General features: G+C 35.4%; 3 protein-coding genes across 3 annotated transcripts; 2 read left to right on the forward strand and 1 right to left on the reverse strand.

Annotated features, from left to right (window-relative positions):
• The first annotated feature begins 7,401 nt into the window (after positions 1-7,401).
• Positions 7,402-9,091, forward strand: LOC142344829 (uncharacterized). Its single transcript, XM_075396816.1, has 5 exons — positions 7,402-7,410; positions 7,500-7,552; positions 7,860-8,102; positions 8,378-8,567; positions 8,738-9,091. Exons 1-5 carry the CDS (start codon positions 7,408-7,410, stop codon positions 8,846-8,848), a joined length of 600 nt encoding a protein of 199 aa, XP_075252931.1. The 5' UTR covers positions 7,402-7,407; the 3' UTR covers positions 8,849-9,091.
• Positions 9,092-11,956: 2,865 nt separating this feature from the next.
• Positions 11,957-18,545, reverse strand: LOC142344836 (uncharacterized). Its single transcript, XM_075396830.1, has 5 exons — positions 18,462-18,545; positions 16,986-17,499; positions 16,486-16,864; positions 13,068-13,140; positions 11,957-12,852 (listed from the first exon to the last, which is right to left on the reverse strand). The coding sequence occupies exons 2-5, from the start codon at positions 17,279-17,281 to the stop codon at positions 12,104-12,106; spliced, it is 1,497 nt and encodes a 498-aa protein (XP_075252945.1). The 5' UTR covers positions 17,282-17,499; positions 18,462-18,545; the 3' UTR covers positions 11,957-12,103.
• A 402-nt stretch (positions 18,546-18,947) lies between these two features.
• On the forward strand, positions 18,948-51,029 carry LOC142344455 (melatonin receptor type 1C-like). The gene is made up of 7 exons (XM_075396113.1): positions 18,948-19,027; positions 27,737-27,872; positions 41,789-42,051; positions 42,615-42,844; positions 43,898-44,070; positions 45,113-45,252; positions 50,603-51,029. Exons 1-7 carry the CDS (start codon positions 18,983-18,985, stop codon positions 50,768-50,770), a joined length of 1,155 nt encoding a protein of 384 aa, XP_075252228.1. The 5' UTR covers positions 18,948-18,982; the 3' UTR covers positions 50,771-51,029.
• The last annotated feature ends 21,060 nt before the right edge of the window (positions 51,030-72,089 follow it).

Genomic DNA, 72,089 nt, shown 5'->3' on the forward strand with positions numbered 1-72,089 from the left:
TCAATAATGACTATTAGTTAACAGAAGGTGTATGTGTACTTACTTGCTTTAACTGATAGCAAAAATTTGTCAACTTTCGCCAGACAACCTCTCCATCTCAATTTGATTTGAAGTTCTTTGCTTTTTCTGTAATTATGAATGACTTTGCTACCGAATATCAGGTCGACAGCATAGTAGATTACTTCTAAATCCTCACGTGTTAACACATACTATATATCAGCAGGAAAAAAACTAAAAATCAAGGGTGTTAATTTGTCTAGTCATAGGTTTTTGAAGAGGAATTGTTTGATTAAAATGTAGAACGAAAAGACCATACTTGACTTATATGGGAAATGCAAAAACTTTGTATTGACTCAAAGATATGCTGAATTTTAGCTTGATTCGTGTTTCGAAAAGACTTTAGCTGGATCTCAAATTTTCTCACAATGATTTTTGTTGCACCCAAAATTTTACAAAAGACATTAACTCAACCAAAAAGGAGTGATGGAGTTTAGCTGCCAGCAATGTTGGCAGAGAAAAAGACTGTATAATTGAGGTTTTTCCTTGGATCCAGATTCAATTTATCATAAACAATAAACGTTGAGCAATGTCTTGTCATCGGTTCCCTATAAGTTGAGGGCTTTTTATGATTCCATCGTTATCCCTATAAGTTGAGAACTTTTCATGGTTCATGGTCTTCTCATATTTCTTCTATTTTGATGCGCAGTTTTAACGTGCAACACTTTTGCTTTTTTTTCTTTCTAATAAGGTCAGCATGTAGGCTCAATTATCTTTCACAATTAGGAAGAGCTCAAATCCTTCAGAGAGCTGTTCTGTTTTCAAAATTTTTTTTTCTAATTTTGGAGGAAAAAACAAAACAAATAACGCAATATTTTTCTTTTTGTTAATGGGAACATGACCATAACACTCCAGCTATTTCGTTTCATTCAATCAAAAGATATGTTAAAACAGTCCAGCTGCCATTACTGCCATTTATCATAAGGTCTGTTAGAATTATTAATCTTTGGGGAGTTTTGCAACTGTGTTTGAAGTTTTTAGAACATGCTAATGAAAAAACTATAGGTGGACTCATGCAAAGACCGTGCTCGACTCAAATTCATTATGAAAAAAGTTCGACTACCTTCAAGAAAAAATTTTAGCTGGACTTTCACTAGCTTCTAGACCTGTAATTTTAGTCAATATTCGCCCCTACCAAAATTTTTAAGTATTTTCATGATTCTGAAGACTTTTAAGTTCTTTTTTAGCAACGCAGGATCTTGTTTTAATTCGTCCAAGAGTCATTCCTCATCGAAAACCTGCCAGAAGCTGCACCTAATTAAATATTGCAATAATATTTCTATGTAGTCCATTTTCCAAATGCTAACTAGTTTTAATATCAAATGCTATATGCAAAAAAAGACAAGTTGTTTCCCGTAATCATCAAAGCATGCCTAGAACATTCAACATTTTCTAACATTCTTTCCTCTTTGAGAGGTGCCAGCAGTCGTTCATATGTACAGCAAAGATTAAAAAAACTGAATCTTACTGTACTAGAAAATAACTCAATGTTAACGTCGCTAAGTCAAATATAGCAGCCGCCGTGCGCAATATGTATCATCTTTTGTAATTGAGCGTGGTATTTGTTTAAAATACAAGGATTGAAGTTTAATTAATAGGTAGATAAAAGCAGAAGAGAATCGTTTCAAATAAAGGAAGATCTAATTGAGTGATTAACTCTGAAGGTAGGTTTATTGTTCAATGAATGAGTTTTATCCTCAGTTTCGTCCGTACCCAATATGGGTTCTATCACCGTGGTAAATAAACCAAGTAAATACTGATATGTCACAATTGATAGTATTGCTCGAAGCCCGAGCTTTGTCTATTTCAATCTGTCAACACCTATCAAGATTGTGTCAGTCATTAATCAAGTAATAAATTAAAATTTAAACTAAATATTTGACCTTGAAACCCAACGTTTTTAGTACACTTTTTTTTACATACTTGTGACACTCACACTGCCCCCCTTTCAATAAGAATAGAGTGTGCCACTCACTCACATAAAATCAAACAAATTTTACAGCTCTCGATGCATGAACGTTTTAAAATACAAAAAGTTTGTACTTTTCATATAGAAAGTTTAGGTATCAGTTTTTGTCATTCATGATTTTCTATGCATCGTACAGCCCGAAATTGTTTTAAGCTTCTTGCACCCATCTTTCATCAGTATTTGGTATGCTCGATTAATTGTCTTGAAAAACTCCTCATCTCCACCAGCATCAGGATGCGTCAACAAGCTCATTTTGTGGTAGTGTTTTTTGATCTGATCTTTTGAGGCAGAGCTTTTGAGGCAGAACAAAATCTCGTACAATGTCGCAGGCCGATTCAATACATTTTTATTCCGAATCTCGAGTAAACACTTTTCTGTGGCCTTCTTTTTGGCTTTCTCGTTCGTCAAAGAATGCTTTTGTCTATCAATTATAGTGTCTTTCCTTCTTAGGCAAATTTCACTGCTTTCTATCCAGTTTCTTACGTCCCTTCTCATGCACGGCCAATAAAACCTTTCGCAAGCTCTTTTGTACGTTTTATCGATGCCAAAGTGTCCTGCGCTAGGCGAACCATGCAACAGCTCAAGAACGTTGGACACTCTACCCCAGGGTACCAGCATTTGGTAAACAGTTTCAAAGTTAGGTTCTGTTTGGTGTTTTTGATACAAAACCCCTTCTATGAGTTTTTATACTGAACCCAGTATTCCCATAACTCATTTGAAGCTCCGTTTCTCATTTGCCGTAGTTCGGGTCTTTTTTTGTTTATGACCCATGAATATACTTCTTTGAGTTTATTGTTACTTTGCTGCGAATCTCGCAGATTTATTGTCTGTAGTTTTTGTAACTGCCAACTTCGGCTACTATAGTCGGTATCGTCTTACTCTACGTCTAGCGCAATAGCGTTAACGAAAGCTGTTTGTTCCTCATCTTCTGTGTTTATGCGCGAAAGACAGTCAGAGTATGGGATTTTCTTTCCTGCTCTATGCTTGATGTCAAAATTAAATTGCCCAAGTTTCTCTATCCATCTTGCGACCATACCGTTCTTTAAAACTATAGATCCACACGAGAGCCCTGTGGTCCGTTATAATTAAAAATTCTGACCAAGTAATTAGTTTTTAAAATAATGGGTGCTGGTGGAGATGAGGAGTTTTGCAAGACCATTAATCGAGCATACCAAATACTGATGAACGATGGGGCGCGAGAAGCTTACAACAATTTCGGGCTGGACGAGGCAGAGAAAGTCATGAATGACGAAAACTGATACCTAAACTTTTAAAAAACAAAAAGATTGCATTTTTCATAAAAAAAGTTTAGGTATCAATTTTCGTCATTCATGACTTTCTCTGCCTCGTCCAGCCCTAAATTGTTGTACGCTTCTCGCGCCCCATCGTTCATCAGTATTTGGTATGCTCGATTAATGGTCTTGAAAAACTCCTCATCTCCACCAGCATCAGGGTGGGTCAACAAGCTCATTTTTTGGTAGTGTTTTTTGATCTGATCTTTTGAAGCAGAACTTTTTACCAACAAAATCTCCTACAATGTCGCAGGCCGATTCAATACATTTTTAATCCGAATCTCGAATAAACACTTCTGTGGCCTTCGTTTTGGCTTTCTCGTTCTTCAAAGAATGCTTTTGTCTATCAATTATAGTGTCTTTCCTTCTTAGGCAAACGTCACAGCTTTCTATCAAGTTTCTTACGTCCCTTCTCATGCACGGCCAATAAAATTTTTCGCAAGCTCTTTTGTACGTTTTATCGATACCGAAGTGTCCTGCAATAGGCGAATAATGCAACAGCTCAAGAACTTTGGACACTCTACCCTAGGTTACCAGCATTTGGTAAACAGTATCAAAGCTAGGATCTGTTTGTGTTTTCGATACAACGTACGTTGTTTTTTTTACATACGTGTGACACTCACAAAAGCCATCAAATACAGAAGAGCTTGTTTAGCAAATCACGAAATTTTTTCCATCTGGTAAAACTGTCAAGTGTAATATTACTTTCTGTAACCTGAGAGTAATTTTTTCAAGTATCTTATCACAAAGACACCACTTAATTCACTTAGTTAATTAAGCCCATTAAACCGTTGCAAAATTTAATCGAATATTATATTGAACAGGAAGTTTGTATACACTTCTCCCAATAGTATGAATAATTACGGTTTTTCCTGTTCACGAAAAAGAAGATTGAATTAACCGTCACATCTCACTGACAAATTGTCAAAAATTATTTACATATATCATTTTCAAACATTAAATTTAATCGTTCAGGATTGAATAGAATTTTCGTAAAGGTGTCATCTTTAAAAAATGGCTAAATTAAAAAATATATTTTTTAGGTTGATAAACGAGTTCTTTCGCAAAATCTACACACACATAGGCTTTTCTCCCATTGATGTACTTGCTTGAGGTGTACTTGCTCACTCGGCACCAACTTTTCCAAAAAAACGGCCTTATTTTTCTATAATGCTGTTTAATTACGATTTCAAAAAGTTCATCGACGTACCTGTCTAGCCCGTAGGGTGAGGCTGGAAAAATAATTAAAATGATAATTTGTTGAGCTGAGATGAAGTTGACTTTTTGCAGATTTGGTTTTTGGTTTATTGAAACTACTAACTGATACGATTTGTTTATTAGATGCTTCACATGATAATTGGGGATAAGGTACTCGAAGAAATTACACCTATATAACAAAAGTTGCTTGTAAAGTCAACTTCTCTATTCGATATACAGAATTTTTGTCGACAGCTAACCGACCACCTTTTCTCAATTTTAAGCGTTTTGACTTGTTTACATAGATTTTCAAATAGTTTCTGCAACAGTACGTGTTCAGATCATTCAAAGTTTGTTGTAGTTGGCCTTGGCTATGACTCACAAGTACTAAGTCATCAGCCTAAAATATAACATCTAGCCCACTGCATTTCGACTCATAATATAAGCGTTTTATCCGCTTTGTAAGCAGCAGGTTCCTATTTAAGATGTCTTGACAGCATTTGTGAAGTGCGAAACTGGGTCGATTGTTGAGTTTACGCGTGAAACTATATTGGCCAGGTGGTAAAATTAGAGTTTGCTCGACCAATTTTCGCAAGCGTTGATAAATGATACCAGTCAACAACTTGTACATGCAATATAACAAGCTAATATCTCTGTAGGAACTTGTTTCTGTTTTGCTCCCTTTGCCATTATAAAGTGGTGTAATATATGATAACCTCCAAATTCGGGGTATGCTCCGCTAAGCAGAGGTTAAATAAATGGAATGTATCTTTGCTGAAAATTTAATTTAAAAAAAGTTTTCGTTATTCTATCTAGTCCCGCTGCTTTTCAGTTTTTAACTTTAAAGCTTCTTCAGTAACTTCTTCCAGTGTTATTGGAGCATTCAAATATTCATTACATTTCCAGTTTGAGAAACAATAATCGTGTTTTCCTAAGGTTTGCTCGTCTAAAAGTTTATCCGATATTTTCCTCTCAGCTGTAAATAGACCTTGGAAATATGATTCCCAAGTTTCACAGTGCTTGGAAATATGTATCCAGCTTTTACCGTGCTTTCACCGCGTTGAAATTTGTAAGAAGAAGAAGAAGATTGAATTAAACATCAGATCACACTGACAAATTGTCCAAATTATTTACAGATTCAGAAATGAGCATTAAATTTAACTGTCTAAGAGTTTATAGAACTTCTGTAAAGGTGTCAAATTTAAAAAGTGACTACAATAAAGAATATGGTCTGTTGATAAAATAGTTCTTTCGCAAAATCTGCACACACATAAGTTTTCCTCCCATTGATAACAACCTTCCATACAACAAAAATTATTGTGCAGTCCATTGGCATAGAACTTTGCAATTATTCTCCTGTGTTTTGGCGGGCAGTCCTTCAGTCCGTGTATATCATGAAACATCAATTTGTTTAAAAGCGTTGTGGTTGAGGTGTACTTGCTTACTCCGCACCAACTTTTCCAAAAAACGGCTTCTGATTTCCGGTAATGTTGTTTTATATCTATTTCAAAAAGTTCATCGGTGTACGTCTCTAATCCGTAAGTTGAGGCTGGAAAAACAATTGAATTAAAGAGGTGTTGTGCTGAGTTGAAGTTGACTTTCTGCAGATTTAGTTTCTGGTTTATTGAAGCTACTGATTGATAGGCTTTGTTCATTAGATGTCTTAGATGGTGACTGGGAGATAACGTGCTCGAAAAAATTACACCTAGATAACAGAAGGTGTTAGCAAATTCAACTTCTTTTTTCGATATATAGAATTTGTCATCGACAGCTAAGCGGCCACCTCTTCTAAATTTCATGCATTTTGTCTTGTTCACATTAATTTTCAAATAATTCCTGCTACAATACGTGTTCAGATTATTCAAACTTTTTTGTAGTTGGCCTTGGCTATGGCTCCCAAGTACTAAGTCATCAGCGTAAAATATAACATCTAGACCCTTGCATTTCAACTCAAAATATAAATCAGCTATGAATAAACTAAACAAGAGTGGTGAGAGTTTGTCTCCTTGTGCTACTCCTGTTTTCTGTTCAATCTCGTTTGACAGGAATTCTCCATCAAGGATCTGCTGAAAGTTGCATTTTAGCACTGATTGTATTGTGTGTAGAATGTTCCCATGGAGCCCCATTTTGATCAGTTTTGTAAGCAGCAGGTTTCTATTCACGAAGTCGAAAGCTTTTTCGTAGTCAATGAAGCAGGCATAGTATTTGCCACTGCAGCTGATGTTATGCTTGATTGCTCTTTTTAAGTGCGAAACTGCGTCGATTGTTGACAGTTTGCGTCTAAAACCATATTGGCTTGGTGGTAAAATTTGATTTTTCTCGACCCATGATCGCAAACGCTGGTAAATGATACCCGTGAACAACTTGTACATGCAACATAATAGGCTAATGCCTCTGTAGGAACTTGGTTCTGCTTTGCTCCCTTTGCCTTTGTACAGTGGTTTAATATATGATAACTTCCAAATTCGGGGTACATTATGCTCCGCAAAGCAGAGGTTAAATAAATGGAATACGTATCTTTGCATTGGATGAAAACCTATTTTATACGTTACTTCTATTTGTACGTTACTTCTTTCCTATTTATCTTCGCTTTATTGTGATCTTTCAACTTTTGAAGAATTCGTTCGTTAGGTGTATAGAATAATTTTTCATGAAAAGAAAAAAAATAAATTGATCAAATTATTTGTTTTATTTATATTGGAAAATTATATAGTTTTGTCGATATCCACTTCTTTGACCGGGTAAGTTTCGTTTTAGTTCTCCTGTTCTAAGATCCGGGTAAATAAAGGTTTCACTAGTTGAAGTGAGCCTGTGTACTTGATTTTCTCGATATGTTTCGTGAAATAAATATTGGATTTCAACAATTTAGATGTATTTCAGATTTTGGACAAAATGGTAAGTTTCTTTGCACCCTCCTGTTCTTTCATCCTTTTTGGATCTACTGCGAAAATGCTCACTTCTATGTGTTTTCCCCCTTTAAACAGGGCAAGGTTGCCTTTGAAATGGTTCCACAATTGGGACCTCGGAGTCATACTACGTACGTGAAACCATCAGTGTATATTTCAATTAGAAGAGGTCTTCATTTCATGATTTCGTTTAGATGCATCTCTCAGCCTAAGTTTTATCTTTTGTTTTACCTTTCCGTTTGTAGCCCCCTGCAGCTTATACCGATAATTTATTGCTTTTGTGGATTTGACTTTGAAAAGTTGAAAATTTGACGTCGTGGTGCTATAGAAGGAAAGTCAGTTCATTTTTGTTGATGTGGATTTTCTCCATCATAGCTTTTAGTTGCAATCCTTTAATTTAACAATTTAAATGAAAATTGAAGGTGTGCATTTTTACAGGATGGCTGTTCTGCCGCGTTTGACACCTCGATTTCAAGAGGTCGAGGGCATCCGATCCTTGAGCAAAGTTGATCCACTGCATCCTCCGTGGTCTAGTAGAAGAACTGTGAGTCTGGAAACAGTCAATGCTCATGATGTCTTGAGCCAACGAAGCTTAGCAATGAAACAGCGCGAGTATCACAGATATCACTCATCATATGAGACTCCAGTTTACGGCTCTGTTGCGTCCAAGGAGCAATACAGGTATTTACATCTGTCATGTGATTATTAGGGTATTGGCATTTAGACGCTGAGTACTCCTTGCATTAAAAATTACGAAGAAGAGCTGATGGCGTATTACGATATTAGAATGAGCAGACATTATCGACCCATACTTATCTTCAACGTTCTATGTGCTGTTTTCTTTCTGTTTCCATATCTTTGGAAGTGGATTCAATGTGAACACCTTAGCGACAAATTACCCTTAGCGCAAATCTTGTCAGCAGAAAATTTTAATTTAATTGCCTATGTTGATTTAGAAAAGAGATTCGGAACATCTTGAAAGACCAAATGCAGAATAAACTGGAAAGGGAGAAGACTGCCTTCAACTCAAAGTTAACCGAGAGCAGAGCCTTCATTGAGATGGATCGGCGAGTCATACAAGACGAGCTGCAGAGCAGACAAAAACGTTTTGATATGATGCGCACATTCAGAGACGAAAACAAAAAGGTATCTTTTTAATCAATTAACTATTTCCTACTTGAAATATACGCGTGAGGGAATTTGAGAGGCGTCAGCTATAAAATGGTTTTGTCATTCGGTATTCTGTGTCATCAACACCGTGTTTTGTCCATAATGAAGACTATAAGGTTGTTGCAAATGTTTTGGTTTTTGTGTAGATGGCAGAAGAGAACATGGAAAAGAAAAAGCTAGAGCGGGAATTGAGACTGCGAGAAGAGAAGGAGATGCTGAGGTACAATCCCATCAACTGGAGCCATTCTTTGAGATGAAAAGGGATTATTTCATACTCGCCAGTTAAATGAGAGAACGACCTCATTTGAAACAAACTGCCTGAGCATAAATCATATCATTTCTATTCAATCATCATTCAAATGCCTTGACCGTTCACAAAATATGATGAGATGAGATAAGTGAGACTAATTTGCGCTAGACTGTTATATTAGCAGTCATAATATGCTATAATGTTGAATCAAATCATTGCTATTTTTGAATTCACAGTAGTTTACTTCAAACTGTCTCTACTAGTCTTATGCATACTGATAGATTGAGATTTTTGTTAACGCTCAGTATTGCGAATGCAATTACTGAGGTGTTCAGATTGCGATTTTGCGAACTTTTCGCACTGTTACTAATTTCACTGCAATCAATTTGACCAGAAGGGCCTAAATCATAGATAATACATTAGCATCCCCGATTGCTCGCAGTTATCCGTATCTGAACATTTGTTTCTCCCTCTAAGATTCACAGGCAAGATAAAAATCGATTCAGTGTTCCAAACAGATTCTGAAAAATCTTTTTATTTGAACTAATCAATGTTTATTTATGCTTTGAACATTCTCTATACACCATTAAGCTCAGAAAAATCTTGGCTCAAATTGACCGTTGCTCGTTTTCTTAGATATAATGTGCACGTTTAGTTAAGATTAAATTGAGTTCTAAATAGCTTAATAGTTTTTGATTGAAGAGAATTTATCACATTTTGAACGCAGTAAGAATTTATCAGATTTTACAATTACCATAATAAAAGCTTATCGTTTTTCTGAAAACTATGAAAACTCACAAAATCGTTAAATTCAAGCATGGGCAAATTAGTGGTTCAATTATAGGTTAAAGAGATAAAACCGAAATTGAAAGCTTTGGAATTTCATCAATTAATAAATTATCCACGCATTTTTACAATTTTGCGTAAACGCGTACAAGCACGATTCCCTTAAATGTTTCAAAACACAACTTTTGCCTGCTGCAAGTCTATCTCACAAATCCACGTCTTGCCAATGCAATTTTATACGGAGAAGTCTAAAAAATGTATTGCCTAAATGTATTCAATAGCTTTTTGCGAATAATTGCTGGCAACCATTTTAAATACTTGAACCTTTTCGCCTTTTCATTTGATCTGAGCATGGAAGTAATTATAAACATTAAAATCGTTGTTTCAAAGAACCAAAAGTGTACTAAGACAAAAGCTTAGATTTTTTAAATTGATCTGTACATTTATTAACAGCAAACAATATTTTGAAAAATTATTTTCACATTGGGGATAGAAGAACTGCTTTTGATCACGGTATTTAAATTTCTCGTTTGCATAACACGATTAACATTCAAATTGAAAAACGCGCTGTGAATTAGGTTTTCAAGGAGAAATTTTGACTGTGCTGTCGAATGCAAAAAAAAGATTGAACTGAAACGTCCAGGTTAGAGCTACCCAACAGATTGTCTCATGTGATTGAAATATAACTACTTTCATAATTATTAACTACTTTATAAAGTGAGTTCGAAATCAGGTTACTTGTAAATTGTATCCTGTGGTGACTATATTGCTTTTTGGTAGCTATATGTCTTGACTATGTTGTGGTGACTAGTTACATGACAATTTTCCCAATTCCATTTTACCCGATGCCATTTGACCCACTGCCATTTTACCCAATGCCATTTAGCCCAACCTGCCATTTTACCCAATGGCCTTTGATCTTTTCGTTCAGTAATCCGATTACAAATTAGCAATTGCTTTTACAAGGGGTGAACAGACAAAACAGTCCCAGACAAAACTCCCGGACAAAACAGTCCCTAAAACCAAAATATTCCCAGACAAAATTGTCCCAAGAAAACAGACAAAAGAGTCCCAGACAAAATAGTCCGAACTAAATATAGAGTCAATCAGATGCACGTCAATTAACAAAGAAACCCCTTAAGTCATTCATTTGATTGTATTTCTTTGAACAAATATTAAGCTGATTACGGCATAGTTTTTGCCAAATAATATATTTTGAAACAATTTTTTGGTTTGGTCCTAATTCATATCAATTAAAAACACTGCATTCAGTAGATTTACTCCTAGATTATGTTTGTTAGTTGTTTTTAGATTATATTTACAATTGTTTCAATGTTTTATTTGGGACTATATTGTCTGGGAATTTTTTGCAAATTGGGACTGTTTTGCCCGGACACGATACAAGGATGTTTTTGAAAATAATTATGTGAACAAAAGAATCCCATTTTCGATTGTGATAGTTTCATATCAAATCCCACGGTCCATTTAATTTTATAGTCGGCTAAATAGTCGTTCAGGTTATTTTAACAATAAGGTAAATTAAAATTGGCTTTGGGTAAAATGGCAGGTGGTGTATAATGGCATTGGGTAAAATGGAATTGGGTAAATTGCCCTGACACCATGGTGACTATATGATTTACACTTTTTGGCAGCAGAAATCTTAATTGCTATTTTTCCATTTTTCCTACTTAGAAAATGACTTAGCAATATGGAAAACTTGTGATATGCAAAGATGGGTAACTTTTTTTCAATAATTTTATGTATTTTCAACCCCTACTGGTTTATTTTCTGGTAACACAACAACATTTTCTGGTATATTTACACCAGCCCTTCCCCCTTTCAAAATGTATTTTTGTTCGTAACCAAACTGCTCAACCACAAAACCAATTTTTTTCAAATGATTAAACTGTTTTAACCATCTCACTGGTACTCTCTTGCCAGAATTAGGTTTGTTTTCTAAGGCATTTTTTAAAAATCATTTTAAAAATCTTAATTGCCCTATAAGGCAACTTAAACAAAATAAAACATCACTTAGCGCTTTTTTAGCCTTTCTCATATGATCTAAAACTCAGGATTTAATTAAGTACAAAGTCTCGAGTCACCATTATTTTGTACAACTAATTCTAATCAACTAATTTTAAAGCAGCTCATTTCATTTCACGTTTATGGTTTGTTTTGACGTTTCAAATATCATTTTCATTTCGTAACCAATTTTTCTCAGCGAAAAATGGCTATCAGGGCACGATTACTCGGCCCCCTTTTTAGTTTGGCCTTGCATTAAGAAAAACATTTTGTAGAAAATTAATATATATCATTTCAACGAATCCATTAATAATGTTAATCTAACAACTATTTTGATCTATAAAATATCGCAAACTGCACAATATATATGACATCTAATCTAACTTCTAACATACAGAAACTACTAAATGCTTACTACACTAACAAACTTTCTACAACTAAATACATACTTATTTCACTTACAATTGATTGAGTAAATTGAAGGCTTAGCTTGTTCTACTATTTGCTGCTTAGGTGATGAGATATAAGGCATCGCAAATATCGGAAATGAAGGCAGAGAATCCTGGACTTTATTCTCTTTCAGTAACTTGGTAACGTTTGAACTTGATTGCACTGATGCCGAACTAATTCCAGAGTTCAAATGACTCGACGAAAGATAAGTTTCAGCTATTGGTTGACAACTTTGGTAAGAAACTTCTGGAATGTTCGGAACCGAGAAGAAAGCTTGCGGTTCACGTTTTGCTCTTTTTGGTGTCGATGACATAATCTTCGATGACGTCACCACTGATGACGTTGACGTCAATGACGCAACAAAGTCTCCACTGCAAGTGTTAGCTGGAAGTTGCGTTGCGATTTGGTCTTCTGTAGGGTTTTGTGTTGACGAATTCAATTCGGCGACGTTTCGCAGTTCCTGAGCAAGTTGTAAGTTTCTTTCCATGGCTGAGAGATCTAAGTTCTGCTGTTGTTTCAACAGGTGGCTGTTGAGTTGTTTGATGATAGGGTGGTCTTCAGGTAGACTGGCTTGTTGAATTAGGAAGTCGATTGCTTCCTGATGACAGTCCATGTATCCTAACATAATGTGCTGGCCAACATAAGCTTGTGTTGAAGGTTTGGCTTCTTGTAAAGATTGAGATTGATGTTCGGTTGGTTCCACACTTTCTTCTTTGAGCATCTTTCGTTTGAGTTGATTTTCAGCGCTGTTTTCTTGAAAAATGAAAAAAAAATCAGAACTTAGTTTGCAGTTTAACTCAAATTTGTTCACAAAAAATTAGCATTCACCATTTTGCAATGGTACTGAAAGTTTGAAGTCTTTAAAATCCTAAATATTAAATATTTTTTTTGTGGCTCAGCTACAAAAGGGATATAGGGTGCGGCAAAACTTGAATTGCTGATATAAAGAAAGTGTTGAAATTTGTAACCTTTGTTCTGTTCGTGTAACATCTTGATGTGATCGATGGCCAGTCTTAGAATGTCCGCTTTGTCCAATTTAGACTAAAAATCAACAATTTAGACTGAAAAAACAATTCATATAATAGTATTATGCCTAATGTAGGTTCGGTGATGTAGAATAAAGCTTTACCTTAAGTGTTATTTTTGACTCTACCGTTGGTCATAGAAATTTTATAGGTAAAAATGTAAAACCAAACAACTAGACGTTAAACTTAAAGTAGTAGAATTTTGAGCATTCATGATATGCATAAACAATGAAAAGTTATATAATTAGTTATTTTGTTTACCCATTCGCGTTTGACAAATTTGTTTCCTGTTAGATTTTAAATATTTTGCTAACTTATTTTAATTCAAAAAAAGAATTTGAATGACCAAAACTCGTTTAAGAAACTTTTGGAAAGACATCTATTTTGAGATAAATTCCTACTCCAAAAACATATTCCAATTTTAGCCAGCATAGCACTCAATTCTATGTTCGAGTTCCTATTTTTTGAATTTTCGATAACCATTTTCAAATATATATTTTTTTTCAAAAACAGAGCAAACTTCCACATGATGCTCTTGCCAAAATGTTTGGAAAACTTCATGCAACAATCGGTAAACTTAAACTCTGTTTTACGTATACAGCTACATATTTGCAAATCTAATCAAATATCAACTCCAACATTCATGGATTTCAAACGAGCTTCAAAATATTTCTGATTTCAATCTTAATTTATACGTTTTTCTATGTTCATTAGTTAATTTTCAAGGCCTCAATTTGGTTTTTTGTTTCAGCTGAGTTTTTTGTTAGGTCAGTTTTGGCCCATCGGTATATTCACAGAAGAGAGTTATGAAAAGGTATCACTAAAAAGCCCGTCGTAAACTCAGCGTAAAAATATAATTAAATAGATTTCTGTTTGAGTTTCATTTTTTTTTTCAATGGAGTTATCGAGCTTTAAACTTTTGTGAACATTCGACTGATTTCCGCTTATTTTGTCCAAAATTAGCTTACTTCTGCTCAACTTTTCGTCAATTTTGCTGAAACAAATTAGGTTCAAAATTGTTAGCGGCAGTGGAATTGGTTTTACTTTTAGAGACAAGCTTTTCGTTGAACTGTTTGATCCGACTTCTGGCTAAAATTTAGGCTGAATTTTTAAAAATGCAGCGTTTTTCGTCAAAATTGGCAGCTTGTTTTAAATGATGAATTTTAATGGCCGATGAGCAATAGAAAGACAAAAGCAGCTCTAATTAAAGATTGTTAAAATCTGAAAATTATTCGGATTGTATTGGGGCTCTCTCTTTATTTAGAATTACTTCTGCCTTTTATGATCATTTTACGTTAACTACGAACCAGAAAGATATCTAAACAGAGTTAATTTCCTGACAGATCCCCTTCATTGGGCTCTTGCGTAATGATGGAATTTCTCTCGCGTAACGCCAGAATTTCTCGGAGACTTCAATCAGGGTAATTCATAATTTGGGTTCCGATACTTAATTGTATAAAGCCTATGCATAACACCCTCCCTGTACGATTCCACTAGCGAATGGTATTATTTTGCAAATATTTTATTGAATAATAATATTAACACGTACGAAAAAGTGGGCAGTGAATATCCTGGGCGAATCGCAAAGAACAGCAGTTAGCAAAATGGAAAGTGAGTTCAATATGATTGGATCTATTGAGAGTTTATTTGTTCATAGCAGATCCGAGGTTTTTTTTACAGAAAGCAGTTAACAAGCCTAAATTGAGATCAATACCTCTTCAAAGATTTCAGGTTTCCTCTCCCCTGCCACCATGCTCAACAAAATTTTGTTGCTGATAATGGGGACAACCATTTTGAATGAAGACTATACGTAACCATCAAAGAATTTACTAAGTCCAGATGCTGTTAATGTTGAAGAAATATTTCCAAAATGTCAGTTTTTAAATTTTCAAATTTCGTGTTAAATTTCTGATAAAATATGCTGATAGAAAATAGATTGAAATTTAAAAATGTTGCAAATGGACAAAAAAATTAATCAGGAGAATTTGCCACTCAGAGTTAAAGACATGAAACTTTGCTGTTGACTGTAACGTAGTCATTGGTTCTGATATAAGGATATTTTTGCACTTCCCATTTTAAATTTTGATTCATTTCTGATTGACTTTGTGGTCATTGGTATCTAGTTTTCCTGGCAGTTTAGTACTAAAACGCTGAAAGTTAATTCTTTTCACAAGCATCCATTTTCTCTTTGTAATGGCGTTATGGCTATACCACGTGGATATAAATTTTCACAGTTTGTGGTTTAGTTTTAGTCATTCTAAGTGATAACTGAAACGTGTTAAATAAACGCTTTTAGACATCTTTTTGTGAGTTATTGTAAAATCATTTTAATTGTTAGAGCTTATTGACTGCCTCGTTTTAATCTTATGTTAAATAAGAATCTTGAAAATCAATTGTTCTTTTTTGGGGTTTTTTGCATTCTTGCGTGCTCTTTCATGTACAATAATAATTAACTGGTTATTTTGCTACCGCTCTAATTTTTTGTCAACTTAAGAACTACTTTTAAGTCAGACTGAGTTGAGGATGAGAATTTTTCACAAAAACAATTTTAGTAAATTTCTGCTGCCAATTTTTGAGTTATAATCTTGAGTTCATTAAGCACAGCTAGATCTATGGTTAGAGCACAAAACCACAAAAAAACTGTAGTAGCAATCAAGAGTACAAATATCAGTTTGCAAAACCACCGAAATTGAAGTTAATTGAGTTAAATTTGATTTGTCAATGAATGTTTTTTAAATTAATTCTGTTATTGTTAAGCTGGAATAGGGGCCACCTCTAACTGTTTTTGTAGTGTCGGTAGGTCGTTTTTCTTCAATTAGGACGTTATGAATGATCAATGCTAACTCATGTGCTGTTCCGACAATAATTCGAATAATCACCCAGACGCACGTGCCATATTTTTACAATGATTTACTATGTAATTGCGCGTGCTCTGTAACTGGGGCGCATAACGCAGGGGGGGGGGGGCAAACGGAAAAGAGGCTTTGAAAAACAAGATAACCAGACAAAACAGAAACGGGATCTATTCTGTTCCCCCCCCCCCCCCCCCCCAGCATAGTGAGCATAAATTTTTTATGACCCCCAGGGGCACGGGCTTTTTTCTTACATAGTAACGTGCTATATAACAACATATAAATTGTAACTTGGGGGTCATAGAAAACACTGGGGGTGGAAACAGAATAGATCTCAGAAAAGATAGCCCAAGAGCAGTTGATGTAATGTTTTAGCACATCGAGGTTGCTCGCTAAGATAATGGTTCTAATGAAGGACAATAGTCCATTTTCAAATCAGCTAAAATTTAAAATTGTGAGATGAATAGGCAAAAAGGACAGAGGTTACCGGTGATTGTAAATTTACTTACTTTAGCTTTCGCGGGTGGCAAAACAAGTGATTTGAGCTCTTGGAGACTCTGGTTGATTCTGTCCCGCCTTCTCTTTTCAATCAACCTGTGCGGTGTGATAGTTTTCTTAGTGTTCACCTTCTTGTTCCCAACTTCTGACGATCCTGATTCCGAGATACTCTTTGCTCCGTCTACAACTTCAGTTTCCTCTTTGCAATGCGTTTGCAATTCTTTTTCCTCAGTTTTGAGGAATATTTCTTGGCTGAACAAATTAGTGTGATCAGAGTCTGAAGGTGTGGGTTCGTGTTGAGAAAAGAGAAGGGTGCTGCTGTTCGTACTCTGTTCAGCTGGTAGGGTCAAGTTGGGCAAATAGTCGCTCAAGTTTGGGGAATCGAAATCGCTAAAAAGTCAGATATGAATCGACTGAGAATTGTTTTGTCATGTTTACGTGCTATAGTTAAAAACTTCCAACCTATAAATCCTCTGAATTTAGATTACAATATTAAAACTTCTGAACTTACTCTGTTGTGGGGTCGGTGTCAAGTAGCAAATCAGTGAAGAACGAGTTGTCGGCTAATTGAGCACCACTCTCACACAAATGCTCAGCTGTGAACAAACTGGCAGCGCTCGGTAAGCAGAAACTCTCTGAAATGTCTCTACTAGCAGAAAGTCTACGTCGCTTTCGATAACTAGAACGTTCTTCTGTTTCGCTATCTAATAGAAATAAATTCGATGGATCTGAAAATTGATCTTGGTGTTCCAAATTGTTGAATTGATCGTCAATAACAGAATGAAGAATTTTTGAAAATGAGGTCATTGAAAACAAATAAGCAAAACATGACCCAATTTTTGTACATGAATGTTAAAAAGGAAGGATTTTTTCCAAATTCAAATTCACTGAAATATTTTTATTCTAAGCAAATAGAAGCTTTTAAAGCAACACAGAAGAGAAATAAACAACTAAATTAGTACTAAACAAATTCGAAATTTTTAAGCGTAGTGAGTGAATAATTCAAAATTAATACGTTGTTTATGCTGTATTATCCCAAATGGAAAATGATTAATTCCTCAAAATAACCCCCCATATTTTATCGGCGGTTAATAGCTCCCAAATTGGGGACAATTACTAACTTGGGTCGGGATGCCTACACGTGGCGTGAACAAAAGAATAAGCGTGCCTGATATTAATCATGGAAAATAACTGCCAAATTAGCACAACTTGAGAGCAAAAATGGGGGATAAGTTGCATTTTTGCTTTCAATTTTTTGTTTGAAATTTATGCTTGATTTATGAGGGGATAATTTTTCATCTTTTGAGTAATAATTTTGTGTAAGATACTATGAGAAAAATAGCTATGATGAAAGTTGGTTTAAATTTACGAAATTTTGAGAAATATTTAGATTACTTTGATGAAATTATAGTTCATTAACCATAAAATTACATTAGAATTATTCTTTTCATTCAATGTATGTAAGCTCCCTGAAATTACCGTTTTTAAGGAAAAGAGCATTGTTGTATTAATATTTTGAAAACGGAGTTAATCGGCCTCGAACCTCAGCCAAAGTTTTGGGTGAACTAACTGTAATGATCTGTTTAATTCTGCGATAAGTATCTTTACCAGTATAGTTAGTCCCATAAAGTTGCGACGCTATCGGTCGTTTCAAAGGTCAAAGGTCAAATTCAGGACATGTAGCTATCAGCATTGTGATGTTCATTTGCATGTTAGGGGTTCTTCGAACGTTCGCTTGCGTTGCAACTTTATGGGACTTATAATAAATGTGTTTCACGTTTTAAGAAGAAATACTGAAAATAATTCGACACAGTATTCTTATTTCACAGTATTTAGAGTGAATGTTATTTAGATTATTTCAGGCATTTTGGAATGTTGAAAAAGAGAGCATTTTGACTATATTTCATTGGGTGAACGGATATGACGAAATATTTCGATAGCAATGTGTCTTTTGTTCCTTAAAAGGAATAGCCGCGATCCTGCGAACCTTGGGCGGGAATTAATCTATTCGGAAAATTCAATGATCTTTAGCGCAATAAGAAATAATTTTGACGCAAGTTCGACTATTTGCTGCACAGATACACTCACATAATTGGCAACATTATTCAGAGAAGGATTTCCCCCCCCCCCCCCCACTCCACAATCCCAACCAAAAAATACAATGCCACACCATTTAAAAACGAAAATCTTATCATGTGATCTAAATAAAAAGAACACGAAAGAATAGAGAGAACGGAGAACGATGGGGGTGGGGTGGGGGGGGGGGGGGGTAGTTAAAAGATGTTTTCAAGATAAGCTTTGCTTGGTTAAGCTGACAATAATTAAATTAATCCTGGGCTAATTTGTCCCCACTTGGGTGACACTTTTGCCGGATGCTAAGGATACATTATTGTCACTTTCACGAATTCGGGACAACTTTCTTTAAAATTGGCCAGTGTAAATTATCAAAGACTAGTGTTCAGAACAGCGCCTTCTTCAAACGTAAAAACAAGGCCAGAGGTTAAAATTATGGTCCTACAGAAACATTTTACCCAGTACCGGAACTTGGAGCAGGTAGCATTTTCAAATTGTTATAATTGATGATTGGCCAACAGATTTAGTTTGAACCTCAGAGCTTATTGTTAGCTACAATAAAAAGAAATTAAACATTTATGAAATGGAGAAAACTTTTCTCTCAGATTTTCCTGTCCCAGTTTAGGGGGGTTAAAAAATAATCAAATAATCTTTCAAGCTATCATTTTTAAATATATTTTTGTCAATTTTTATATTCCTCATTTCACATATTTTTTTCCTTCTTATGCCTGGTGAAGTTTCCGATTTATAAGCTCCAATATATTTTGTCCAAATGTTTCTCCGGTAAACTCCCGACTGTGCCAACATTTTTTTTTCAAAATGGGGGTGTTAGGGGGTCTATGCAGGTGCAACTACTGTGAAAATGGACCAGTACTGGATTCGAACCAGCAGCTCTTACTTGCAATCCTAATGTGCTTACCCATTTCCGTCTAACAGGGGGAACATATATGCCAGGCCGACTTTTTCTTCAGTCAATTTTTCACTTTTTGTTTGCGGTTTTTGTAGCCCTTAGTCTACTTTTGATTTTTATCAGACTTTTTTCTCAGAAACTTACTTTCTCAGAAAATTTCTTAGTTCCAGAAACTTACACTTTTTAATGTACAAAACAGTGTTTCGTGCAGACAACTGACGCAAAAATGATAAATTTGTAGCTATTTTGTGCCATTTTGTAGAAATTTTTATTCTTTTTCAAAAATCAAAAAGTTTCGCCTATGCTGTGTGAGCAGATTCATAGTTTCAAATGCATAGAAATAAGAATGTTGACGTTAGGTGTACTTGTATTAAACAAAGAATTTATTGATTTTTTCTACTAATGTTTACTTCAGCTGGTTTTTTATTAGTTTGCAATTTTTGTAGGACAATTAAATATGTGTCCTAAGTTGAAAAAGCAGTTTTCTTAACAGAGAGGACTCTTTGAATCCTTTCCCGAAATCTTCCGCCCATTTTTTGAGTCTCATTTTAACTTTCGATAACGTTTTTTGGTTAAAAAATTGACTTTTACGTTTGATTAGGTACTAACATAACTCACTGTTGCTACTTCATAGTTTTTTATCCTTTCTCTCAAAGAATTATGCTGTATAGAGTAGTTCGAGTAGAAAGGAGCAACACCATTTTTACCGGAGAAGAACTATTTTCCTAACGCTTCAAACAAAAACTTCAGTTTTTTTATCGATTGATTTAATTGAATTTTTGCGGAATTTTACAATTATGTTATTAGCGATACCGCAACACTAGAAAGACCATTTTTTGATTAAAACAAATGAAAAGCCTATTTTTTATTATCTGTTGATTATTTCTGATGCTTAAAAAAGATTTCTATTTTAAACTTTATCTGGTTACAATTGACTGCTAAATTGTTTTAAGTGAAAATATGAATCAGTCGTTAGTATGTTCTTGCTTTCATAAAAGTAAATAACTCCAATCCAAAAGTTTTTAGAGAAATATATTAAATGTCTATAAATCACTCTAGACTTATAACCCTGCGTCCTAATCCTTACGGCAAGTAATTTGACATTACAATTGATGAATTCCATCTTTAGGGGTCACTCAAAAACGCATCAAGAGAAAAATAATCATTTGATGGCAGAAGGATTATAAAATATTTTTGTTTTCATTGACTTGAGGGACTTGAAATTTGTTTGATGATTGCGACGTTCCGTTGAACTTTTAAGGGTTAGCAGTTCAATTTAATTTATATACTATTTAAAGGATTTTTATTAGGTAATTTTTTCAGTGTCATTTATTATTTAATTAAAAACTATACCTTTCAATGAATTAGAAAAACCTGTTTTCGTTTCTTTTTGCTGCAACAGAAGCATGTTCTACAGGTAATTAAGGGTGCATTTTGACTGATAGCTGAAATGATTATGTATTGGAACTTTGGAAAAAAACGAAAAAAAAATAAATTGAGAAAAAAACGAAGGAAAAATTATATTTTTCAACCTACTTCGTTCTTATCACCTAATGCTTGGTTGATTTTCTTCAATTAGTGCTAAAATATTTGGTACAGGAAATCACCATAGATGAGAATCTACAGGTCTGAGATAACTGATATACATAACGTTCGTTTTTCAGTCAGAAAATATATTAAAAAATAGTTGTTCGATTTGCATCGTAAAACCCGAAAAGAGGGAAATCTCTTTTTGTGTCGTTTTACATTGTGACCTTCAAAATTTGGCGAATATGGGTCAACTGAACCAAACATAATCCAAAATCACTTCTGGCTGGAAAGCGAACTTGATGTAATAATCTTCTCCACTTTTTAATATTTTTCGTGCACTGAAAAATTTTCAATTGACGCCCTTTTGGACTATTAATCTCTATGAAAATCAGTTATTCATTGCAAAATAATCGATAGCTCATTTGGTTTTTCGTCAGGTCTAATTATTTTACCGAGACGGCTGTGAAGCAACGTTTTTTGCGGCATGAAAAAAGTGGTTCTAAAGGTTGCTACGGAAAAAAATGCTTCAATTTGAGCTTCGAAAAATTGACTGTCAAGATCTGCTCGACTGAGTTTTTTTACGAATTTGAGACGTATCCGTATTTTAGATCATTGCGTGCTGCTCACAGTCCAGTCTCGCGTGAGCCGTCTTGTTGCACCTTTCATCACAGCCGCCAAATCCTAATGTCATTATTCCAAATCTCAAACAAATTTGGGGGTTAGGAACTCTAGGCCAGCCTGGCTTTTTTTTGCTGTGTGAATTTTGGGCAATCGATATCTTCTCCAAACAGTTACAAAAACAAGAGCTCTGGAGAAACTGAAGCGATCCTTGAAGTGCCATTTTCAATTTTTGTTTTCTCCAGGAGAAAATAAGATCAGATTTAAATTTTTATACTCTCCTCTTCCGTTCGATAAATTTTGCTCAATTATTCAACAAGGAGGCTCGGTAATGTGCGTACGCACATAAGGTTCCGACTTCGTTCATCCACATTCTTGACTTGCTACCAAATGATGAAGGGATAGAAAACTTTCAAAAACATACATATCGTTCCACAAACAACCAATGGAATACAAAAATGCAAACCTAGAGGGCCGATGAACTGTATTGATAATAGGACCAATAGAAAGGGCAATAATAAATATCAAACAACAAACATTATTAAAGACCAAAACTCGATTTCTAGAACAAATCAAATCATGACAAAATCAATTGCGCATCAGATAAAACCTAAACAAAACAATTAAACCTGTACTTCTTTAGAAAAAATACGGAACCTGTCCCCAATGCGACTGATTAACAGGTCGACAAAAAAGAGCACAGAGGTGGGAAGTTCAAAATAAGTCTTTTTTAAAAAAAAACAATTAAATTCACTGAAATCCCTAAGGAAGCAATTGAGGTCTGTCATTATCTAATGTTCAATTGCGGAAAAATTTAAAGCCAATGGGACCTACGGTTAATGTCATAAATAAAAAAAAGAAAAATCCTATAAAATATAAAAAAAATCTGAACAATTTAGTGAAATCTCGTAGCAGCAATGGTAACAAAGCCGAGAAACAAATGTTTGAAGCTAAAACTGTTATAGAGAATAACCTATAGATCACTGGAAACGGGCTGTGACTTGTGTTTACAGATACTGAGCTACAAATCGACCAAAGTTATTTAAAGGAAAAAATGAAGCTCAAAAACCCAATTATGTTTGTGAAAACAAATACTTTCAAAAGACATAACAGGAGTAAGATTTCAAAAAACAGCGATGATTTAAGTTGCAATACCTTAGGAAGTTATTGCGCCTGTTAATAGGAGACTAAATCACGACCCCAGAAAATTTATAAACAAATATATAAAAAAGCCAAAACTTCAAACAATTTTACAAGATCACCCTGTTCAAGGCACTATAATTGTAAGATGTTACCTGCAAGAACTGTAAATTGTCACTTTCCCCTCATTTTAGCATCAAAGAGTTTTCCTTATAGAGGGACAACGTATACATGACAACAAAAAGAAACCCAGAAAATGAGCAGTATAGGAAACTCGAAAACTTATTTTAAAATAATGATCGACGCAACGTATAACCAATCGCAAAGAATGGTTTGAATCAACAAAAAAATGAGACTTTTAAGTAGTGATATTGAGTTACATGGTTACGAAAAGGAAAGCAAAAAGTGTACAGTTGAAAAAAGTCTTTAATTAAATCAATTTTAAAGTCATTAAAACAAGCAGCTGTAAACAAAAATCTTTAATTTGGTTGAGTTATACGTCCGGGGGAAGCAATTGAGACATATCGTTATTAGGTATATGGCGTAAAACAACAAAACGAGAGACAAAAATAGACAAAAACTAAGAGAAACCAAAAAAGTTTGCGAGATAACCGTGCCTCAGCCAAAAAATCAAAAACTATAAAGAAAAAACAATTGGCATATTCACACACGCCCCCTTTTCAACGTTGTGCTTTTTCCATACTAGCTTTTGTTCAATTGGACTTGTCAATAATGTGATAATTAACCAATAACTTCTGAAAACAAATATATTCAAAGTCATAACAGATATTAGATAACAACTGGAAGAAGTGTCTAGGTTCATTTATACCTCCTAAAAAGTAACTGGATCCTTGACTGGGGAGAATAGGTCGTTGCGCTGCAAAAAAAAACAACAAATGAAAACAAAATTCAAGATGTAGTTAAAAAAAGTTTACGAAATCAATTGGTCACAGCCATAAAAATCATGAGCATAACTCTGAAGCCGTAATATAATCTCGTTGGGCCTAGTTTTTTGTAAATAGTATCTGTTATTAAAAGAGCGCTGAATTGAAATTCTTTTAATTCACAAAAACTTTACAAAAGCATTTACATAGCGCAAATACTTTGAAAAGAAGTCGCGCGCCACTAAAATCGAAACATTTTTTATCGTAAGTATCCATGGCGAGATCAAGATCAGCCCAGATGTTGCTACGCGTCTAACAAAATACTCATTTGTTCAATTGGTTCAATTTTTCAACAAAATTATTTAGTTTGTCAAAATTAAAAATGCATTTTGTATAATTATCGAGTTTAAATTTGCAAAAAACTAGCAATTTTTTTTCCAGAAGACCCTCAAAGCCAGTGGGTGTACAACTAGGTTGTTTGTCAGCTTAAAAAGAATATGGCGGCAGTTTTAAGGTATCTACGTCGAGCAAAATCGAAGCAAGTCGGCTGAAAAAGCAAACTTGTTCCAACTTTGTTGCCAAAAAATAGAATTTTGAAAAATTTAGCATAAATTCTGGCCAAAAAACTCGGATCCGACAATTCAGCAACACTCTCATACTTTTAGAGATAACATCAATAACACTACAGCTATCAATTTGAATAAACTTTAGCAAAATTAACGAAAATTAGGTCAAAAATACTGAAAATGTGAATAAAAACAGATGAAATACGTCTAATATTCACAAAACTTTAAACCTCGATTACTCCCTATAAAAAGCAAAAATTGCATAATTTTTTAAATTCCATATTCTACGCTGGACGTGCTTTTTAATGATACCACTCACAACTCTTCAATGTGAGTGGGTCGGAACAACAAGTTATTCTATAAATCCTCTTGTTCTATTTCAATTTGGCCTTTCATTAAAAATCACAAGAGTTTGAGAGCTATCAGAAGTTAAATTTACTACTGTATTTTATAAACGAACTAACCACTATCTGTGAGAACTGTTTCATTAATGAAAAGCAAATATTGTTAAAATAGAATGACGTAATCGCCAGAATTTGAGTACGCTAAAAACACCTATACATAGCATACGAAGGCGTTGGGGTTACAAGCCCACAAAAAGCTAAGTATGAAAAAGGTTTATAAACTTTTTGCCAATTAGCATATTGGCCCGTATATTGCCATAAAACAAATAAAAGTTTATTTTTTGGAATTGACTGAAATTTTCTGCTGTGCGTATTTCATCTTCAACGCCAGGATCTATCATTAGCAAGCTTAATTCTATAGAAGTCCTTCACTGGTATTAAATTGGTTTGGAGTATCATGATTTGGCTTTAAAATTAGACAAAACCGTAATAGAATAAATCCGGACCTGATCCAAAATTGATGGCTTCGGGGTCAAACTCGTTTTATTCTTCGGTATTTGATTTGAAAACCCATCAAAAGTTTAAGCGATGGTTCTTAAATTGTGTAACCAAGCTTAAGCAAGCCCAAAAAATTAAAGTGAAATTGTAAAAACGTTAGTGGCGTGATAGCCGAGAGGTAAGGTGCGTGGTTCACACACCAATGATTGAGAGTTCAATCCCCTGCCTCCGTGAAGCTGACTGTGTGAGGATGAGCTCTTACTTAACCATAGCTTTAGGTTGACCATAGCCTGACCAAAGTTGGCTGCAATGATGGTACCACGTTAAAGTTTCAGAAGCAAAAAAAGTGGCTATAGTCACCAAAAAAAGAGCAAAGTTGCTCATAAAAAGAACAGTCTGAAATGTGGTGAATAATAAGAAAAAGGGCAGCTGAGAAGAGGCTACTGTAGGCCTAATGCTGTTCCGCTGCGATTACGCAGGAACCAAAATAAAGATATTGAGCAGCTTTTTAATGAAGGATCGCAAAACTTGTCAATTCAGTTCAATGCCTTTTGGCCATAGTCTGCTATATCATTATATATTAAGTCCCATAAAGTTGCACCGCAAGCGAACGTTCGAAGACATCGGGGCATGCAAATGGGCAGTGTTTTGCTATAGATATTTGCATGTTTTCAATGTGAACTTTGACCTTTGAAACGTTCGATTGCGTTGTAACTTTATGGGACTGACTATATATGACACCTATTGACATAGCGTGTTCCATAAAGTTGAAATAAGCGAACGTTTCAAACGCCACTGGAGAGATTCCAAAGGTCAAAGTTCAAATTTTAAACATAGAAAAAATTGAAGAATAGAAGCCTAATGATAAAAAAAACGTTGACAATCAAATGACCAATTTGATGCTGAATTGCCTGTTTTTGACGTTTTCAAAAGTTCGCTTATTTCGACTTTATGGGACAGACTATTTACATCATGATATATGATACATGATATATGGCACCTAAATTGCAGCTACTTCTGCCATCTGCCCGTTAAGCTGTATAATCTTCCGCCTGTTTGATAATTGCAGACCTTGATAATCCTAGAAAAATGACTTCTTCCGGTTCTACAACGGGTGATCAATGGAAAACTACTGCGTTGGTGCCGCGTTGCGGTGTAGATTGTTGAATTCCCGAACTGCATTATATCCTTCGCGAGTTCACGTGGCTACTGAAAAATTTCTTTTTTTTTCCAAAATTATAAGACATCGAGAGTTTGAACTAGTTTGTTCTTTAACATCTTGATTGGCCCGAATTTAAACGTTCACCCACTCTATCAATAACAAAACTAGTAACTAAAGTTTGTTCAAACTTACCGGTGAACGTTAAAATTTGATGACCGACCTTTTCATCTCTATTCTTTTCACAGTCGCAGCATTAACCCAATTTTTTTCACCCCTATCAATCAAGCCCATTTTTACCATCGCCATACACTCTGACGGTTATCTTGGAAGATAACTGTCCTATGGAGACGATGTGGTGTTAAATGTAGGTAAGAAAAGATGTAGAAATAAAATTCGGAGGGCTGGATGAATTGGGGTGAAAAAAGTAGAATCTTGCTTTTAACTCATATTGGGAAAGAAGTTTTTCCTACTTTTACTTTTTTACTCAGCCGAGAGGTAAGGTGCGTGATTCACACGCCAATAAATGAGAGTTCAATCCCCTTTCTACGTGAAGCTGTCTGTGTGAGGATGAGCTCTTACTCAACCATAGCTTCAGGTTGACCATAGCCTGACCAATGTTGGCTGCAATGATGGTACCACGTTAAAGTTTCAGAAGCAAAAAAAGTGGCTATAGTCACCAAAAAAAGAACAATGCTGCTCATAAAATGATCAGTCTGAAATGTGGGGAATAATAAGAAAAATATTTAAAAAATTCCATTCAATTTATAATTGGTAGCGGATCACAAGCAATTCGAAGACTCGTGCAATTGGAACTCTGGATCAAACAATTTTCAAAACACAAGGATCAATGTGGAAAGGGGGTCTCTTCCGTTTTGATTCCAAAATTTCCTATGAAATTATTTGTTGTTTTAAGGCACGTTACTAAGTCTGGAAAAGCACCTGTTTTGTTAGGTGTGAGTTTTCGCGTTCAGAGTCAAACGTCTGAACGATCTTAACCTGGCGATAAACATATCTGCAAGATTTCGTAAACAAACTGAGGCTTCCTTTCAACATAAACCAAAACACGGAAAAATTTGAAAATGACTGCACTGCAGATCTTCATAATTAGATTTCCCGTATTCAATCACCTTGAAAATTACCAGCCTTGTAAATAGTGCAAATAGATTTCATTTTCCGGAGTGAGATAGGTCAGGCGGGTCAAGTTTTGCGTTTTCAGGTCAAACGACTTCACAAACACAACCCAGTTATAAAAAGGCCGACGGTAAACCGGTGCTCATTTTCTGTACTGAAAAATAAACACATACCAGAGGAATAGATTACTCGAAGCGAAAAGAAGAGTCATACAATGAAAACTCCAAACTAGCATTACCTAAATTAGAAGTATGAAACAAAAGAAGAATTTAAAACAAACAAAATTTAATGACCCGGTGCTGGGGGTCAAAATTTAATCTTTTCTGTGCTGTATGAATTCAGATTTTTTTCTAAAACTAAACATTTGAAGTAATACTATTGTAATGTTGCATGTAAATTGTTCTAGGAAGAGCAGACAGAGGTGACAGAGTCATCAGTGATCAATTTGGGCAATGATTCCATTTCATTCTCAACCCAATTTCAAGACAACTCATTCCTCTTCGCCTCCTGTGTCTCGTTTGGATCTGCTGTCGGGTTCTCAGGTACCTCTTTTTACTTTTACTCTCCCGTCTGTGGTAGCCGCTATTATTATGGCACTTAAGAGGTGGTTAGCGAGCACCTTTAGTCATGTCTCCAAAATTCTTGGGTTTTTTTTGTCAAAGCGTTTAAAACATCATAAGCTTAATGCTTTATAAGCTAAAATTTTCCCCACCTCAGTAGTAGTAAAAATGCCTGTATTTTAACGGGGGACCTGTCCCCCCGTTACAATACCGGCATGGCCATTTTTAGGTGCCCTTGTCGAAAACTTGTAAAATTTTTCGAAAATTTTGTTTCTCGTGGTTGGCAAAGACTTGTAATTTTTTTGTGAATTTGGTGCTGTGAGAGTGGTGGAACTTGTAAAAATTTTTGAAAAAAGTTGGTGCGGTGAAAGAGTGAGACTTGTAAAATTTGTCGAAAAATTTTCGATTTTTTTTTAAAATTCTGAATCATTTTCTTGTCTAGTGAGACTAATGAAGGACTGAAAATCGAAATTGACTAACCTGATGGAATACTGAGGTAAGGGAAGAAAAATATAATTTAAATTTGATAAGTTTTTGTTCCAATATAAGAAATTTAATAATTTTGCGAGTCTGAGACCGCACAAGTGGTATTAATTTTATGGGTTTTAATGCCCCTATTTTTGAATTAACAAGCAAGTGCGAAGTAATGAAATTGGAAGTTTGTTGAATTTCAAGCTTGGAGAGTAGTTTCAAGTAGAGTTTCGAACTGAAAGTAGCGCATGATAATGAATGCGGGACAAAATATCCTGCAAACTGACTGACTAATTGAAGAAATTGGGGTTTAAATATTGTCTAAAAATTGGCTAAAAAGTGATTTTTTGGCTTCCTTACTGATTCAGGAAATGCCTGATATGCGGGTCAATTCATTTTTGGTAAAATTACGGGTTGAAAATAGTTTGAGTTGAGCAATTGAGCGCTTAAGGTGTATTTTTGAAGTCATTTTGTGCCAAAAACAGACAAAATTTTGAAAAAAAATTGTTGTTTTTTATTGGTAAAAAGTTTAAAAAGATTGTTTTTCGCCGCAAATAAGCATTTTTATGCATTTTAAAAAATGTTAAAATATGGTAGGAGAAATACTGTTAAGGAACGGATTTTTTATTAAATAATATTCAGTGATAAGTTGTACCTAAATTTTTTTGTATTTTTTGATGAAAAAGGCCAAAAATGTGCAAGAAATAGTAGTTTTTGAGGTAAGAATGCAGAATAAAATGTTCTATGCTAGTTATAATGGAGTGGGCAACAAAGTTTTATAAGGTGAAATATTGCTCGACCAATTAATAGTGAGTAATTGGGTGTCGTTGGCAGGTTTTTTTGTTAATTTTGTGTCATTTTTTGGAAATTTTGACCAAGAAAATTGAAAAAAATTGATATTTCTTGGGCAAAGACTGTAGAATAAAGTGTTGTTTCTCAGTTGAAACTAAATTTACGATAATTTTTTTATTTAACAGCTTGGCGAAACCAATAATAGTGGTTAACTGGGTGCTGAATATAGGTTTTTTTTGTTCCTTTTAATGTTTTTAGTTAAAACTATCACTATTTTGCAAAGCAAATGTTATAAAAGAACAGTCGGCTAAAATAGCTGACGTCCAATTGTACAGTATTCAGTGTAAAAGGTCATTTTATAAATTTGTGCTAAAATTGTGGATAAAAAAGTGTAAGAGATTAAGAACAAAAAAGGCATGGTTTTAACAATTTTGCGTGCGATTAACCTGTTTATGTTTCTCTGATAACTTCTTTGAAGTGTTCATGTATGATGGTAGACATGGTAGACATAACTTTGGTATGGCAACCATAAAAATTGGCTGAGTTTGAGTTTGAGTTCTATTTTTAGCATATCTGTGCAATCGACCATTTAGAGCCAAAGTGAGGAAAGGTGCTCTTAAATGGTTTTATTGGTATTGCATTTTCTTTACGATTCAATTCAAAGCAAGCTGCATTTCTTAATTTCCTCCTAAAGCGCGTTGATACAAATTAGTGTGTAGTTCTTGTCCACAACGGAAACAAAGATATGACTGGAAAATTTTACTTTCAAGATAATAGTGACTTTTACTACGAATAATATGAACTGCCTTTTTGCTAGAGTTTGATGCTTGGAATAAGCTGAATGATCCGAGAATTTATGTATAAAATAGTCAAATTTCATAAAGTCAGCTTCACAAAAGATTGTCACACACACAACAAACAATATCAACAACGGAATAAGTTTGATTTAGTTTTCATAATTGAGATCGATTCTTCGTTTCTTTGGTGCAAAACACTTGCTCACGAGTGGAGTCGCAAGTCTTCCACTGCTCAAAACATCATCTGGTTCGTTGTCAGGTCTGTTTTTAGGTGTACAGGCAATTGTATTTGAACCATGGCAGGTGTTGGTGGTTCGCTAAAATTTTCTGGGCTCTCAGTATCTGGTTTCATTTTCCAAATGCTTTCAACCAGTTCAAGATCTCTCTAGTAATTTTCTTGATTTTCATACAGCGGAAATTATTTCGTCATAATCTTAAAAAATTTTTTGTACTCCATCGTCCAATGTGTCTGGGTCAAATACAAACTCTCTGACATAAGACGTTTCAAAATCCAGCAAGTATTGAGCTTTTTTCATAAGACTTTTCTCAAATTGAAATGACTGAGTAAAGTCAAAAATCACAATAGGCACAGCCATGTGCTTTACTGTAACCCACTCATCTAACTGATAATCCTGCTTTACAATGAAAACAGTCTGCTTTCTGTAAGTCTCATAAGCAATTGTTTGGCTGTCAGGAATCGATTCCGCCTTTAGAAGAATGATGGCTAGAGGAGACATTAGAATTATTTTCCTTTGTTATGAAAGAATTTTGGTAATTGAATTGAACAAAAAGAATTTGTTGTCAAAATCCAGTAACAGTTCTGCTAAATAAAATTTGGAATTGAGCAAATGAAAATTGAAGCGAAAATAAGGAAATTAAGAGTTCAGGTATAATTTTAAACTAAGACGTGTTCAATCAACTCCTTCCGTTTTTGTTGTAAAAGATTACTCAAGTAGCTTTTGCACACAAGTTCAATACACTAAAATCCTTGTATTTTAGTTAAACTTCAGTATACTATTCGGTTTAACGTTTCTAATCTTTCCGTGTTCACTATGTTGCATGTACACACCCAATTTTCTTTTATCTAGAACAATTAAATAGTGCAGTATGTTGTTCAAATACCAAACAGCGTTGATATGAGGAATTCTATTTAGATCAAAAGATAATTAAGGCTTTAGATTTTGTTAATGTCTGGGTTTTAACATGTGTTCTTGCAATATTGTTTTGTTACACTCGCGGGTTTATAAAGCTTTGAAACCAAACTTGACCTCACTGCTTTTATGTTACCTTTTGTGCCTGCATGCCACTCGAACGTGTTTAATACTTTCTTTTCACTGGTAAAAAACAGTATAACGTGTTTTGAACATCCTATGTGGACATTTTGTGTGTGTGTGTGTGTGTGTGTGGTTACTAGTGTATTGTATAAACTAGATATGAGGATACATACAAACTAAGACCAGCGTGTGCTAGGAACATTCTTTTATTGCTTCCTTATCTTGAAATAGTTTCAAAGGAATTGGCTTTTGTATGATCAAGGTTAAGTCTGTGTTTAGTAAATCAAGTCCCATTTTGTCTGCTGTTAACAAATCGTTTTCCGACGCAAGGATCAGTAATCCATTTTCTTATATTTCCAATCATTTTAATGCGCAGCCAGCTAGCGAAAAGAAGGTATGTGTCTTGAAAAGACAATTGTGTGCAAAAACTGTTTGAACAAAGTCCACGAAAATTATTTATCGGTTTCATCAATATACCCGAACAACAGTGTAAGGTTAAATTATTTTCTGGCTACAAGTGAATGTTTTAGTGAAATTGAAGGGTTTGATTTTGATATAGCGCTGAAATTGAGGCTCTACGGTGGTATTATCGACATAGACAATTCGTCAGTAGATAAAAACTTGAAAATCTCAAAATTTTACGTTTGCACACTATTTTACTCGACGCAGGTGGTTTCATATACGAATTATGTAACCAAGTACATGGTTGCTTTTTATGCTTCCGCGTAAAAGCAGCAACTGTTTTAGCAGTCATTTGTCGGGAATATTGTTTTCCGTATATATAAAGGTCTTTCATCAGTCAATTTTTCATTTATTGGAATGCTGAGCAATAAAACTGTTGTGTTAAACGTTGAAGGATTTCGTCACAGAAAATAAAAATTTATTGTTAAAGAACTTGGTGTTTGCACCGAGGACTATCTTGACTGCGTGTCATTTTCACCTCCAACAAGTTATAGTGAGTTAACAACTCTACAAAAGCAACCTTTCAGTTGGTTGACTAGAAATTTGCACGGCATTGAGTGCGACACAGGAAACTATCCTTATATTTATCTTACACAAATAATTCAAAGCGTTCACTTGAGGAATCCGGGTGCAATATTCAACGCTAAGGGAGAGGAAAAAGTACAATTTTTATCAGATTTGGTTGAGTGTTCTATCATTGATCTGAATTCACTCGCGTGTCCTTCGATATCTATGAACTATTTTACACAAAACTGTCAAAATCATTCAAAGGGCAAAAACATTTTCAACAAACATTGTGCAAAAGAAAAAGCCTTATTCTATTTCAACTGGTTGACAAATGGTAGAGGAAATGACAAAATTGGAAGCACCCTTGTCACCGAGTTCAACAATTTGCGCCTTGATTACGGGGGACGGGAATCTAAGTCTTTCAATTTCCAAAGACGAAACCATAAAAACCGGATACCAGTTGTTACAGAGAAAAGTTAAATTGTTGCTGACTGAGGATGACAAGATTTGCTCATTCACTCATTTAGTATACTATATTGAACCTTTTTTTCATTGAATAAAACAGAATGTCAAAAGCTCAACCCAGAGTCTGTCCTCCGAGACTCTCACTGATGTCGAAACACACTGTTGGTGAAGAAATTGACAAAAAGGACCATTCACTGCCAAAAGAGATTCAACACTTGGTGAAGGAAGAAAGAGTACACAAAATTGTTCATTATGACAAAACTGAGAGACTCTCGGAGTGCTTTATGGTTCATATGAAAGACTTTCTAACTGAGTTCAATTGCTATGAATTGTTTTATGTAAAGTGATTTTTTCTCAATACATTTAAAAAATTATTGTCTCGAGATGGAGGGAGTAACAGTTGATCAAGTTGATGCTGTTCTAGGAGAAAATGTTTTTGAAAAAGAAAGTAGCAGCAAATCTTCATGGAAATTTTGCAATCAAACAACGTTGCTACGGTCAAAATTCGTATTTTTCGTTCAAATGTTTGTTGTTTTACTGCTGATATCACTTTGTATTGTAAAATTAACCATTTTAAAACCAAATTGTGAAGAAACTTCAGTTTGGATATCAATATTGTCAAGTTTTGTTGGATACATTTTACCAAATCCAAGACTATGAATAAGATTATTTCTACGCAAAGATAGGCTCTTCATGGCCCTTGTAGGGCCTTCAGGTTGCGGCAAAACAGAGTTAATTTTCAAAATGCTGAGTGGAAACGCATTTTATCCAAAATTGAAAAACATTATATTTTTATACAGAGAAATGCAACAGATATACATCAAAATGGAGAAAACACTTGGTGCTACGTATAAAAAATACGCCAATTTGAAATTTTTAATAGCCTTGCAAACTGTCTTCTGATAATAGACGACTCGTGCGAATAAATTTACAATGACAAAGAATTTGTTAAATTGGCCACTGCAGGTAGTCACAAAAAAGTAATGTTATTTATATAAAGCACAACCTTTATCAACAGAGCAAGTGGTCTCGTACAATAGACTTGCACAAAACACACATCATTTTCTTCAAATCAGCTTGCGATATTCAACAAGTTGAAATTTCAGGCAAACAGTTGAACCTTGTTAAATTTTTAAAACACTGCTATCAATTGGCTACGAAAGAACCGTTTGGGCATTTGCTTATTGATCTTGATCCAAAAACTTCTGATTGTTTACGATTCTGTTCAAATAACACTGAGCCAGGTCCTACAGTTTTTTATCTTCCATCTGATAAAGCAAAAACAACACCTCTAAACAATAAAAGAGAAAAAGTTATCTATACTGAAGCAAATGGTGCATTTGCAGCCAAAAGAGTCAAGGAAATATTTGCGTTGTTGTGATAGTGATGTTATGCTGGTTTCATGTGAATGTCTTCACAAGGTTTTACTTAGCCATGTTAGAGTGAAAATAAGAGACTTAGAAAATTGCAAACACAAATTTGAAGGCGTTCGCAAAAAAAAATCGTCAACGGATAAACGACGAGCACTTTTACTAACAAAAACCGGTTTCAAACTGATTCAACTCATTATTAAATTTTGTTTCATCCATTTGAGTTAAGCAATGTCAACTGCTGAAGAGTTTTTTTTATTCCCAAAAATAACTTTATGAAGGAGCAACCATATTCCTCACAAATTTTAAATGATCCCAGAGCTCAGCATACAGGTGCTCAAATTGTGTTTTTGAACCGTATGCGACCAAATGAAAACACTGAGAAAGAGAACCAAGAAAATTTGGATACAAGGGAAGCAACTGATCCTACTGAGTTGTCAAAATTACAAGCTGACCAAAATTCTTCAAAATCGCAACATCCACCGAAAGATACCAGGACGAAAAAAAAAACATTTAACCTCATTAAAAAATCAAAAAACATTGTTATAGACGAAAATGAAAGTTTAATTGTTGACGGAACAGCGACAGGAATAAATGTTCCCATTTTTTTCTATGATTTGCAGCATCCAACTAAAAAATAAATAATCCAGATTTTTTCAAGATTCTAGAGTCTTTAAACATAAAAGAAGACTTGGTGATCAACAGTAATACTAAAATTGCGATCCGGAAAAGAACTCATAGAGTTACCAAACCAAAAAAGAAAAAGAAATTTTTTGCGCCAAAAAGACTCAAGCTCAAAGAAACCAGCCAATTGATTACAGAGGAAACCTTAGACGCCGGAAGTGGTTTCGAAACCTCAACGGAAGACAGAACTCAGCAAGAGGAGAAGAACTGGGAGTGTTTCGACGAATGAGAAAAAATTTTTTGAGTTCAAATATACGAAAGGTCCCGCAGCATACGGAAGCGTTAAAAATCTACAAAAAAGCACTAATTTGAAACCAAGTAAAGTGAAACTCTTTCTAGAGGGCAACAATGCCCACACAAAGCATTAAAAAAAAGAGAAAAAGATTTCCAACACCGAAAGTTATTGCTTACGACATAAACGAGATTTGGTCGCTAAACTTGGCTTATTTGGATAAATTAGCAAAAGAGAACAAAGATGTAAAACATTTGTTGGTTGCGGTGGACTGTCTCTCACGTTATCTACGATTCGAACTCTTAAAATAAAAGTTCGCCACAAAAACAGCAGACGCGTTTAAGAAAATGATAAAGATCAAGCAACCTAAAAGATGCACCCTTTGTCAGAAAAATGAAATTGAAGTTTATAAAACTTTCAACGAAAAAAAATCAGCATTTGCGGAAAGAAATATACGATCGCTCAAGAATTTGATATACAAGTATTTAGAAGACAAGTGGACATATTCGTATAATAATCAATTGCAGAGCTTTGTACAAGCCATTAACTCTAGAGTCAACAGGGTACCGAAATTGGAGAGCAATAAAGTGACAAAGAAAGACGTTCCTTACTTGATATCATTAATTTTTAATGCGTCAGCAAAACTAGTTCGTCGACCACATTTTTACGTTGGGGACTTTGTGCGAATATCAAAAGCGGATCTTCCTTTTAGAAAAGGATACAGGCAAACATTTACCAACGAAGTTTTTGAAATTTACGATATACCTACAACAAATCCCCCTGCTTATAGTCTCATTGACGCATCCCAAGAGCCAGTCAAAGGAAAATGTTATGAATTAGAGTTGGTCAAACTTAGAGACAATAGTAGTGAAATAACAAAACATGAATGAATTCACGGTTCACTTAGTTTCATCAGCCTTTATGAAAATTTTTCCTCAAAACACCTTGTCTTCTTTCAAAAATTATTTCAATGAAGAAATTATTTTGGAGGGGGATTGGCGAGTTGCACCAAGTGAAATTATCTTCCCGGAAGAAATAAATCAAGTGAACAAAAGTACTTTGAAGAAATTTTCTTCTGAGGGCCTTAAGTTATATGAGAAAGAAATTCCATTCGATGCTGATTCCAGACCATACGGAGGAGAACGCGCTATCATTGGAATTGGTTCCTATGAAAACCTCAAACATCATTTGAGATCCTTGAAAACAGCTTCCTGAATGCCTCATTTTGACTATCAATTTAACAAAATCAATGGGGTTTTGTTCCTCTTTTTTGGTAAAAACGAACGAATTACTTTTCCGGATAAAGAAATTCCCAGTATTCTAGGTTTCAACGGTATTCATGATGGTTCTGGTTGAATACAAGATGTTGGAAACTTTTGAAAATCTGACCATGGCAGATGACGAAGAAAAAACTTTTGCTGGTGATTATCCTATTGATTTGTCTGCAGGGAAGCAACTGGTTTTTAAATACGTTAACATAATTGAGTATCAATACGTAGGTGATACTGAAGCTCCTCTTATTCGATTCATTGATTCAAAACAACGCATAAAAAGCGGTAGCCCCTGAGAAATAGAGCCAACACACAGAATTGTTTTCAGCAATTTGGAATACAAAAAGTTATTATCAAAAAATTTTCAGTCAATTGAAATTCAATTGCGACCTGAAACCGCACAATTAATTCCATTCGCTGGAACAGGAAAAGTTATATTGACATTAAATTTTAAAAAATTCGACTAAATGGAAGCCTATTATCAACAACAATCGGTGTCATAATATTTTTCAGGACACTATTGCCAACGAGAAAGTGGTTTTGGGGCTTTAGCAGCAGGTATTGGCAGAGCCGCATTACTGATTGCAAGAAAGATTCTTTGGCCTGTAGCCAAAAAGATTGGACGTGAATTTATTGTTCAAGCAGCTCCTGATCTGGTTGATGTAGTTACAAAAAAAGTCTCCAAAGCAATCAATAAAGTCGACTGTGGAAAAAACTGTAAGAAAACAAGTGGGCGGATCAAAAACAGGAAGAATGCTTAAGTTGAAAACCAACAGTGAAAAGCCAAAACAAGTCATTCGTAAGAAGAAGTTTTTGTCGAGAAGTCGATCAAATTTCTTTTCTAAAGTTCAAAATGATAACTAATTTTCTGCCTGCAAAAGCAACACACACCAAACTTGATTTGTTTGAAAAACAGCCACTGCTTATTACTTTTGACAATGCTTTTACTCAAAAAGTCGGACCATCATATTCCCCGGACGGTCCAATGCTTGAGTTTGAAGTTTTGGGTGATAGGAACGATTTCATAGAATTACAAAAACTTCTTGAAATTAATTGCTAAATCTCCCGCAAAAAAAGACGACGATTTAAGGACTGGAACTGACGCTGCAAATACAGACGCGCCATACTTAAGCAACACCGCATTACATTTTCTTTTTCAGAAAGCAATGTATCTGCTAACGGTGTTAAAATTTCCAACACAAACGGAAACTATGCGCACAAAGCATTCATTGAAACGAAATTTTCTTCAGAAAAAACTGCAAAAAACACATGGCTAGTTTGTCAGGGATTTTATTACGAGGATGAGCCAGCTAAAATTGATATGGTCGCGCGGACGACCTAGCGGCCAGAAAAGCTCTTGTTGCTAATTCCCAGGAAAACTATTTTATTGGAAAGACTGCAAGTGATATTTAACTTGTGGTAAACACCTACTTAGTGGTGTTACTCTGCTAATTTCATTAAGAAGGTCTACAATTGATTTTGCTGTAATTTCACAGTCAAACAAACATTACAAATTTAATATAATTGAAGCTAGTCTCTACGTTAGAAGAACGACAATAGCGGATCATGTTTTGACGGCAATTGAGAAAACTCTAATAAAACACCTGCCGTGCATCGCTATACAGAAGTATTGCCACGAGCTTTTTTAGCTACAACTGGAATAAGGAGTTGGAGCCATGAGAATATTTTCTCGAAAAACCTGAACGACGTATGATAATTGCAATCGCAACAAATCAACCATACCTCGGAACTAGTCACACGAATCCTTTTCATCACCAGAAATTCAATTTGAGCCAAATTGTTGTTTACAGAAATGGTCAATCCACTGTTGGAACTCCGGTCTCGACAACTTTTAACAACCGCATTTACTTCAGTACTCTGGAAGCCTTAGATTTTCTTGACAGAGGTGGGCATGGCATAACTCTGGAAAATTATCCCTATCATTGTATTCTAGCTTTTGATTTAACTTCAACGCAAGAGGCTTCTCATGATTTCATTCATCCAGAACTTACAAAATGCTCAATTTTGGTTGAACTCACATTTGACGGAGCATTGGCGGCCAACGTAGAAATTCTATTTGTGGGCAAAAGAAGCTCAACGTTTTATGTTAATTCAGGACGAAAGGTGACAAAAAACTCAATTATAGCCTACACCGCCGATGGATAGTGACGAAATACGTTATTTGTTGGGAAAATGTATTCATTTGAAATTTTATTTTTATGGAGTTTTTGCTGCGGACAGTTTCCCAAAGCTAACGAGAGAAGGTTCTATTATAGTTAATGCATCACTAGCGCAATTTGAAGGAAGTCATTGGATGGTTATTTTGTTTCACGAAAACATTGTTTTTTTTGTCTGAACCCCTTGGAATCCCGATACAAAACTACCAAATATTGTATTCCCTTCTGATACAGTTTTATAGTGAAGTAACTCAAGCACTCATACTTAAGCCAGTTCAAAATCAAAACTCAATACTCTGTGGACTTTTTTGCATTTAAATTGCGCAAGTGATGTTTGATTACGAATATCCTTTATTGTTGAATATGAACGATAAGGATTTACTGCGCTTTGCTAATCATATGCTCTAACATTTCTAATAAACTCTTTTTTGCTCAAATCTTTCTTAAAAAAACAAAGACGAGAATTATTGGTTAGAAGATTTCGATTCCACTTTAAAAATTATCGAAACCAAACTATTGTCAACATAAAAACAACCAGAGCCACTATTTAATATGTCAAGTACATTGGAAAACTCACCGTACAAACCACCATTATAAATACTATAGAATCTATCAATCGTACAAGTAGGCAAATAACCAGTTTGAGCTTGAACACTATTGCTAAAAACACAATCAGCGTTAGGTAATTCTCTCTTAGAGTTTGCAAAGTTCAATTGGTGTTGCTTGTTGTAGTTCACCGCTTCGTCAATTTTGTTCATTATTTCTCCACGAAAAATTGTATTTGTTAAGTTAATTTTAAGTTAAGTAGTTTGAAACTGGTGACGAGACAAGTTATAATGAATGGTTTGGATGCTGTAGACTTGAAAGAATCAGGAAGTTGATCAATGGAGGCAATAGCTTGATAATGAAATCCAGGTACTTTACAAAAATCGACATTCAGTTGTAAGCTGTAGGCAAAGTTCTTTGTTACTGTATGGTCAAATATAGGATTACTCTGACATATAAAGTAACGACATTGTTTTGCTTCTTTTATAAAATTTGCTTTGCAAAATACTGATGGTTTTACTTAAAATCAATAAAAGTAACAAAAAAACATATATTCAGCACCCAGTTAACCACTATTATTGGATTCGCCAAGCTGTTAAATAAAAAAAATTATTGTAAATTTAGTTTCAACTAAGAAACAACACTTTATTCTACAGTCTTCGCCCAAGAAATATCATTTTTTTTCACTTTTTTTTTGTCAAAAATGCCAAAAAATGGCACAAAATTAACAAAAATTAACCTGCCAACGACACCCAATTACTCACTATTAATTGGTCGAGCAATATTTCACCGTATAAAACTTTGTTGCCCACTCCATTATAACTAGCATAGAACATTTTATTCTACATTCTTACCTCAAAAACTACTATTTTTTGCACATTTTTGGCCTTTTTTCATCAAAAAATACAAAAAATGTAGGTACAAGTTATCACTGAAAATAAAAATAAAAAAATAAACAAAGAATATAAAAATGGTAATAAAAATCCCTTTCCTTAACAGTATTTCTCCTACCATATTTTAACTCTTTTTTAAAATGTATAAAAATGCTTATTGGCGGCGAAAAACAATTTCTTTTAACTTTTTACCACTAAAAAACAGCAATTTTTGCACTTTTTTTCAAAATATGTCTGTTTTTGGCGCAAAATGACTTCAAATATACACCTTAAGCGCTCCATTGAAACTATTTTCAACCCGTAGTTTTACCAAAATTCAATTGGCCTCCATATCAAGCATTTCCCGACACAGCAAATTTTTAGACAAATTTTCAACCCAATTTTCTTCAATTTTTCAGTCAATTTTCACGATATTTTGTCCCCCATTCATTCTCATGCGCTACTTTCAGTTCGAAACTCTACTTGAATCTTCTCTCCAAGCTTGAAATTCAACAAACTTCCAATTTTATTACTTGGCACTTGCTTGTTAATTCAAACATATGGTACCCATAAAATTAATACCACTTGTGGAGTCTCAGACTCGCAAAACTTTTAAATTTCTTATATTGGTACAAAAACTTATCAAATTTAAACTATCTTTTTCTTCCCTTACCTCAGTACTCCATCAGGTTAGTCACTTTCAATTTTCAGTTCTTCATTAGTCTCATTAGACAAGAAAAAGGATTCAGCCTTTTTTTAAAAAAAATCGAAAGTTTTTCGGAAAATTTTACAAGTTTCACTCATTCACCGTACCAACTTTTTCCCAAAATTTTTACAAGTTCCACCTCTCTCACAACACCAAATTCACAAAAAATTACAAGTCTTTGCCAACCACGAGAAGCAAAATTTTCGACAAATTTTACAAGTTTTCGTTAAGGGCAAGTAAAAATTGCTATGCCGGTATTGTAACGGGGGGGGGGGGGGACAGGTCCCCCCCGTTAAAATACAGGCATTTTTACTACTACTCACCTCATAATTAAGGTTTACCTTGTTCACGAACAACTAGGGTATTAAATTAACAACTAAATTCTACATCTCGACTAGGGACAAAGACCTTCTGATTATACTTTCAAAAACATCGTAGTCAGCTCAGAACCATCTCTGATCAGACGGTCCAGTTTCAAATTGATTTCTGACCAGACTTTCGCAAGGCTGTTCTCAACGCTTTTCCGCCGCAGGCCAGAAGCTGTAATTCTAAGTGCAAGTTTCTGACCGAGCTTGTCTAAACCAGGATTATAAATCACCTCAATCGGGGCATAATCTCATCAAGCATTGAGTTTGGTTTCAACAAAAAACTAACTTGAAAAGTTACCCAGTTTTAGATAACTAAATACTAAATTAAGTGAATTTCCTAGCTGAGACGACAGTACCGCATTAGACCTCGCGAGCCACGCCTCCTTCGGCTTAATTTCTGTTTTTTCTGTCGTGGGGGTTTATTTCAGAGGAATCAGAAATCAGACTGGCGGTTTTTTCCGTGAGTTTTTTGCTGTTATGTTTGCCCCCCCCCCCAGCTTAGTGGGCTTATATTTTTTACGCCCCTAGGCGCACCGTGCCATTTTTTATATAGTAACGTGCTATATAACAACATATAATTTGTAACTGGGGTGTAAAAAACACTGGGGGGGGGGGGGGACAGAATAGATCCGGTTTTTGGATCTACTCTGTTTTGACCCCCCCCCCCCTCCCCCCCCTCCCCCCCTCCTCCCCCCCCCAGTGTGTTTTAGGCCCCCCAGTTACAAATTATATGCTGTTATATAGCACGTTACTATGTAAGAAAATAGCACGTGCGCCTGGGGGCGTAAAAAATATAAGCTCACTAAGCTGGGGGGGGGGGGGGGGGGGGGGGCAAAACAGAATAGATCCCAGTTTTTTTTACCTAGAAACAATTTTTAAAATTAGATAAACTCTCTCTTTTCAGTTCCATTCGCTGTTTGGTTTCTGATCCTGGTGGTGCAATGTTGCGTGTCAATCGTGGGCACCTTCGGCAACATTCTCATCTTCGGGGCAGTTGCAGTCGAGAAGTCTCTGCAGAATGTGGGCAGTGTATTCATCCTCAATTTGGCAACTGCTGACATGGCAGTGACGTCATACATCATGCCACTGGCCATCATCAACTTCATTCATGGAGGCAGGAACCCATTCGGTCACTTCATATGTCAGTTGACAGGATATCTGGGACAGGTCTGGAATTAATGCTGGACGATAGTTAAAGCTTAGACAGTAAAAACCGACACAGTTTTCGCTTTCATTTTTATAACCCACATCCGGGGCCATTGTGGACAGTTTTATTGCAAATTTATCGTCAACAGAAGAGTAGTTGAATAATTAATCACCCATAAATTCTCGAATAGGATATAGTTAATCATCCTCCGACTATTTTTGATAATCACATTTTTCGTTGCCCCTAAAGACGATACAAAATTTTTAGTACTAAAAAATTAGCAAAAATCTGGAAAGTTACATTTCCCACTGAATTTTGCTGACCATTAGATTTTTTAAAGACAAACGATTACGTCGCAAAAATATCGAACGTCAAAATAACCTATGTGACAAATACCCTATATAAATGAGACAAACACAAGATATACCCTAAATTTTACCCTATCGTTAAAATTACTAGCTAAGTAAAATAAAATAGAGCCTGCAATCGATTCTCCGTTCTGTGTGGACTTCGGTCTTAAATTTATTTCGGCACTGTGTTGCTGTAAATTATGTCGGCGACATGTGCTTTTCTCACTGTTCAGGTGTGTTGTACAGTGTCGACATTCTCTCTGGCCCTGATCGCCCTGAACAGGTTCTACTTCATAGTGAGGTTCGGAGAATACTCGAAGACATTCTCTAGAGAGAGGACTATAGTGATGATTTGTGCTACTTGGGCACTGGCTCTCTCCATCGCGTCTCCCAATCTTCTAGGGTGGGGACACATCCGATTCGACCACAAGACACTCATATGCTCATATGACAGGACATACAGGCAAATATACACAGCACTTGAGCCTCATTATTTGTGCTTTCTTAATAATCGTTCTTCTGTAACGTCAATTAATATTAAAAAAAGGGAAAAATTTGAAAGGTCCAATTTTTTTTTGCAATTTTTTTTCTGAGCACTGGCCCTCTTGAGATCACGGGGGATATTACTTATTTGTATATATATAGGCGATGGATATACTATGAACATTTTTAAGGCTTTCTGCTTTCTCGGAAAATATTGTTTGACTTAAACATAAAATTATTTGTACAATTTTTGGCCTATATTTTCTAAGCTCAGGCGAATTGTAAAAGGAAGGTATGAAGAGCGGGGGGGGGGGGGGGGGGGGGGGGGTACGCGCTTTATATTTTCCTGTTAATTGGGCTGTTATTTCATGTGCAATCAGCCTAATTTTAGCGCCTCATTTAATCTCGCGTTATTGAACTGAAAAAAAAAACGTCAGGGAGCTTACAAAAATGGGCCAAAAATTTAATATATTTTTTTACGTTCAATTTTGATGAGTTGAAGAAAGTGGAAATAGTCTTGTGAATTGTCGAGTCACAAATATTGATTCTTAGACTTACATTTAGATTACTTTTTTAATCACTTCTCAGTAATTTGAGTTACGTTAAAGTTAATTTTCAGTAATTTAGTAATTTTTAGTTTTACAAGAACCACGGGAAAATGGCCAAAAATTAATCCCGAAAACGTGGCACGTTGCAATTTTTTTGCAATTCGAAATTTTCACTCGAAAATTTTTGAAAGTTGATTCTAACTTGGGAATCAACTTGCAAGTGTTGCCCAAATTTTGACCAAGACTTGCAAGACTTCTAAGACTTGTAATTAGACTTTCCCAGTACTGAAAAACGAAATAAGACTTGTATTTTGACTTGCCTAGTACTGATATTGACTTGTAGCTCAGTCCGCGTAATTTGGGGTAAATTGAGTAATTTTGTCCGTCAACATACTGCTATGAGTTATATAAATCTTGGTTCAATGGATAAAATGTAAACTTCGTGGGTTGTTTTTTAAATTGTGGGTTGTTTTTGTTTGTGTTAGTTTCTCGTACACGTGCTTCCTCCTCCTGGCAGCAGTGACGTTTCCCTTCACAGTGACTGTGGCCGCATATGTGAAAGTGTTCCGCAAGTTTGCAGCCAGCAAGAGGAAGTTTGCAGCTGCCAGACAGGAACAAAAAAAGGCAGCCATGAAAGCAGCACAGGCTGGAAATGCTGGTCAGTTATTTCACAAATACAGAACATTTCCTGCCATTTTACCCCCCCCCCCGGTTGATTATGGCCCTCTCCGTGTTGAGAAATAGCGACGAAGCAGACGCAAGAAGCGTCGTTTTTCGTCGGTTTTTGAGGATTTCGTCAGTTTTTTATGTAAGAACTGTCGAAGAGACCGACAATTTCTTATGTTTGAAAATCGTAAATTCTCAACTCGGGTTGTCGATAGGTGATATTTTGGGTCTTTCCCATTATAGCCCCCCCCCCCCCCCCAGCTTAGTGGTCAGATAACCTATAGCCCCCCCCCCCCCCCAATCATGGTAAATATACCATAATGGGGGGGCTATAATTTCATGGGGGCTATAATGGGAAAGACCCGATATTTTGATAACTTCATCATGAATTGCTATACAAACCATTATCAGTGTAAAATAATACGCACAGCACTAAAAATAATACGCACAGCACTAAAATTTTATAAAGCTGCTTTTGTCTACATATGCTTTAAAAAATTAGGGATTTAAAGTTATAATTTTCTGAAAAACAGAGAAGTAAGAGGCTGTTATATATGTAATTCTACTTCATAAAGTTTTGCTGCTGTAGGTCGTGTTTGCGACTGATTTTTCATTAACCAGCTAAAATTAATTTATTAATCAACTAAATAGCAAATGATGAAAAAGGTCAGTCATAATTTGCAATTTGGTTGAACAAGACTGTTATATATGTGATTCTAATTTATTAAGTCATGCACTTTTAGTGTTTTTTACCGATTTGTATGCATATTTGTATCTATTCTGTTTTGCCCCCCCCCCCCCCCCCCGAGTGTTGTTTATGACCCCCAATTACAAATTCTATGTTGTTATAGCACGTTACTATGTAAGAAAATAGCACCTGCGTCTGGGGGTCAAAAAAAATTTATGCTCACTAACCTGGGGGGGGGGGGGGGGGCGAAACAGAATAGATCCGCATATTTTTCATCGATTTATTAAATAATTAGCTATAGCAAATGATGCATAAATGAGTCAAATGAGCATTTTGGTGAGTTTAGAAGTGTTGAACAAGATGTCCCGATCGGCAAAGACAGCGAAGAAGAACCAATGGCGTCTCATCAAGTCTCTCCTCCTTGTAACTGTTGTCTTCAATGTCAGCTGGACTCCATACTCAATTACTGTCATCCTGGATTACAAGGTTACCCTACCGTATACATTTACAGAAATTGACATTTCATCTAAAATATGAATCTATTTCTTTACCGAGAGAAAATTTCTAGTTTTTTACAGACAAAAACTGCCATTGGCCGGACGGAAGGCGCGACCCAAATTTTTTCCAGACCACTGAGTTGGGTCGCGCCGGACCCCCTGTCCGCGACCCAAGTCTGTCTTTTGAGCCGTTCAAAAGGCAAAAATCTGTAAAAGTTACAATTGATTGAAGAAGATAAATACAAAATAAGGGTTCAAATGTGAGAGAATAATAATGCGAAATCAGCTTCGAAATATTGTAAGGATCCGGCGCCTCTCAGGGTCTGCATTGGACTTTTTTAATCCTTTGACGACTCAAAATGTAGCATTAATGAGATTCAAGAAAAAGCTTGCATAGAATTAAAGCCGCTAAAGCAAAAAGAAAACCGAAAATTGATGAGCCAAACAAACACTTATAAATGAACAACGACAAACGCGAAGAGAAACAAAAAGGCAAAAAAAGGACAAAGAAAAATGTAAATTGAATTGCGAGAGACTAAAATTCTGTTGTCTGTTAATTCGATCACAATTATGGCTCGAAATTTTACATAAAATAGCAATCAGAAAAACAACTGTTCTTGTAACGCATCTTTATAAAATAGAAATTTAAATAGCCTTTTTATTTCATTTTTTAGTCACTGAGCCTTAGACAGATAGACAGTTTTGACTCTCGACTTTTAAAAAAATTTATCAACTTATTGGCACAAAAATTCAAACTAAAAAAATCACGGGTCTGTTATTCAATTAATCATTTCTACTTTATGGAAAAACTTGAGTTAGATTGCTGAAACTTTTATTCTTACAAAGTTTTTCGTTGTATTCTGCTCTATTGGGAAAATAATATTTTACAAAGAAAGCAGAGCACGCAAAACAACATCTTCTTCAAAGGAAGTAGCAAGAGATATTGGTTCGGTTTAATCATCACAATTCATCAAAGTGTGTTTTTCAAAACAAATTTGATCCGATAATATCTTGATTTTATTAAATAAAAAAGTGCTCTACTAGCCTTTTATTTTTAACATTTGTCTACAAGGCTCTTTTAATACAATATTGATGAATTTTTAATTGAACATATGTTACCAAGAACGTTTATGAACGTTATATGAGCGGAGAGACGGTTAATAGTTCCTTTTTAGGTCTAGCTTGATTGAAAATAAGGAGGCTCGGTAAGGTGCGTTTGCACATAATGTTCTGACCCAGCTCAACTACCAAATGAGGAAGAGACAGAAAACTTTCCAAAAATTCATTCATAATTTAACAACTACAAAAAATTAATGCTGGATTAGAATGCCGATGAGACTTGCCATTTATGAGAGCACTGAACACCACCAACATAAAAATCAAATCTTAGCAAACATTAGTTACGACCAAAAATCGATGTCTACATTAAAAAACACTTAGAACAAAAAAACAAAATGGAATCAGATAAAACCGGAACTAAACAAATTAACAGGAACTTCCTTAGATAAGATATGAGACCTGTCAATACGGAGACTTCGTAACAGGTCGTCAAAAAGGAGCAAAAAGAGCAAAGCTCAAAAACGCGTTTCTATTTCTGAAAACAACCAGTACTCAACAAACCGGTCAATTAAAAGAGTTGACAATTGAGACCTGTCAATATCAATAATATGTCAAACAACTACAAACAGACGGCAAGAACGAAAAAAAAATCAGTAAACTTGAAAGCGGTGTCGCAACTGTTAAAACAATAAGCTATTCTTGAGAAACATTGACATTCAATTGCACATTTTTTAAAGCCAATTGGGCCCCCCATTAGTGTGATGGGCCCCAAAACAATTTTTTTGAAACAAATATTTCTAAAAATTCAAAATAGTTATACACTTTTCTTGTAGCACAAAAACAGATTAATTTGCAACCAAATCATATGACGGAAAAAAGCAACAGATGCTAACAGAACTAAGAGTTGATTAAACGATTCATCAAAAACACAGTGTTGTTACAATACAATGAACATCAATGAAACATTTTTATTGACAAAAAGAGATTGAATTTTTTGCTAGCGTCTCCTTTGGTTTTAAATGGCTCACTGCAACTTGACTTACTCCTGACATTCCAAACACCGCCATCTTTTTTCCAAACTACCGTATCTACAGAAGCGACCGCATACCCGAACCAAGACAAAAAAACATGGAGGTGTCATGATAGCTGTTCAATCGAGAGTTAATCATAAAGTAAAAACATTGAATAGTACCCATATCGATTATTGTGTTCTGCTGCTAAGCTCAGCAACTAACTCTATCTTACTCTCCTGCATTTACAACGACCTGTTGCCCAGTTCCTACAATTGGGAGTCGAGTCAATTTCTTTCTTTATCGCAAGAACTTGAAATCTTCAGATTCTTCTGTTTTTGTTCTAATCTTGTTATCACGAGTGGCATCAATTTTGCACAAATTGAATAAAATGACTTCATACGAAAATACAAAACTCGATCAACTTGTTTGCATAAATCTTTTGCACTTGGTTCCCAGCCAGCCTGATGCTTTTCTTCATAACACCTCCGACTTCATACTCAGGTCAAACAATGCTAAGATGTTAGCCTAAAAGCTTTGACTCTGTGGAAAATCTTTCTCGAACCACCATCAAATCTTTTATCAGCTTCGAACATAATCAAAGTCGTCGTAATGCAACGCACAAGTATGTTTTCAATCAACGCGCAAGACAACTCATACGAAAATACAAAACTCGATCAACTTGTTTGCATAAATCTTTTGAACTTGGCTCTCAGCCAGTCTGATGTTGTTCTTCGTAACACCTTCGACTTGATACTCAGGTCAAACAATGTTAAGATTTTTGGCTTAAAAACTTAGACTCAGTGGAAAATCCTTCTCGAACCAGCATGGAATCTTTTATCAGCTTTGAACACAATCAAAGTCGTCTTAATGCAACGCACAAGTATGATTTCAAGCTTGCAGACCGGGATAACCTGAACGAAGACATTTTTTCTTGCCACATTAATACGTACTGCTTTAGCAATCTAGAAGAACTCGTGAGACAGTGGTAATCTTGGTTCTGGGCAAACGTCGACAAATACATTCCAAGAGTCACTAGTCATAGAGCCTCACTCCCACTGTGGGTCTCGAACGCAACACTTTGATACGCGGGATGCCTCAAAACCTACAGCGCAAAAAAAATCAAACAATTAAAAATATTCAATTCAAATCACACGACACCTTAGTTTTCTTTGAATCCACAATGTTCGAGTCTGGGAAGTTTATGATATTGAAAAAAACCTAAATAGCATACGAAAGAATCCCGAAAATCCACCCACTGTTAAATTTGATGCCACAGAAGCTTCAAGTGATTGGGAGAAAGCTGAGCTTCTTAACACTTACTTTAGCTGTGTTTTTGTTTGTTTTAGTCAAACAGTGCGACGAGTTCTGAAACATCAAATCTTAATTTCAAACTCCCAAGCGTCTTAAAGTGCTCTCAGCAAAGAAGAGAACTCATATACCAATCGCCTGATTTCAACAAATCAACGGGACTTGGCGCCCTCGGCACCATTATTTAAAAGTCATGTAGCAGATCACTAAGCTAGTCAATATCCTTCATTTTTTAGACATGCTTTAACAAGGGTGAGTTCCCTCGCATTTGGAAATACTTGCAAGTACCACCCATCTTCACAGAAGGTAACAAATGCAAGTCGGCTGCTATAGACCAATAATCTTGTTAAATTGCTGCTCAAAAATGTTCAAAAAGTTCATCTTTGATTCGGAGTACGAACAAAAAGAGAACAAGTTGAACGATAATCATTTTGGCTTCCGCGACCACCAATCTGCATCATTACAACTTTTTGTTTTTTCTTGACACAATCTACGAACTTAACGATGAAGTTGAAACCGATACCTTAGCAGTTCTCTACATAGACTTCTCTAAGGCCTTTGACACGATTCCCCAAAACGTACTTCTTTGTAAATTGCGAACCTTTGGCATTAAAGAAAATTTTATCTCTCTGAATGAATCCCATCTAAGTGATTGACAACAAACTGTGAGAACCAATAGCTTGGTCTCAAGTAACCGATCAGAAACTAGCGGTGTACCTGAAAGCTCAATTCATGGACCTCTCTTTTTTTTTCAACAATGACCTTCTATCAGCTCTAACTACCACTAGTTTCAATATGCAAGAAATCAAAAAGGTCTCAAAAGCTGGCCACCAAACGGATTTTTTTGTTCTGGTGAAGTTTATAAACACAGATTGTTAAAACTTGTTAAAATTTTTTGCCCCCAAGTCGTTATATGGAAATGCATGATTTATTTTATTTACTTTCAATGTTAAGAGATGCCTACTATGTTAATCCAGATTTATTTCAGAGTGAATCTGACCTAATTGAAGTGACGCTCCAAGAAACGAGAGATGAATTCAAGATCTCGAAAACGGGGTTTAAAAACCGATGACAATTAATTCCGAAGAACGTAGACTCTTTTTAATTTTGTTGTGTGGGTATACAAAGCTCATGGCCCTACTCCCAACAAAAACACTAAACAAAAGATATGCCAACAATTTTTTGAAAGAACATACAACGCCCGAAAAGAAATGCACATGGATAAAACTGCAGTTGTGGACATTGCAATATACTGAGCAAAATCAGACTGATAAAATCTGTATTAGTTGTTTATAATGGTGAAAACCCTTGAGCCCAGCCCTAACGATTTAACTACCACTACTAAATATGCAAAAATCCAAAAATTTCCTGAAAATTCGTAGTAAGAAAGACAAGAAACCTTTATTTAAAAATCAAAGGCACTATAAAGAGTAATGATTTACTCCACTTGGAATAATTTTTCAAGTTGTTTCCTGTATATGTTCAGACAAAACTACATGTGCAAAGCAAAAATCTTTCGTATTCATGATTCATATTTGTAATGATACCACTCGCAAGTCTATATGATGAGTATATCGATCGATTGAGATTGACTAAACAAAAAATCCATTTGAGTGTATAGTACCTCCCCCAGGTGAGTCAGAACAATAAAGAAGTAGAAAATCTACCGCCAAAAATCTATGTAGAAAATTACATTTCGTACTTAGTGTCGAGCTTCATGGTTACTGTTTAAAAAAACTTGTTTCAATTTTTGTCACTTAATATTTTGTCTCGATCCAAGTCAGCTTAAATAGGCTTAAAACGAGTACAGCTTGTAGACAATTATATCAATTTCCTGCAGAGCAAAATTTACCTTTGGTTCAACCGTTACCAAAAGAAACATAATTATGATATGCTTTTAGGATACCCATAGTTCAACTTCACCTAATAACAAAAAAGACAATTACAAAATGGTTTCAGGATAAACTGCCAGCCCTGTTCCACCTGACAGTGACGTGGATGTGTATGCTAAACTCTTGTATGAACTCTCTCATCTACGGAGTCATGAACAAACCCTTCAGGTGTGGGTACAAAAAGATAGCCTGCTTCTGGAACAAGAAACTCCTACACAATACGTCCTCAACCTGAACAACCACCAACACATACATGATCATTTTTATATAGAATGACGGGTTTTATATAGAATGACGGATCTATAGGTTGTATAACTTCATCGATAACTTGGCAATTTAGTTTTAACCAGCGCAAAACTAAATAACTGACATGTAAACAGAATAGAAAATAAAGTACAAAGAATCTGACTGTTTGGAAGTATACAGAATAGATAAAACATGGGTTAATTGTAGATGATTTATCAGATAGAATGAATTTAGAATAAAGCACCCTATATTTTTTTCACAAGGAGAGTAAATGCCTGAGCTAGATTATGTTCCAAATTTTTGGATTTCTACCTTAGAAATATCTTAGTTTCAATATGTTTGGGATTTGTGTTTATATTACAATTTTCGGTTCGTACCTTGTAGTAATTTCAGATAGAAAATTTGTTAGCTCGAATTCACTCAATGCTTTTTTTGTACATTATCTCGTACCAAATTCCAAATTATATCAGTACTTTGCAACAATAAATACAATTCATAATAAGTACTGGATAATACAGGTGTTAATGTCAATTTTTTTACTCACCAGACTTTGGTTTAGCTTATTTTGGGAGAAAATTATTGTTTATGGCGATGGAACCTCTGACCTAAATTTCTTTCCCTATTCATTTAAGCCTCGATCCCGCAGAAGTATACTAGCTTTCATTGTTATCAATAAAAAAATCAACGTCCTAAATAACGACCGTTCTCAAGCAACAAACTAAAATTCTCAACTTTCGGGAAATAGGGTTACATGACAATTTACCCAATGCCATTATACCCAATGCCAAAAAATCCAATGCCATTATACCCAATGCCAAAATACCCAATGATATTATAACCAATTCACATTGATATTTTCGTTCGATAATCCGATTACTAATTAGCAGAAAATAGCTCTTACACGTTTGATTTAACAAGCAGATAATTTAATCCCATGTTCGGTTGTAATAGATTCATATCAAGTCCCACGGGCCGCTGCGGCATGACCATGGCCATTAAGTGTGTTGAAACATACGGGTAATAGCGACTGCTAATTTGTTGTCGGATTATTGAACGAAAATATCAAAATACATTGGGTATAATGGCATTGGGTATATTGGTATAGAAAAAAATATATTACATGGAAAACACGCTTAAATTCCAATAACAAATTTTATTTGGCGTTCATTATGGAAGCTGCTGAACAAATTATTTATTAACAACCAAACAACGCTTAGATTATAATTTAATTTGTACCAAACTGTGCTTTCAAGCACAATTAGAGCTTCTAAACTAAAAACGGATCTATTATGTTTCGGCCCCCAGTGTTTTTTATGAGCCCCAGTTACAAATTTTATGTTGTTATATAGCACTTTACTATGTAAGAAAATAGCACGTGCGTCTGGGGGTAATAAAAGATTTATGCTTACTAATCTGGGGGGGGGGGCGAAACAGAATAGATCCGTTTTTAGTTTAGAAGCTCTAATTGTGCTTGAAAGCACAGTTTGGTACAAATTAAATTATAATCCAAGCGTTGTTTGGTTGTTAATAAGTAATGTGTTTAGCAGCTTCCACAATGAACCATAATAGATCCCTATTTTCTTACATAGTAAAGTGCTATAAAACAAATTTGTAACTGGGGGTCATAAAAAACACTGGGGGGGGGGGAGAATTGATCCCTAAAAACTTGTTCTTTCAAAATAAATTTATTTTGTTTCCTATAGATGTCTTCGAAACCATACTTCTGTAGGCAAGGTTGTTTTTGTAATTCATTATCAGAAACTTTTTGGCGACAAGGCAGTTGATGAAAAATAACTCAGTAATGCACGCGAATGTCAACAACGGTCGGTAGAAAAATTATTCTCATACTTTCTATCAAAAAGTGACAAGTCATAAAAGATGAATATTGAAAGAAATCCGCCCGTCCTTTTTAAAATGATATATAACGTTCCTGCAATAAGTTCTTAAGTTAATTTTTTTTTGTTTTTGAGAAAAGAGGGAGACAATTTACGATTCACGGTCATTTGAAAGCTTTCACTAGGAAAATTATCAAATGACCAGCCTCTTACACTTTCTTAGCTTTCAACAATTTCGATGTTGACAAAAAAGTTATAACAAATTTTGCCGTAGTACTTCATCTCCAAAAGTGAAGAGATGAGAATGTTTTCGTTTAAATGTTGACTGAGGACGGATTCTGTGATGGGAAAAGAACGAAGTACATTTTACAAATTTCGAAATATTCAATAATGAAATGAATCCACGAAATGTAATTTTAGAGATCAGATCATAAATCAATACTATGCTTTTTCTGAGCGCAGGACAACACTTTTAACATATAGCCAAATACCAAAAATTTTGCACTAGATTCTTTTTTTTTCAAATTGACAGGTAAAATTTTTTGATAAACAGTCGCTTAGAGTTTGCAATTCAGATATAAAATGTACATTCTATTTTTCATGTAGATTATTTTACATCGGATTCAAATGGCCGATTTTTCGGATGTAGCCAGTGTTTTTTACAAATGTGCCAAAATTAAATCGGTGGATGAGATACCGTTTAAACATTCTTTTAAATTTTGTTTCAAGTTTTGGTTTCCTTATTTCAAGATGAACTTTTTTCCTTTTCAAACTATTTTTTGTTGTAGATAGTTCTTGCCTGCTTTTAACCAGATAATTTGTTCTGCAATTTTTTCTCAACAAAACATTTAAAATTTTTCTGTACGAAATACAAAGCCTGAAAAACACCAGATCTTAACTTCGAAACAATCATTTGATTAATCGGCAATTCTGATGCTAAATTGTCAGATTTCATCATAAAATATCTTATGTTTCGGATCTTTTCTACCAGCGCCTCCCCCTTCCCCCATTAAATTAGGCACCCCCATTGTGTTTGTTTTAACATTATGTGTGCATATGAATTATTACATGTGAATACGCGTGAATGGGCATTAAGAAAATATTAACAGAGCGGTAGTTTGAAATTAATACGTGCATAATAATAATGAGCTGCATATAATGTAAACATCAACCAAAAACTTGTTCTTGTTGCATTATTTGGAATTGCGTGCTTTGTAAAAGGGTCTACTGCTTTGATTTTCCTGAAAAATGTTGCAAATGTGGTTGTTGATGTATTATACTAGGTACGTAATTATGAACACAAGTAACCTTTCCAGAAGGTAGCAAAACATTAATATTCGGGGGTGCTTAATTTTCGGCTCTATAGGACTGGGGGGGGGGGGGGGGGGGGAGGGCGCTAGCGGAAAAGATTCAATGTTTCAAAATAAATATTTAGGAATAACGATTTAAAAAGCAGGTTTATCTGATAAGATCTCTGACCAACTCACGTGAACTTTTTAATCAGAGAAAGCTTATGTTTTAAGCTTGTTAGATCTGACACGATGATTTTTATGAGAACAAAAGTATTAAGGGATATTGATCAGACCGCATCTGAGCAACCGTCGATTAGCACCGAACAACAAAGGCAATCTGAATCCCTCAAAAATTTGATGATCAAAAAATTTACGCTGATTTTTGAGCGGACTCAGAGACGGTGGAATGTTGCATAGTCTCCTTTTGGGTATCATTTCGTTACGCAGCTATTTAGAGACATTTTTAATAACCGAGTTTGGCGAAATTCTGGTCACAATCGCAAACGAAAAGTAATGCGTTTTTACTCAATAGGTCTTCAAGGAGTGCCGACGGTTATCTTGAGCGGAGTTACCATTTCCTTAGTTAATCCTTAAATCATCACAAATCCGCCCTGTTTAACAGAGTTGACAGGGTTGATCGAAAGCAGGGCTTGGACAAAAAAATAAATTCACAAAATTGTAAAACTATCTAAATTCGACTAAAATCAGATCACGCAAAACAAGTAAAGCATTTTGTTTTCGCTTTCGGTTCAGAGTCATATTTCAAGGTCAAAATACTCGCTCGCTCATTATTTTCATATTCTCTCATTAGCAAACATAGTTGGTTCACAACCTGATCAACGTTTGTTCCATCGTGAGCTGAAATTTGATAAATTTCCATATTTGCATGTTTAGCAGCCATCTTCTGGGCTTCGTGGAAATCAACTGATTTATCGACATTGTTGATTAAAGCATCGTTTTTGTTAGCGCATAGCATGATAGGAATCTCTCTTTTGTCGGTGGACCATTCGATTTGATCAATCCATAAGTGAATGTCTTTGAAAGACCTGATATCGGTACAGTCGTACACCAGAATTATGCCGTCTGCTCTTCTAAAGTAGCTTCGAGATATAGATCTGTATTGCTCCGTTCCAGCAGTGTCAAAGAACTGAAGGTTCACCGTTAGATAGTTGTCAACCAGAAAAGTTTTCTCAAAGAAGTCGCATCCTGAAATTAAGTATTTACCATCTAATGGGTTAGGGTTTCGCAAGCGGAATAAAAGGCATTTTCAACTAAGTAGAAAAATTTAATTTCTCAACGTGAGAGAATAACAAAAATGATATTTTACATTAGAATTTAGAGATTTACAGGAGAGATCTGATCATTAGATCAAGATGTGATTTGATTTTGGGGAATAAAATAACTCAAAAATCAGCTGTATATATACCCAGTATCAGTGCAAGAAAGTCAAGATACAAAACTAATCTTAGCACCATGATGTAAAGTGGGGGTCGCAAGGGTTACCCAATATGGTTTGCTTCTGCAAATTTCCCAGAAATCAGTCGCATGGGTTACAATAGATAGTATGCATTTACAATTTTCTAAGAATTCGTTCAAATTTCCGGTGGCATAATAATCATTCAATTTATGCTGGGATGATTATACATCAAATAGTCTCACTATAATATTAGTTATCTAGATTCACCAATTTGAATCCAATATTGATTCTAAGTACCATTTCTTGACGATTCATTCATATAAATTCTGTGGTCAAAATCAATTTGCTCTTGTCTTTGTAATCTCTTGTCTTTGTAAGGTAAACTTTCCTTCTCATTCTCACTAAGTTCATGACTATAGTTTGATCGATATTCTAACACTATCTCCAATATATTTGACATAGGACTGTAAAATCGTTTTAGTTTTTACTAAAACGATTTAGTAAAAACGTTTTAGTTTTTACTAAAACGATTGAGGAAAGCCGTCTTGACATCAAACCGTGCATGACATGGCCCTGCTTCGTTGATAGTTGAAGTAGAATCCTGAATGTCTCGGGGTTACAGGTTGGCGCAAAAGTCTCAAAGTAGCCCACTCCTTCCAGTTAATTGAAGCCTTTTGCCACATAGCGCGCTTTGTATTTGACTACTTGACAACTGGGTCCCAAATTCACTTTGTAGACCCCTTTGCCCGGTATGACGTCCCTGTCTGTGGGCGGTCTCACTAGATTCCAAGTCTCGTTGTCTTGGAGTGCCTCGACCCCGTCCTTCATTGCCCGGTGTCACTGGTCCCAATCGTCACCTTGCTTGGTTTTGTAGAGTGTTTTGGGCTCACAAAGTCACCCTCAGTCATAACAAGATGGGTCCTGACTTCTCCAAAAAATTGCGGACCAATCCATGCTCGTTCGTGTCTCTCGTCTGGGTTCTGCCCTGTCCGCCTGCTTCAGTGCCTCTTCAAAGAAGCCAACTGTCTCTAAACTGTGAGAAGACCTCTCTGCCACTGTCTTCCAGTGACTACGAGTCTCTGGGACTCCCTCTTGTTGCAGTAGATTCTTCATCTAGTGCTGCTTCCTCAACATCCGAGGCATCTCGTCTCAGTGTCGTTTCTTGAGTGTTTTCACGCTCTCTATGTCATGCTACTCCTCTTTTATAGCAGTAGATGTGCCCTGCTCCTCTTTGTTGCCATCTTCTTGATGATGATCATCTGAGTGCCAGATCCCCAGTTGCGGTGATACCTCATCCAGTAGGTCAGGCGTCTCTGTGTTGTCACAGAATGAGCCCAATTCGAATTACTTGATGATCACATCTCGAACTGCCACCACCTTGCGTGTATTGGTTACGTAAACCAAGTATACATTTTCTCCTTCTGTGTAACCCACAGACTTTCCTTCCAGTGCCTTGGGTTCAAGTTTGCTGACGTCTCTGTCCCTCTTCATCATGAAGACGGTAAAACCAAAAATAGATCATTTACTAATTGAAAGCCTAGATTTTATACCTCGCCTCAGCTCTGCTGGCCATTTTTCTTCTCGTTTCACAACCAAGTTCCTGACCCTTATTGCGTGGAGAATTGCTGCTCCCCAAATCATCTTGTGAAGACTCGAGTCAATGTGCAAGCATATTGCCATCTCTAACAGTGTCCTGTTGCACCTCTCAGCTAACCCATTCTGCTTTGGCCTCTCTGGTATTGTCTTCTCTTGTAGAATGCCTGCATCTAAACTGTGCATCTTGAACTGCTCCCAGATAAACTCCTTTACATTGTCTTGTCTCAGTTTCATGGGCGTCCCCACACTGAGAACAAACTTCTTCAGGCTGGCCAGTGCTTCCTTTTCTGCCCTAAATAAGTCCAAAAACACAAACTTCGTGTACTGGTCTGCAAACACAATGCAGAACCGGAACCCACGTCTGTGAACACCTCCAGCTTCTCTTCGGCTCGGGTCTCTGCCACTCTTGGTACTGGAGTCTTTGTGATCTTTGCCAAAACGCACACATTGCATAAGTCATCGAGTTTCCCTACTGTTTTTTGTGCATTTCTGACCATATCCGCTTGATTCAAATGACCCAATCGTCTGAGCCAATTCCTTACACTGTCAAGTTTCACGCTGTTGGAACTCGTCTTGACTCCTAAAACGCTGCAGGGTAAGTAAAACAATTTACTTTCTTGTATTAGTTTTACCCGAGTTCCCTTCTGGAGTTTCATGCAGCTATTTTCTTTCTCGAAATGAAGCGAAAATGTCCCTACTCCGTGCATCTTTGCCCACTCCATGTCCCCACTCCGTGAGACTGATAAGAGCTTTGAAGAATAGTCAGGCGCACATAAAACATTTTTGAGTTCGCATTGGAATTCCCCTTTGTTTGAGGGTATGCTGATCCTCACACAGCCTCTGCCCACCACTCTGGAAACCTCTTCGTTGGGATTTCTGACCAATGATTGAATGGGCACAAAGTCCAAGAACGCGTCGATGTTCTTCACTGTGTGATCTGTACAACCATTGTCCACTAGCATGTCTGATGTCTTCCACTGGGTAAGAGATGCCCAGTATTTTTCGTCTGATGAAGCCATTGTCGGACCCGTTGCCACTGACTCATGTTTGCCTCCATCTATTTGTCTCTTGTATGCCCTGTCTAGGTGACCTTTTTCACCACACTTGCTGCATTGTGCTGTCTCCTTCCTCCCGCAGTCCTTGGCGAAGTGTCCAGGGATCCCACACACAAAGCAGTTTCCTTTCAAGGGTCCCTTCGTGAGGTCACGTTTCACTACCAATGCCACTTAACCACTTTGTCCCTTGTGCTTCTGTGCTGTGCTCTCATGGAAGTTCTGCATACTTTTCCTCAACTCTGTGAAGTTCGTTGCCGTGTTGAAGCTTTCCTGTATAACAAAACCTTCATACCTCATTGGCATACCATTGAGGACCCAGGCGTTGAATAGGGCATCTGAGACTGATTCCCCTGCTTTTTGTAGCTTTGTGAGCAACTCCTGTCCTCTGATGAAGAAGCTATCCAAATTCTCAGAATCCTTGAGCTGCTGTAGAGCAAGCTGTGCCAAGAAAGTCAACACTGTCGGCGTCTCCACACCCTGAAATCTCTCTTGCAAAGGCTTCCAAGCTTTTGCTCCATCTCCGATGCAGTCATCTCCCACACAGTCATGTCTCTTCAGCATGAGGGTTGTTGCATCTGGAGTCAATGCCAGATGGCATCACACATTGTTCCGTTTCTTTTTGATGTCTACAACTTCCTTCTCATATGCATCCTCATATGCACCTTGCGGTTCTTCTCCTCATCTTTGCTTGCCCCATTAGCTAGTGGTGCAGGCTCATTGGGTTGCTCCTCTGTCCCACGTAGGGATTTGTAGAGTCCCTTAGTCTGCATCATTGCGACAAATCTTGTGCTCCAGATTGGAAACTCCAGTGCCTTTCCTGTGTGGGTTAGCAGCCTCACTGTCTGTTGATCCGTCGAAATTTGAGCAGACAAAACAGTTGTGAAAAGCAAATGTACTAAGCAGAAAAGGATTATGAATGTCAACAAAAAATTAGTTTTGTTTTAGAAATCAGTTCTATGACTTATTGCTAGGCCCAAAACCTGTTGAGTTATGGGTTTTCGCAGGCGGAATAAAAACGTTTTCAAATAAGAGGAAAAAATTAGTTTTTCAAAATGAGAGTATAAAAAAATAATATTTTACAGCAGAATTTAGAAATTTACCGGAGAGATCTGATTATTAAATCAAAATGGTGATTTGAGTTTGAGGATAAATAAAGGCTCAAAAATCAGTTATATATATATATATATATATATATATATATATATATATACATATATATATATATATATATATATATATATATATATACCCATTATCAGTGCAAGAAAGTCAAGATACAAAACTAATCTTAGCACCATGATGTAAAGTAGGGATCGCAAGGGTTACCCAATATGGTTTGCTTCTGCAAATTTCCCAGAAATCAGTCGCATGGGTTACAATAGATAGTATGCATTTACAATTTTCTAAGAGTTCGTTCAAATTTCCGGTGGCATAATAATCATTCAATTTATGCTGGGATGATTATACATCAAATAGTCTCACTATAATATTAGTTATCTAGATTCACCAATTTGAATCCAATATTGATTCTAAGTACCATTTCTTGACGATTCATTCATATAAATTCTGTGGTCAAAATCAATTTGCTCTTGTCTTTGTAATCTCTTGTCTTTGTAAGGTAAACTTTCCTTCTCATTCTCACTAAGTTCATGACTATAGTTTGATCGATATTCTAACACCATCTCCAATATATTTGACATAAGACTGTAAAATCGTTTTAGTTAACTGCTGTACTGATTGATGGAATCAAGTTTCATCAAAAATTTCCAATACAACTTTTACAATACAAATTTCCAATACAACTTTTACAATACAAATTTACAATACAAATTTCCAATGTAACTTTATTGTTACAGCGCCCCGAACGAACACATTTTTGAACCCGCGTATTTCATGTTGAAGCATACAGATGGGTATAAAGTTACTTTGCAAATAATTATACCAACAATTTGCTTTTAATAAATACTAACACATCGTGGATTTCAAACAAAAGCATATATAGAAATTATGTTTTGCATGTAGTGTAAAAGGACAGCTCGACATGGGCTCTAAAAACTGCCTAAAGGGTTTTATGGAGATAGGGTTTTATAGTACGACTAACCTCTCTCTACGGGACCAACCAACTCAGTAAAATACTGACGCTTACTTTCAATCAATAAGACAAGATAAATATATGTTGCAGGAGTCAATGGTAAACTTATGGTGAAAATAAATCAGTTAACTGACCAATGATTCTTTCGGTTATTCCCCCAAGTTCAATAGCACACCCGGGAATACACGTTAAGGTATATTGTTTGCATTTCATACACTTTGATGTACAATTATTCGCAAATGGTGTTTAAATTTTAATGAAGCAGTGATTTTTTCAAATTAAGAAATACACTAATTAAACTTGCTTATAAGGTAAACAGTCAACGAAAAATGCCTGTTTCTATCATTTTAGCGCCTATCTTTCATAGAAATCGCTACTTTGTGGTACATTTTAAATTGACAACTCGAGACAAAAATTACTCCGATCGTCTACTAGTAAGATCAGTTTTTGATGCTAGAACTGAAGGATCTCTAAGGACCAAAATGTACATATTTTGGGGGTTGCAAAAATACTAGTCTTTTAGGATAAAATGGAAACGATGATGACTAGTTTACAAAAGTAATCATTATAGAAAAGACAATAGACTCTTCTCAGTGTTGGATGAGTAATAAAACAAAATGAATTTTGTCTGCTTCAGAAATCATGAATAAAAATTCTGTTTTAGATACTTTTCGACTTTATTAGCCACAACAATTGGGCTCGCTGAGTAAACTTTTTAGGGAACTATTGCAATATTGTTTTTGTTGTACTAAGTCACTCGGGTAGTTTGATTAGCTGACATTTTTGATATTTTTTTTGGGAAAGAAAAATGTATCCACCCGTTATAACCCTTAGAAAATAATTTTCTCTCACAGAAACATGCACTAATTATTTCATCAATTGCAGTCAGTTATTTTACATTCAAGCGTTGCAAGAGATTTGAGAAATGTATAGCGAACCCAACCGGAGTGTTGAATTTTTCTCAATTGTTAACTCCTTCCTCCCTTAGAGTCCTCTCTTATTTGGACGTGGTCAACAAACTTCCGCGCGCGCTCATTTAGTGACAATAAATTAATAATTGAACCCACATCTGATTATTTGAGCTTTCTTAACCCAAACTCACAAAACTGGGATGCTCAATTAGCCTCTTGTTTCTGCAGACGATTTGTGGAAAATCTTTTTGAAAGAATATCTTCCTATCGTACAAAAGTAAAAAAAACGGCATCAAGTTGATGCAACTTTGAAAGGCAACTTTGACATAATGAATTTTGTCAGAACTTTGACATAATGAATTTTGTCAGAACTTTGACATAATGAATTTTGTCAGAACTTTGACATAATGAATTTTGTCAGAACTTTGACATAATGAATTTTGTCAGAACTTTGACATAATGAATTTTGTCAGAACTTTGACATAATGAATTTTGTCAGAACTTTGACATAATGAATTTTTCAAGCAGAATTCTAAAACAATTTGATTCAGCTTCAAAGTTTTTACCTTTCAGATCAAATGCGGAAAATATAGTGAAGTTAATCCGTTGACAGGTGACAAACAAAAACGACTATCCAATTTTGGGATCTATTCTGTCCCCCCCCTAGCTTAGTGAGCATAAATTTTTTATGACCCCCCCCCCGCGTGCTATTTCTTACATAGTAACGTGCTATATAACAACATAAAATTTGTAACTGGGGGTCATAAAAAACACTGTGGGGGGGGGGGGGGGGCGAAACAGAATAGATCCCAATTTAGGCTGAACATTTGTTCTCAGAAAGTCAGCTTCTTCAGTTTAGACGTAACGAAAAGCCGGCTAATTCATAAGCTTTGATTGCCATTTTTCAGGACACATTTAGGAAGTTTTTTCTCAAGAATTGTTTTCTCTCCAAGATCTTACATAATAACCACAAGTTAATTACCTATGGTAACTCTGGGTTTCGTTTGGGCGTTATGTCCATTGCAAATCCTCAAGAGCAGACTGGTTTTGCCCACGTTAGTGTTGCCAGCCACTGCAACCCTGTATGTCCTGTTATCAGATAATGTCGCTAACAGGTTGCGCCTTTTCCCAACATTTGCGTGACTATGATTGAAAGGCTCATCCAATTCAGATTCCAAATCTGAGTTGCAAGTGTAATTCTGGTCAAGAGTGGATTCGGAAAGTAGATCTTCACCGTCGCTAACGTGGCAGCAGTCATCACTGTGTTCGGTGTCAACCAAAACTTGGTCCGGATAATCAACAGTTTCATTGATAGACCTGCTGGTTCGGCATTCATTGATGATTCTGTCTTCGGAAGGAGATTCAAGGTGGCCAAGAACTAAAACATATCGATCAAGTTCGCAAAAATGAACGCAGGTTGAGTTTACTCGGAGTTTGTTTGTAACTCCGCCGTAGACGGTCCCCAGCCCGGGTGAGAAAGGAGAAGCGAAACACCACCAGAAAATACAGGAAAATCTTAAAAGTTAGTTTTTTCAATCAACTTGAGATAACTTTCCGACATAATGTTATAACATGATCCTAAAAGCTCCGCTCAAAAGAATAATCTCGTTAATAATCAGCTCGTTAACGATGAAAATTTAGCTCGTTAATGATCAGAATTTAGCTCGTTAATGACCAGACATTAGGCAGACTTTGATTAGGAAGCTCGTTCATGTAGGCGGACTTTAATGTGGCGCTCGTCCAAGTAATCAAAAACGCAATTTACCCCCTGTGCGTTTTTAATTGTCTGATCATTAATGCACACATCGGCGGGCGCAGAGAAAATCACCATTGCTTAGAATAAGAACAAAGAAAAACATTCAATCAGCCAATAAGCCTCCTAGCCAATAAGCCAAAAAGCTCAATGAAAATAAACCGTCCCTTTCTTTTCTTTGATTGATAAAAAGTAGGGCTTCGTGTTGGTCGTACAAAAAAGCGACAATGTAATTTGCTTGTCAAAGATGTTTGATAATATGACTAGAATTAGTTAATAGGTTTCTTCCCGCAAAATCGAAAAACTCGCACTTTTTAACCTCGCCCTGGTCACGAAATCCTTTGAAAACGTTCCACAATTTTGAGAACGAATTATTTTTCTATGAACAGTGAAAACAACCAAATATTTAGTGTGCAATTCCAATTCAATTTAAAAAAGTTGAAGGGAAAATAAACTTCTGAGATATTATAAGTATTAAATTCTCGTTTCACTGCTGAAAATTTATTATTAATCGGTACGTATTTACTATGGAGCGAGGGTTCAGGATGCATATCACTGAAACAGTTTGCACTTAAACTGTATTACAATTTTAAAGTTTTTCAAAAAAGTTTTTCCTAATAAAATACATTCTACTGATTTGGAAATAAATTGAAAGCGGTGAGACGGCAACAAAAAAGAACAGAACAATTTTAAGAGAAAGCTTTGATGCTTGAAAAATAATTTGGGAAATGAGCATCTTTTCAAAAAGGATTAAAAGAGCTTTAAGTTGTCTTCTAAAAACTATAGCTATCGAAAAAAATCTGTTCCTAATGTACAGCTTTCTTCAACACAAGGCGAGTAATGTTAAGAAATCATTCGAATGTGTAGATCATGGTCAAATCATGTGCTCTAATTGTTTAATGTTTTGGTCTACTAAATGAAGATTTATCGAAAAAATTTCCCATGTTTAAATTATAGGAAAATGTAACACTGTAGCACGTTCCTGTTTTTTCTGCAATTGATTTCTCCATGTGAATATAAAAGTTAGATGGATTGACAAATGAGGCATCAAAGAGCTTGATTTTTATCTAGTTGGCTTTAGCTGTCTATGATTAGTGAACCAAAAAGACGACTTTTTAGCGATTTTACGCAGCAGTCTTGGCGGGAAGTAAGGTGTGAGAAGAAAAATATGTCAGAATGCTTTCGATCTTCTCTTCAAATAAAATTTAACACCGAATTTGGTTGACCCTTCTGATATAAACTGCATATATTAATTTTTGGGGGTTTCCCTAAAGTAATTCACAAGAATCAATAACGCTATCTTCAAAGTCCCATTTTAAAAAATATAAGCACAAAAAGGGTCTAGGAAATAAACCCCCACGAAAAAAAAACTACATAATTTTACATAGGAAATAAGCCCCCATTTTAAGTTGGAATTTTGGTCGTGGTAATTTGTTCGGTTGCGATAGTTTCATATCGAAAAACTCGTGAGACATGACCGAGCGCGCTAAATGGGCAGCTCGTTGAAAATCAACTGGGGATTTATTTCCGTCGGGGCTATTTCCTATCTAAAATTAAGTGGATTTTTTTTCGTGGGGTTTTTTTTCCGGAACCACACCAAAAGCTAATAAATTAACATAGTCAAACATCACTCATCATAGTCAACAGCCATAACTGTCAGTATCCTCTTTCATCAATATTTCTCATTTTCAGGTTATGCTAGAGTGCTTTGAAATAGTTCCCGTATGGGATACAACATCCAGTTTATTTTTTAAGGAATTGAAATTTGAACTAATAGTGCTAAGGTTAACTTTAGCATAGTCCGATAACTATATCCATCAACATTCGCAGCTCTGTTCATTAACTAGACGCTATTTCAAACTCACATCGTTTTGGGTGACTTCAATCAAACTTAGAAGCTAAATATCATTGTTTAGCTCCCTTCTTTTAGGCGAGTCTAAACTGAGGACGAAGTATTCACCTCCACCTCCTCTCTCAATTGGTGAGGAGAAAAGCTTCCAATTTATTGTACAATTATTTTTCGAAAGATTTCAGAAGTATATCTGATTAAATTAATGTTCAACCTACAACTATAACCAAAAGAATTAAAGCCCAAAACCCATTGGGGCTAATTTATATCGAGTTCGGGCTAATTTCCTCAAAAAGCTTTTGTCTGTGTACCTGTGGTTGTAGCCTCCAACATGTTTTGCTCGTTTCTATGGAAGCGATCATCTGACTGTGACGAATTGTGTAGAAACAAAAGATGATGAGCCATGGCTGTTTTCCTACGACGAGGAACAGTTCCAAGGGAAAACATTCTAGAAAATTCTTCTTGTGAATAACCCTCTGTAATGTTATCTGCTCGCCTCTTTTGAAAAAGTTTGGTGTTTCTCGGCAGCGTGGAATATTTCAAATCGTTATGATCGAATTTATAAGACATTTGAGTTTTGTTTTTGTTTGAGTCGAACGATAGTTGTTCAACTATCTTGTCAGTATTGCTTCTTGCCTCGCATTTTTCAGTCAGCTGTAACTCTTTTTTGGTACGAATTACTTCAATTCGGTCAAAGCGTGAACTTGTTTGAAGTCGGTTAATGGTGCTTGAATCTGATTGGCTCGTTCTGTTTATACTGTTAGGGTTGAGGTATATGTCAAGAGGGTCACTTTTGCCTTCTGACGGGTCTTGTTTCCAATAGATTTGATCACTTTTACGGCGTCGAGATGATTTTCGTTGACTCAACAGGGCAGCTTGAGAGTGATTGGTCTGAAAGATTTTTTACAAAAAATATTTACAAAAAAATATTAAAGTATAATGTTTTTAGATATCCATGCTTCGAAAATCTATCTATACCAGTGCTGTTTTATCAGATGTTTTTTCAGGGTCTAAGCGCCCGCGATATTGGCACGACGGCTTCGGAAAAATTTTACCCAGTTCATCAGTATTTTCCAAAAATTCACCGCTTTCAATTATTGAGACAAAATTGCACGAAAAATGACGTGAAAGCGCTGAAAGAAATGATAAAAATCCTTACAAAATTTAGGCCTGGAATATGCAGATGACACAATCGTTCTCACATCCAATACCTCAATCGAAGATGGCAAAAAAATTAGAAATGGAAACACAAAAGTTAATTACTTTTTTCCAATCAAATGAGTTAAGTCTCAATGCCTCTAAAACAGAGTTCATAGTCTTTAGCAAAACAAAACGAACTGCCAATACACAAATGGTTGTTGACAAGTCATTGATGAAAAAGAGGCGATCAAATACTTAGGCGTCCACATTGATAGATTATTAACTTTCCAAGAAGAAACAAAACACATACTAAAAAAATGGCTGCCGGTATTAAGACTATTTATACAATAAGAAGAACAATTCCAGACAATATGAAAAAACTCATTCTCAACGCATTAGTGTTGAGTCACATACATTAATCAGCAACTTTCATTCAGTCTATCAACCAAAATCCTGTTCTAACACTGGACAGACAACTTAATTGGGCTGTTATAGCTAGCTTCTTTAGGAAAAAGTTTGATTCATCTAGAGATCTGAAATTAAAGCATAAAATTCTACCAATGCATTATTTTTTGAAATTAAAGCGAATTAATTACATCTGGAAGATTAAAACCAACCAACTACTAGCATTATATAAAAGCAGGGGCCGTGAACTTAAAACCTGGAAAATTAACAAAAATGAAAGAAATGGACTCGAGTACTGGGGCTATAAATTCAAGAGCTCAAAACTAGAAAATTCTTTCGTTAGAAAAACGTCACAGGACTGGAATTCTTTACCTTGTCTCTTAAGAAAAAACGAAAATAAAAAAAAAATTCAAAAAACAAATCTTTAATCATATTTTTGAGGAATTTAAAGGAGACCCTTGCATGCAGTTATCGGATAGTTTTTCTTGGAAACATGTAAGGTTAAAAAACTAACTTTTCTTGGGTTCCAATTCGAATAAATAATTTTTTTCAGTAATGACATTGCTATTATTATTGATACTTTGCACTGCCATTTTGTTTTGCGCAATCTACTTATTTGTTTTTGCACAGCAATAATGGATTGAATTCAGTGTTCTTTTTTTTATATTGTTTTGAAATGTCGGTTTGCCATAGCTATTACTATATGGTACACCGTTACAAGCGTGGCATAGTGTCAATAAAATACAGTCCCATTTTGTCGGGGAAGGGGAAACTGCTGATCTGCTCCGAATAGTTTTTCATCTATTTTTCAGCAAAGGGTTTGAAATCTTTTTTGTTCTCTGATCTAAAAATTTAGTTATTGTTATTAATTTCTGTACTAAGAATACTACAGAAAAATAGTGGAATTAAATACTTATTTTGACTAACGTCTCGCATGGCAGCAATGAGTGAATGAAGACAGAAGATACTCTCTTGTAGGCTCTGTTTCTTCTCCCGCTCAGCTCTCAGTTCTAAAACAGCACAAAATCAGTTGACGAAAACAAATTTTTCGGTTACAAATCAATTTGAGCAACCAATAATTGCGAAATGTTGACAAACACAAAAGGGCCGGTGGAATAACTAAACGAAGAACAACGCAACCCAGGTCGAGGTGTGCGTTAATGATCAGACCCATCCAGACTAAAATCGGTCATGATCAGACCCATCCAGACGATAATCTGCCGTGATCAGACTTTAGCTCGTTTTTCATACGTGCTCGTTTTTGACTCGTTTTTATTGTTGCCATGATCAGACCCATCCAGACCATAGTCAGCCATGAACAGACTTTAGCTCGTTTTTAGAAATTGTGCTCGTTTTTACCTCGTTTTAAAACTCTTTGCTCGTTTTTACCTCGTTTTAAAAATTTTTGCTCGTTTTTACCGCGTTTAAAAATTTCTGCTCGTTTATAATTTTTTTCAGTCAGACTTTAGCTCGTTAATGATCAGATTTTAGGCAGACTTTGACTAGGAAGCTCGTTCATGTAGGCAGACTTTATTATGACGCTCGTCCATGTAATCAAAAACGCGCTTTACCCCCCCCCCCCCCTGTGCGTTTTTAATTGTCTGATCATTAACGCACACCTCGACCTGGGAAACCCATACACAAATCACCACGGTCAAATTCGAACGACCGTGTCAATAAATATCGCTTCATATAGCATCATGGGATTTGCAAATTATTCGGCTTTGGGTTACAGTTGTTCTCAATGCTAATAATTTTGGCATTTCGTGGTGACTTAATTCTACAAATCCGTCACTGATTGTTACCGATCAAGGCGCACGTAAATGTGATAAAAGAAGCATCAAAGCTTTCTAAGGCAGGCCCGATACGGGCTCTCTTTATTACATTAAGATTTATAGACCAAGAACTACTAATTTCTTTGCACGAAGTAGACTTACTTAACTCTATGTTACAAACCGACTTCAATTATTACGACAAGATAGTTTAACACAGCCGCAATCAATGGCATACACACGATGGTAGTGAATATAAAGAAAAACTAACTAAAATATTCAAGCATTCGCTATATAAGAGACAACCGAGTTTTGTCAGTCTGTGATTGTCGGAAAATTCACAGAGTAGATTTCTGTCTGCTGAATTGAAATTTAATTATGGGACCCAGCTTATTTTAATAAATACAAACCAAGGATTCCTTAATTATTGAAATTTTGCACTCGTTGTGTTCACGAGTACTTTCTAATGATAAAATGGTTATTAAAGTTAAACTAAAATGAAGACGGGTGTTCAAAAAATGATAATTAAATGATCACAACAGCGTGTTAAATAGGATAGCTATTTTAAACGAAGGAATAATTTCTGATGAATCACTAAGGAATTAATGCATTATTTTCTTCAATTTTTGAAAAATAAATTGTTCTCAAGTATGTATATAAAACAATCAGTTGATAGAACTAATTTATATACACATTTGAATGACATCAAAAAGCTTTAACGCCTAGTCGGTTGACGCTTTTGGGAAGCAATGTATTTTTGCTCAAGAAATTAACAACAAAAGAAGAATTATACAGTTTTTATCTTACAATATTCTAGTTATTAACTGAGTAGTGGATAAAACAAGGACTCCAGCCACCTGCCAGTTTCGTCCATTTCTCCATACGCTAACCGCATATGTAGAAATGGACCAAATTGTGCTTGTAACTAGAGTCCCTGTATTATCCACTACTATATTCACCACCATATACACAAATACTCGCTCAATTTTGTGTACAAAAAAGGCATGTAGCCGGTATAATTTATGAATTTCATACGCAAATATCCAAAAATTTTCAAAGTTAAATCAAAGCCTAATTTCATACTAATATACCAAACTATACTGAAATAAATCAGGCTAACGGGCCCGCAAAGTTTTTTTTCAATAGAAAGGGATGAACTAAGAATCACTCAAAATTGCTTAGAATTGGATAATAAGAAACAAGTTTCTTTAAAATTTTGACTTTACCCAGGAGACGATTGATCTATGACGTTTAACTGAGTTACTCTATGTACCCGGGTACTTTTCTTGAGCCCAGAGTTGAGAGGTCTTGTTAAAAGGTTGACTCGCCTTTACCACGCTACGGCAGTGCTCGACCTTTCTTAATGGCTAACTGTGGGGGAGGGTGTAACTACAGAATGCTCGAGCACATTCAATTTTACCTATTAAGCTGACTGAACTCTTAATAAAAACCTTTAACAAAGATAGCCACCACTACAAGCACAATACATGATCACTTTGCAGAGCCTATAAACAGTTCATTAAATGATGAAAAAGAAAAAGCATGTCATGCTAAAACGGCCACCACCATTAACAGAATTGACCATCACCATTAGCAGAATGATATCAAATGAGTGAAAATTTCGAAAATAAGACATATTTAAATTTTAGCTTCCAAGTTGAGTATTTATTAAAATTTTTATTTAATTTTTAATAGATTATACAAAGCATTCAATTTAATTATATTTGATAGAAGGATTTAATTATTATTTTACTTTAAAGAAGGTAATTACTTTAGAAAGGAAAACTAATTTTAAGTTAAAAATAATGTCCGATTTTCTAAAAAAAAAAGAATGTTCTAGAATAATTCTCCATGAGTGGACCTTTTTCTCCATTAACATTTTTGGCTAGTCATCATGGTTTCCACCTCTCTACAAAAACAAGCAAAAATTTAATGATGAACAAATGTATACACTGTGAAACACCGAAAGTTAAATCAAAAATAAACCTGATCCGTGAAGAGGCCTCGCAGACGTTGAAACATGGTGGAAGATCTATCAGGGGAACCAACCATACCAAAGGTAGAGCGTGGCCCTGTGGGATCAGGGAAAACGAGCTTCAACTATCCGTGAAACGGCTTCGCCGATCAGGTGGAACCTGCTTCTCAGATAGTATATTTATAAACACGCTCTCTGAACTGATTTCTAGTATGGGTGAATCTATATCTATTAAGATGGATGCATAATCTACATCTTCCATTTCTAAACCTAAAGAAAGAAAAATGCTTATAAACTTTACACATATTACACTCTAGATATTGATCCGGATTATAATCATGTTTTCCTAAATGTTTAATATAATCTTTAACTTTAACTATATCTTTACCTATATAACAACAATATTCTAATTCTTTGCAATCATTACAACAATCTTTCCAATGCTTAATTTTACACTTATCACGCTTCCAAAATTTTTCCCAATAAAATACACCATGTCTCACTCACTAAAAGTAATGTAAACTTCTGACGTCTGTGATTTATCCTTTGAAAGAAAGAAGGGTTTATACAGGCATCAATCATATGATTCTAAACATAGAGAATTGTTAGAGAAAATGTTTGACTTTGATTATGAAGCCCCAACTAATGTTAAGCCTAAAACCGAAGGCGTTCTTCCCCCACCAGCCCAACTCATACCTGAAAACATGGAGAGAGCGCCTGACGCAGAAGAAGAAAATTACTTCCTAAAGGGGCTTTGCCATTGGTGGATCTTCGACCAGCCGCTCCGCGAGTCCCCCAAACTGAGAGTAAGTCTAAAACTGAGAGTGAGCCTAAAGGGGCTTCGCCCTTGGTTCCCCAAACTGAGAGTGAACGTAAAGATAACATTAAAGATATTATTAAAACTAAACCCACTACTAAATTTAATCCTCCACCTAAACCAAAAGGTAATATCTATTCTAAAATTAAGATTAGATGTAAAGAATGCAATGAAGAATTCAAAAACAAAAAAACCTAACTACTCACTCATATAGTCATAATCGTAAGTATCTAGAAAACATAAAGTACTTTGATAAAAACTCTAGCCAGAACATGAAAGAATTTTGTTCTACTGACAAAGCTGGAAACTACATCGAAGATATAGACGATGTTGTTAATAATTCTTTAGATGAAATTAAAAGTTGTCACCAGTTTAGAAAAGTTAAGAGTTTTAAATATAAGATCACGGCTGAATGTGATTTTAAGAAGAGAACCAACGAAAAAGTTAAGATCACAAAAATATTCTTCATCAACGACTATATTAATAAAAAAGCAATATATGAAATCGGTGACTTCAAACAATGGCTAAACTTCGAAAAGGAAAAATACGAGGGTTTTGAATATGACTTTGAGTTTCTCGGGTTAACAAGTATTCAGATAAATATTGAAGCAACTAAAGCATCTATTGGTAGTTATGTAGATTTACCCCCGATCCCAAAAACTCTAAATCAATATTAAATATACGCAATTTCAAATACAATTGCTTGCAACTAACTATTACTGCTTGGCTACATCTTGCCATGGACCACGCAACACGTGACAATAAATACCAGAATAAACTAATTGCACAAAGACAACAACATGAAGATGACTTCGGCTATATATTAAGAATACAAAAATTTTACAATATTAATTTTTGGGTATACTCACCATGTGGTGGTGGTAAAGTTGAATTGCTTGAATCAGTGGATGATTTTTAATAAAGACAGAAAAGATGTAAGAACACTAATTGGGGGGAATGGACAAACAGAACACTGTGCTCTAATTAAAAACATAGAAACCTTGTTAAATCGTCCAAATAAAATGAATCATAGATGTAAATATTGGTTTAACTCTCAAATTAACTCTCAAATTGACAATCATATATGTAGCCACTCGCTCAAACCAGAGATTGTTTGTCCCAAGAAAAAACATTTTACTTTTTTAAATGAACGTAAACGAAAGAATAAAAAACATATTATAACCCCTGATATAGAATGTTGCATTGTCGATGTCACAACTAACAGCAGCCAATATGTAATATCCGATAACATACCAATAAGTGTAGGTTACATCTGGCAAGGTAATTTCAAATACTACTTCGGCATTGATTGTATCGAAAGATTTGCTAGAGATCTATCAGAAATAGAAACAGAGAATAACTTCAAGCTTGATGAAGAGGTGATATTTACAGAAGAAGA

This window comes from Convolutriloba macropyga, chromosome 1, assembly GCF_964194025.1.
Source record: "Convolutriloba macropyga chromosome 1, txConMacr16.3, whole genome shotgun sequence".
Lineage (NCBI taxonomy): Eukaryota > Metazoa > Xenacoelomorpha > Acoela > Convolutidae > Convolutriloba > Convolutriloba macropyga.

Excerpts from the sequence above, each read along its gene's own strand:
- LOC142344455 (XM_075396113.1), top strand. The coding sequence starts at position 18,983 with ATGGTCCTACAGAAACATTTTACCCAGTACCGGAACTTGGAGCAG. Across the intron at positions 42,845-43,897 it reads TCATATGACAGGACATACAG|TTTCTCGTACACGTGCTTCC; the intron begins GCAAATATACAC and ends TGTTTGTGTTAG. Across the intron at positions 44,071-45,112 it reads AGCACAGGCTGGAAATGCTG|AAGTGTTGAACAAGATGTCC; the intron begins GTCAGTTATTTC and ends TGGTGAGTTTAG.
- LOC142344829 (XM_075396816.1), top strand. Across the intron at positions 7,553-7,859 it reads GGACCTCGGAGTCATACTAC|GATGGCTGTTCTGCCGCGTT; the intron begins GTACGTGAAACC and ends GCATTTTTACAG. Across the intron at positions 8,568-8,737 it reads TCAGAGACGAAAACAAAAAG|ATGGCAGAAGAGAACATGGA; the intron begins GTATCTTTTTAA and ends GTTTTTGTGTAG.
- LOC142344836 (XM_075396830.1), bottom strand. The coding sequence starts at position 17,281 with ATGACCTCATTTTCAAAAATTCTTCATTCTGTTATTGACGATCAATTC. Across the intron at positions 16,865-16,985 it reads GACACCGACCCCACAACAGA|CGATTTCGATTCCCCAAACT; the intron begins GTAAGTTCAGAA and ends CTGACTTTTTAG. Across the intron at positions 13,141-16,485 it reads TGCCACCCGCGAAAGCTAAA|TCTAAATTGGACAAAGCGGA; the intron begins GTAAGTAAATTT and ends GTTGATTTTTAG.